Consider the following 72,089-nt stretch of genomic DNA (forward strand, 5'->3'; position numbering starts at 1 on the left):
AGGAAGGTAGAATAACTCTGCAAGGCCTGTCGAATACCCTGAGCAAACTTTCTTATCAAGTCACAGGGCAATCTTATATGAACCATGAAAGAATTAGTGGCATGATGAAGGGGATTTATTTATGCCAGAGAGCCTCCTGAGGCCCAGAGCACTAGGCTGCAGATCTGGAAAGTTTGGGCTCACGTTCCACATTTTCCCCTTTCTCCTGGGTGAGATGAGACAAGCCATGTAGCCACCCTGAGTCCCAATAGGCTCATGATTACAATAAAGCTCTAAAACTAGAGCATTGCTAAGGCCCTTCTACCTCTACTAGATTGTAGTAAACTATAAGCAGGTGGTGGCCCTGCCGCTGTCTTATTCACTGTTGTAGACTCACACAGCCAGTGTGGAACACACTGTGATTGAAGGAATATATGATCAAGTCAATCTGCTTTTCTCAGACCTGGTCTAGAGGGCATGTGGGTGCTTTGTCCTGAAGTTGGACCAGAACTGGGACAAATGCTAACAAACCCAGAAATGTACAAGTGGTCATTCCACTAGAAGCATCCCACTTTGACATTCGTGGGCATAGTCTCACTCCTAGTGACCTAAAGTCACTTTACCACTTCACGAGCTTTGGTTCCCCCAGTCAGAAACACTAGTACTAACAGAGATTTTGTAGTTTAAATATTGTGATCATTATCACATAATAGCTCACATGATCCTTCTAACAAGCCTGTGAGGTTGGTGTCCTTGTCTGACCATCATGGTTTTCATTATCACTGTGACCACCACCACCATCATATCCTTGTTATCTTGTTGCAGATGGGGACACCAAGGCTCAGAGAAATGAAGCCAGTTGAATCAGATCCCACTGTTCATAAGTGGAGGAGGCAGAATTCACAGCCGGGTCTTTTGCCTCTAAATCCAACATTTAGTAGAGAAGAACATCTGTATCTGCTTTAAAATTTTATAGAGACAGATGAAATACCATATGTTTAATACTTTGGAGGAAAAATGCGAAGCAAATAAAGTTTGCATTTTAGGAGATAAGAAGGGCAAGAATGTTACTGTCTTTTGAGTCTGGATTTTGAGGTATGTTCCTGAGAGTTTGGTGGTTAGATGGAACCTACAGGCTCTACATAGTCTAGCAACTATGGAAGGAGAAGCCCATTGGATTCTGGAGAAGCTTGGGGAGTAGGAGTCACATGTAAGGCGGATCACTGTTTTTCTCTATGGTATTTAATAATAGTTCTGGCACGTAGCGTATTCTATTGTTCTCACTGAATTCTTACAACAGCCCAATGTGATTAGTGCTATGATTCCTAGTTTCCATATGAAGAAGGTTTGACAGAGACAGGTTAAGTCACTTACCAGAGATCACAGGCAGAGAAGTCGGCCAAGCCAAAATTCACACCCCAGAACTGCATGACTGCAGAACTCCAGTTCTAAGCTATGATGTTATGATTTTCTTAGTGCTCTCTTGTTAATTATGAATCTTTAATAAACTTATGCCTCAATAATCCAGCTTTGATTTACTGGTATCACGTGAAGAGAAGCAGCCAGTGTCCATGCTGGGGACATCATAGGACTTGCAGGGGGTCATTTGATGGTGGCAGAAGCATCTGGATGAGATACTCAGCCCCCCCACCTCTTCTAAATACTTCCTCTTGGTTGTTAACATGAGGATGCCACGGCCTTTCTTAAACAGGGGGAGTGGAAAACTGCCCTCACAAGCTCCTTAGATTTTATCTGTGAGAATGCACCTATTCATCTTGGTACTACATGGCTAAGCTCAGAGCCAGACACCGAGTGGAATCTGTTTGAGGCATGAATCATTCTGACTCCTAATATTGTTAATAAGTAAGCGCACACAGCCCCTTCTTCTGCCTTTGTCTTATTTTAATCTCCTGTAAAGCACCACTTATGTACTCCCTGTGCAGAATGCAAGAAGACAAGTATGAGGTTAAAAAGTATTAATATTACATTTTCTTGTTAGCGGGTGCAGTCTCCTATTACAGGAACACTATTGCTTGAGGTATGTGGCTTAGGAAGAGCCATATATTTGGACCAACATAAGATCCCTTCCAGGGGATTCTTCTGCATCAGGACCTCATGGGGAATTCTGGGAGTTTTTAGAATAGGCCAAGCCAGAGGAGCCCATGTGAAATCCATACTGAGGATGAGTGTGGGCGACGTAGATGTTCAGGTCAGGGACACCTTGGAGGTGGATAGCCACCACCATGAGAGTGGGATCTCAGAGTTTCCAGGTTAAGATGCCTTTATTGATACTCCAGCACTGGGAACTGCTGACCTGGCTTTGTTCCTCCTTCACCCGCCCTGCTGTGTGATCTACAATAACGGATCATTGCACTGGAGAGTTTCCATCAAGGACTGAGTTCACAGGGCTCTTTTGTTTACAACTCAGGCACTCCAAAGAGGGGGAGACAGCCAAAGGTTGGGGGTGACCAGGGATGTGGACAGATTTAGACAACTGCATTACATGGGGTGAGATTTTACCTAGACTGCAAGTGCCTGGAGGACAAGGGGCCATGCCTCTGCGGTAATCTCGACCGCAGTGTCAACTGTTTGTTGACATGGACTGGACAGAACAACTAAACTTACTAGACAAGTAACTTATAGGAATCAGAATTGTCTGAAAATCATGAGGACTTCCTGGGTTGGTTATCAGCTCTGCTACTGGATATTTATAATCAGAGTCTGTGTAGTCACCTACCAGCTGATCTGTCCATGTGAGAAATGGCTAGATAGGTAATTTTTTGAGATGCTACAGTGCTATGTGCATTGGTAGCTAATGGACATCATAGTATAATAATAATAATCACTAATCATATCTCAATCCTTGGAGCTGGTTGTATTAATGAGGAGTTTGGGATCTAAATGGCACAGACCCTGCAGTGGGAGGGAAAGCATTGGCTGGGGAGCAGGATATAGTGGAAGAATCCAGGTCCCTGATGAAAAGTATCACTTGATACCAGTTAATTCTAATGTTGCTCAGAGACCTACTGCCTTTCCTGCAGTATGTGCTTAGCTTGTCTGCTAACGTCTTGGGGGGTTATCGCTGAGTCTGGTTGGGACTAGAGAGGAAATGTCACCTCTACCAGCTTGACGTATAGTCGTCACTTCCCTATTCATAAGGGTATTTTATTTATTCTCTCTAGAGATTTTATTTATTCTCTCCCCTGCTCCTTGAATTGAGAGTTTGACAGATGTCTCCTTATGATGCATGCATACAGGTATTCATCCATCCATCCATCCCTCCATCCCTTCCCTCCTCCCTCCCTCATTCCTGGGAAGTGCCTGGTAGCAGGTTCCAGGTAATCTGCCATGAACTCCATGTGACTGTGTCCAAGTCACTTACCCTCTGTAAAATGAAGAATCTGATGAGTTTCCTCCTAGAATCCTTTCCTCTCCTGATGTATAATTGCACAATATACACCACAGGCATAGTGCAGGGTAGAGAGGCATGACACCTATTTCCTAATCTATGGGAAATTTGGATTTAGACGTGGAGGATCATTCAAGTGACAACCCAAGGCAGCAACCAAAGCCACATGACTGGGCAGAATATGGTTGCGTTAAAGTAAAGGAGAAAACAGTGTTCTGCTAATGATGAGGGGAGGGAGAAATCCCAGGCAAAACTTTCTGGAAAAGTTCAGTAGAGAGCTGGATTTTTATTTATAAGTAGGAATTAAACTGATGGGAAGAAGCAAGGGAGACGGGCTTACCGGAAATGGGGGAGAAGGCATATTGTGTATAAAATCGTGAGAATCCAAGAAGGTAGAGCGACAACTAGGTGTTTTATTTTACGTGGGTGAGGCGTGAGGCCAGATAGTAGGCATGTTTAAATGTCAGACTAAAGGCGTGGGGCCTTCCAATTAAGGTAATGGGGAGTCTTTGAAGGTTGAGCAGGGTGATGTCTTATAAATAGCTTTTTGGGAAGAAAAGTCTGGCAGCCTGGTGGAACGCGAACTGATTAGATGGGACAGAGTTAGAAAGCAGAGAGACTAGACAGAAATGTTTTATTCCAAGTTGGCTATTTTTCTGCTGGGGAAAAAAAAAAAAAAAGCCTTACCTTCCAACGAACTGCCTTTTATTATGACACAAAAGCCATAAAAGTAGTGATGTATATAAAAGCAGTGCAGGATGTTTTTAGTGTCTTTATGAAATAAAAACAGCAGTAGATAGTTAAAATTGGAATGCCCCGCATCAGGTTATAACCATCTGAGTTTGGGAACTTGCAGCAGCAATGCAATCATATTTTTATAGCTCTGGCTTGGTCTTTTCACTCAGATAACTGAACTATGGGTGGATGAGAAGGGAAAACCCAGCAAATCAATGCCATTAAATAGCAAGGGATGAGAGTCTTTGAATTTCAATGGCCACAGCAGTTACCAGTTTGATAAAAGCGTCATTATTTCTCCAAATCAGAAATAACGTGTGCTATGAATAAAGATAAAATTGACACTTGGGGAATCAGGTTCCCTGACAAAATAATATGATTGGTAGGAAACTGCCATACCAGGCACTTTGACATCTGCGACTGCATTTAGCACCCATCACGGTTGGAAAGAGGATGACTTTCACAAACTACAGCTGCAGACGCCGAGGTTCAGAGGAGTTGAGAAACTTGCCCACGGTCAAACAGGACATCGTATCCCTGGATGTATCCTCAGCTGGATTCTACATCTCATGTCTTATCTACCAATGCCACGTGAGATTTTCCGTACACTTTTGATTTTCTCTTTGCTGATTTGTGAAGATTTAGTATATTTTTTGAAGCTGTGGGTCTCAGACTGGAGTGTTTCATTTCATTTGTTCACCTATACGTGAGACAAACCCTGCTCAAGGGTTTTAGAAAGGGCTTCTTCCTATTTATTGGCAAAGTTACCTGTCCAGGGTCTTCTGTGGGCCTGGGTGGAGGCAGACACCTCTAGTGATGTGTCTTCCCCCACCTTGCACAGCTTATAGGGGCAGAGTTAAAATTCAAACCCAAGCCCGACCCACACCAAAGACCGGTTCTTTTCTACGGCCCAAGGCAGTTTCTGCTTGTTTTCCCCAGTTTTTCTGAGCAATGACAAAGAAACAAAGCATCTAGTTCATGAACCAAGAACATGTTTCTCCTGTTCCCCAGCCGCCCTCCCCGCCACACAGTCTCTGAAAGGGGAGAAATAAACAATGTCTTGTGAAATTTCTGTGGTCCCCCAGGGATGGTAGCCAGGAATGTCTGGTGGAACACACAATGCATGAAGCGCTCGGCGGTTCACCTTCCACATTTTCTTAGCCACAAAAGCCATTCATTGCCACTGAGGCCCCAGTGTATCTGATTTCTTGTTCCAAGCCTGAGAACTCCCCACAGGTCTTGCTCTGTTGGCCAAGGAGGTACTGGTGATTGAGACCAGCCAGGTCTAAGACAGGCCTGTCTCATTTATTTCTATGTTGTGGTCTCGAGAGAAAGAGCTGGTCATTCTGATGATCGATGACCTACCTGTCCAGCCAACAGCTACCTGTGATGCCGTAATCTGGCCTGCACTCAGAGCAGAGGGCATCATAAGGTGGTCACAGCAAACTAAGAACAAGCACTTCTCTCTTGAGGTTCAGGGTCCACTAGTGGAATGCACCAGATTACAACATTGTCATTGTGTCATTGTTGTAGCTGGTGTTGTCATCAGCGGTTAATACTTATGCATTCTACACCAAGTTCCGGAAAAGTTCCAGGGAACTGTTGCAGGATAAGTAGGATACAGCCCTCTCCCTCATTAACCTCCAAAGTCTGGTGAGAGATGCAGACACACAGATGGTCTGAGAGGTGCTGAGATACACACAGGCATCTCAGCGAAGCCTGGCCTTGTGGGACAGACCTCACGGAAGCTGCTTACAGGAGGCAACATCTAAGTGAATCTTGAAAAATTAGGAACAGTTTTCCAGGTGGAGAGACCGGAGAACACATGGAACAGACAGAGAACATGTGCAAAGACCCAGGGTTGCAAGAAACATTTTTCAAAACCTCTTCTTCACCTTGAAGCCCCGTCTCATCTCATATGAAATATAAATGCGCACATACACACATCTCACACTACATCTTCAATTTTCGGTTGTGTCAAAACAATTTCTAGTATTTATCTAATTGAATCTTTATTATATTTACATAGAATCGTATGAGTTGAATTACAGTCGACTAGTTAAAGTGTATTATTTTGTGGCTGTTTCATGAAATGTTTATTCATTTTGATTTCACAGTTTTCTTTTCAAATAGATGATCTAATCTGTCTATGTTCTCCAAGCTTCAAATACTGGTGTTGGCTTCTGATGAAGTCCTTGGCTGTAGCACTCAATCTGCAGTGCTGAGAAGATGAATCAGCTTGGAAAAGGAGTAGGACATTTTCAAGGAATTGCATGGGGCTCAGTTTACCCAGGGTGCAGACAGTGAGTGGGGGTGAGATGGGGGACACTTCCTGAGACATGAAAGAAGGTAGGCAAGGACGTTCAGGTGCTTGTCTGTCAAGCTGAGGACTTTAGTCCAGAAGAAAAGGAGAGCCACTTGTTTTTAAGCAGAGAAGTGACAACCATAGTTGCATTTTAGAAAGGTGACACTGGTTGGTGGTTTGGAGGATGCACTGGAGACAAGGGGTGGGGAAGATGCTGCCGCAAAGCTCCGATCCTGAAAGCAGCAGGGAGGTGGAAGGAGGATACACAGGTGGGGGTGGAGTGGGGCCAGTGGAAAGAAGATGCAATGGCTGCAAGCTGGAGAGGTGGCAGGTCTGGATCATGGGTCATGCTGAGTAGGGGACTGTCAAGGGGAGCAACCGACCGTGTGATGTGTGGGAACCTTTGCAGCAACCAGGTCGCTGGGACACCTCATCCATCCCAGGCTGCAACCAGAGGCTTAACGTATCTGTTAACGCTGTGGGGCTTTTCCTTCTGGAGGAAGGAAAATGTGAGGGCCAGGAATCTGACCTATGGCCCTGGCTGGGCAAAGACCTGTTGAACATGGTTGTTTAAATGTCAGCAGCCTTTTATTCCGTGGGAAATGTCTTTCGTTCTCAGCCCCTGGCATGTGTGTGTACCCCAGGAGGGAGCCAAGGGTCGTGGGTGATGCTGAAGTCCTCGATTCCTGCTGCTGTTTGACCTGAAATATGGAGGCAGGGAACTCTAGCATTGACAGTGGACATAAACAACATGCAATGGGCCTAGCAGATGCACGAGGAAAACCTCTTAAGCTCAGGCACGAGGTCTGCCATAGTGTCGAACACCAGTGAGTGTGGACTGTGCGCTTGCTATGTACTTGGCACTGTGCTGAGCGCTTTACGGGTAGTCTCTCATTGAATCCTCGAAACTTTATCAGGTAGGTTAGGATGCTTAGGGAGGATGGGGAATACGCCCAAAGTCACAGAGTTAGTAATAAGCCAAGGTGGGATTCTTACCCAGCTGCTGAATCTTGAGCCAGCTCTCATTTAATGTTTCTGTAATTTTTGTTTTTTGGAACTATCTAGGTCAATGATTCTCAATCAGGAATGAATCCCCTCTCTGCCCACTGCCGCTGCCTTCAATACAGTGGACATTTGGCAAGATCTGAGATAGTTCTGATTGTCACAACTGGAGGTGGCTCATTGCTACTGGCATCTGGTGGTGGAGGGTAGAGATGCTACAAAACACCCTACAATGCATGGCCACTAGAACGAAGCATTACCTGGTCCAAAATGTTAACAGTTGAGAAAACCTGACCTAGTGCTTAGGACAAGGTGAACATCCAACCAATATTTGCAGTTTTGGAATGAACCCTTACTTTCCCCTACCCCGTTCCCTTTCTTTCTTCTACATTCAGTTGTTTATTCATTTGTTCCTTCATTCAAGAAATTTCAATCCCCCCCTGAAGGTTTTAGTGCCTTTCTTGGTACAAACAGGTGCTTGTCTTGGCTCAGTGTATCTTTTAATTGGAAAGGAAATCACACCCTGATGTTTTCACCTGGACGATAACTAGGCTTGGATAGAGAAAGTGTTCTTTCTTAGAACAATTGTGTGTATTTTGGTACTTCTTAAAAAAATCACAGTTTGGGGTATTAGCTGGAAGGTGTAAGGGCAGCGCTGATCTCGAGGCAAGGGTGTGTGTGTGTGTGTGTGTGTGTGTGTGTGTGTGTGTGTGTGGTGGATGCCCTGAGGACAGCAGGCTGATCCCAGAGAAAACAATTAGAACCATGTGTTTCTTTCATTTACCACTGTTTTCAGAAGCCCTGCCAAAACATTTGAGTTGAAGACAAAGGGGACATTCATGCCCAGCAACCCACACTGGGAGAAGCAGAGGCCCTGGATGGAGAAAAGCAGGCAGTCTGCTGGCTCCCACCGTTAGGGCTTTATTAGTGGGGCAAACACAATTTAGGGAGTCAATGAGGAGGTCAAACACTGCTGTTAGTCAGCGAGGAATCCTCCGACGTAGCCCTCCCTCTGTGCCTGGGGAGCTGGGCATCGAAGGGCTCCCCGCGTAATTAGTGTCCTTCCGAATGTGCAACGGCAGAAGCCCACAAGGAATTTCTGTGACTATTTAATTATGGTTGAGTCTCTTTTGTCTTCACCCAGACTAGGGTCTGCCAGTCCAATGCGCCATCATGGGGGGGCTTTACAAAGCTTCCTAATGAGTTGGCCTCCCATGTTTCTGGCATGCCCCAAGAATAAGAGAATTGTCTGTTTGCCCTGGAAAACTGAGCAGTGGAAGTCGCAACCTACTGAACCTCAGGAACCCCTACAAGTAATGAGATTCTCATCAATACAGCAATTCAAACCCTGGCAGAAGAGTCTCTTGGCATGGAAATGTAGAGAAAATTCCAGAATGAAATTGAGAAAGAGGAAGAGGGAACAGAGATTTAACTGGATTTAAGATGTCTCCCCTCAAGATCTGGGATATTAAACTTATAAATAAAAAAGGTCCTACCTATAAAAAAATGCCTGGTACAGTATAGGAGCTTAGTGTTTACTAAATGATTAATTGAATGGACAAAAAAAGAATAATTTTGTTGTCTCTAGGCCCAGGGGATACTTAAATATTTTAGCATAAATTACCCATAGTAACATAAATATTCTTTCAGAAATGTAAGTTATGGATCAAATTTTCATTTAAAATTATTATTATTATTTTTTATAATGGAAAGAGTCCTTGACTTCATGGGACCAATGGCTTTCTTTCCCTTTTATGTACTCCTGTTGTATACACTCTAAACTTCAGGGAAGATATTTGTGAAACAGTAATTTTGAGATCTTAGAAAAAGTATAAGCCGAAGAAATTATTGCTATTCTTTCCCTTGTAGAAGGTTATTGGGTAAGTGCTGAGCTGTAACAACTCGTGTAGAAAGCTGAATATAAAATCCCAAACAAAGGGCAGTCGAGCCCAAGGCAATATGTAAGTCCAAGGAAATTTCCTTGACTTTTTATTTAAAGCAAAGGAACTCAGTAGGGTGTGTGGGGAGTGAAGTTTAATGATGAGAAGTTGAGGGGTTTATATGGGCACCTATTCTGCCAACGACTTGCAAGGTGCCCTTCAGGAACTGCTTCCTCTCTCAACGTCCAATTCTTCTATAGAATGGTAACCGTAATATCTTCCGAGCATTGTGTTTGAATATCATATGAGATATTGCACCCAGATGGCGTTTGAAGACTGTATAACTCTTTTATTGTCATCTGTTTATGGTCATCTTATTTCAACATCCAACCTCAAACATTGGCTTTTGAGCCTGCGGTACCTCTACAACAACTCCTCGTTATAAAAATTCTATTACTTCCGTATTAAATATCCTTCTTGAATGTGAACAATATAAGAATATTATTCTCATTAACTATCAAAAAATCCACACAGTCACTTTTGTTTTATTTTATTTAGATATCAGCAAAAGTAACCGTGAAATAGGACAAAAGACCCTGGACCAAGAGATGGAGGACATGAGAGTTTGTGTTATTTTTTTCCTTCTTTTTTTTCCCAGCTTCCCTTTTTTCTTTCTTTGCATCTTTTCTTTCTTTGTTTCCTTCTTCCCTTTCTTCCTCCCCTCCCACTCCTTGCATTTACATGACAAGCGTATATTATATCCTGTGATATAAACTTTATAAGATCAAAACAAAGTATCAAATATGTCCTGGCCAGGCTGGGTGGGATGGGATGTCACGGGAGGCTTTTTGGAAAAGGAAATGCTTGGTTTAGGTTTTGAAAGTGGAACAGGAGTTTGGAGGGGGAAAAAAAAGAGAAGGCTGAGGAAACTTCATGCGGTTTCATAGAAATGAAGGCAAGGGTGTTTTATAAGTACATTCTAAGAAATAAGACAAAAAAGATAGAGAAATACCTGATCAGGAATGGCCTTCTCAGTCATGAAATATTTTATTTCATTTGAGGGTTGCAGGAAACCATGGAAGAGCTTAAAATCGGGGTAGTGATGTGATCCAATTGGTATTTTGAGAAATCATCTGTCTTCTATTGGAAACGCCAGAAGAGTGGGGAGACTGGAGCCAGGAAGGCCAGTCCGGAGGTGAGGCAATGTCCTAAGTGAAAGATGGTGGCCAGAATGCAGGCAAGGACATGGAGGAAGAGAAGAGGGCACCTGAGAACAGGTATGGTGGCACTTCAGACACGACTAGCCGGAGGGCTGTCTGCAGGGTCTGGGGAGGGTGGAGGGTTTCCTTGTTTTGCCCTACCTCAAGCTATTTGCGGGGAGAATTTTTCCTCTTTTAACACTATTTTTCTAATGTATACAACAGCAAGTTTATATAGTTTACTTTTAGAAAGCAATGTGTCTTTAGGGACCACATGTCTCCATCATCTGCTGAAGAATATTCTAGGTAAAGGGATAATTAGTTTGTTTATTGGTTTCTTGTTACAGATGAGACAACATTTTAAGAAGATGGATAAGTTGGGCATCTTTTCTTTCTGTTTTCTATGTTTGGAAGCGAGCACCTCCATCATCTTGTGTAGATCATAGCAGGTCAAGTAAGGAACAAGATTTAATGGGCCTGTTTGCCTGAAAATTTGTAACCTGTGATAAAAATTTTTGTTGTTCCTCATTGGACAGTCTAGATAATGTGCAGTAATAGTTTGGTTGTAACCTAAAATATTACGATGAGGCTCTTTGACACCAAATTCACCAGAATTAGCAACTCAAATTAGAAGGCTGTTTTAACTCAAATGCACATGTTTATGAAAATCATATTTTGGGGGTGTGTGTGGTGGGTCATGCATTGCGTACCTGTGTGCTGTGTACAGTGGGGGCTGGAGAGGTGAGGGTGGCATAAGAAATATACTGACAACAGATATTGACTTTGGGTTGTGTTAATGATATGCCAGTTTTCCATAAATTTCAGGAGGTTAATGAAATAAATAATTAATCTCAAAATTCACTTAAGGATGCATTTTGGATATGTATTAAAGCAAGCCCAACATAAGGTATCTCATACCCCAAAAGAACTCATTGGCTCCCAAGAGGAGCTGAAACTCTTACAGAGAAAGCAGGGGAGGAAATCCAGTAATTTCCCCATGCTCCTTTGGAGTTATCGTCAAGATGTACAGCAGTGCCTTGGATTTACATGGAGTTATATAGCTGAGCCATTAACTGTGTGGTGTCAGGCAAGTTGCATCACCTTTCTGGGAATCATTTTCCTCAAATGTAAAACAAGAACAGTGATATCTTATTTGGCTTCACAATCTTGTACTTAACCCCCAAATCCCCTTAAGTATCATTTAGGCTCTGAGTGACAGGGAGCTTATGCCATTGACAATGGGGCCCATTTCGTTCCTGGGCTGTGCTAACTGCTAGAAAGTTCTTTCTTATATTCAGTTGGAATCTGTTTTCCATTGCTCATTCGGGACACGGATATGCCTTCTGCACAGTGCCAATCCATCAAGAAGTCAGCGTATCCCTTAATTCTGCCCGTATACTATCTAAACTTTTCCATTTCTTTTATCCTGCTGTGGTCTACATGTAAAACCATTTAAGAACATTTTGTTCTTTAAATATAACAAGTGAACTGGCTATCACATGTGTTCTGAACCACAGCTAATGAGCCTTATATAAAATAACAAGGGGAAAGGATGAAGGAAAATGCAAAAAAACAGCTCTGTGTACCGTGTGTGTGTGTGTGTGTGTGTGTGTGTGTGTGTGTGTATTATGGTCTTTATTTCTGTGGCTGCTCCTTAGGTCATGGTTGCTATTTATAACTTCTTTCCTCTGCTATTGACTCCACACTAACGTTCCCCTTATCCATTATCTCCACCAATCAATGTTCTTTCCCAAGTGGGTAACCCCAATCTTTATTCCTCTATGGTCTAAATACTTAGTTGTTATGCCTTCTGTCTTAGTCACTGAAATTTCCTTTTTTTTTTGGACAGGATCTCACTCTGTCACCCAGGCTGGAGTGTAAGGGTGTGATCATAGCTCACTGCAGCCTCAAATTCCTGGGCTCAAGTGATCCTCTGGCCTCAGCCTCTTGAGCAGCTGGAACTCCAGGTACGTGGTTAATGTTTAAATTTGTTTTAGAGATGGAGTCTTGCTATGTTACCCAGGCTGATCTCGAACTCTTAGAAATCCTCTTGCCTTGGTCTCTTGAAGTGCTGGGAGTACAGGCATGAGGCACTGCACCTGGCTACATCCCACAATGAGGGGTAGGGGATTCAATTTTGTGCATAAATTCAGGGAATTATTACACAGCATTTAATAACAGCAAAGCATAACAAAAAAGCAGGATGAAAACTCGTGTATAGAAGATAACCTTATTAAGATAAAGAAAAACCTATACATAAGAAAGAAACAAAAGCCTGAAAGAACCCCACGTCTAATCAGTCATCCAACCTTTTCATTTGCTCTTCCTAAATATCTCCTGAATCTGTGAGCTTCTCTCCTTCTCCATCACTCCCATCTTTACCCGGCCATTGTTACTTCTCCATTGGGGGGACAGAAACACCTCCTAATAGCCTCTCCCCAGGAACCCTTGCCTTGCTCAGATGCATTCTCTACCCTACAGTCAGAGGGATTTTTTAAAATATGAATTTGATTATTGAATTTTTCCTGCTGAAAACTCCTCAATGGCTTTTGGTTTCTTAAAGAGTAAGTTCCAAAATCTTTTTTTTTTTTTTTTTTTTAAGACAGAGTCTCGCTCTGGTGCCCAGGCTAGAGTGTCAGCCTAGCTCCCAGCAACCTCAAACTCCTGGGTTCAAGCAATCCTCCTGCCTCAGCCTCCCGAGTAGCTGGGACTACAGGCATGCGCCACCATGCCTGGCTAATTTTTTCTATATATATTTTTAATTGGCCAGATAATTTCTTTCTATTTTTTTTTTTTAGTAGAGACGGGATCTCACTCTTGCTCAGGCTGGTCTCGAACTCCTGGGCTCGAGCGATCCACCCGCCTCTGCCTCCCAGAGTGCTAGGATTACAGGCATGAGCCACCACGCCCGGCCCAAGTTCCAAAATCTTTAACGTGCCTAAAAAAAGGCTATCCATGAGTTGGCCACAGCAAACCTCTCCAGCCTCATCATTTCTTGTCCAACCTTCCCCCAGCTACTCTGGGTTCAGAGTCAGTCCTGCTTCCTGGCAGTTGCTTCTGCTCCTGGGCACTAAGCCCTTAACCCTGAGTGTTACCCGTGGTGAGCTTTAGCAACAGGCTGTGCATATTTTTATGTCTTTCCCCCTCTTGTCCTGTTTCTGTTTTGCTTTCCTAAATATTCTTCCTAGAATGAGAACCTGTGTTAAGTAAAATATAATTAATACTAAAATAATAAGTGCCTTCTAAGTGATATTTTTCATTTTACTCCGTAGACTAGGAGGATTTACAAAAGGCAAATCATTTTAAGGGTTGACTAATCAGACTGAGAATTTCAGGCAGAATGCCTACCGCTGCACAGAAAGAAAAAGAGAGACTAAGGATCTGTGTCACCCATTTATAATTATTTCATAATTATAAAACAAGTTGAGAAAACATTACCATAAGGCTGACAGGACTCAGAATAAATCTTCATGAAAGAACATTACGTGGTTTTGGTTTCTACGACAAGAGTGAAGGAGGGGTGCCCTCTCCTTTTTCATGGTTTCGAGTGGAAGAGCTCCCCCCACCCCAGGACTCATCCTGTAGCCGCCTGCCTTCCAGCCCCAGGTGATCTCAACAGGAATTCCTGGTGGTGAATTCCCCAGGCTCCAGGGGAGGGAGCAAAATCCTAGCTCTGTCACAGCTCTGCTGCTGCCAACAGAATTTTTAATACATAAAGAAGGTCTTTAGATTTTTTTTTTTTTTACTTTTTCAAATTTTTTTATAATTCTGTAGAAAAGGTGATTCTTAGATCCTGTTTCTTCCATGTCATTTAAGTCCATTCACAATGATTTGAAAATGTTGGAAGTGGCCAGGCACTCTCACACCTATTCCTCCTCTGGGGTGGTGTGTCAGTGGTGTCTCCTTTCTCTCTTCTGACTCCTATTACAGCTCTCCTAGTCTGTGGGCTCTATGAGAAAGGGTGCTGTCCCAGAAAGCAGAGGAATCCAGGATGAATGCTTGCATCGTAGTATGCAATGTGTCACCGGACTCCCAGGACAGACATAAGTAAGCCATGGTTCACCGATGAACTGATTTTAAGGTGGTGGGCATGGACTCAGAAAAGGGTTTTCAGCGTCTGTAACCACATGAATACTTCCTAGGTGCCAGCGGCAACTTCAGATGCTAGCTCCATTATTACTTCCCCAGGGATGTCTTCCTGGATCTCCTTGATCGGCTCAAATTGCCCTATTATAGGCTCTCATAACCACATCCTCTCATTATACATTTACTTGTGTGATGTCTTTGTGTGTCTCTCTCATTATACTGAAAGCTCCACAAAGATGGGAATTATAGCCTTTCTTTTTTTATTCGTTCACTCCCTCCCTTTGTGTTTTTATTCACCATTATATCGCCAATGTCTAACCCAGCACAAGGCACATGGCGGGGGTTCAGTAGACTCTTGTTGAATGAATGAATAGATAAAGCTTACTCAAGGAGTTCCAATTTAGGTAATGGTGCAGCTTGCGTTGGACTAATCATCCCAGAGGAAACAATAAAAAATTATGGACACAATATAAGAGAAAACAACTGGAGGAACAAAAGAGTAACCAAAAGAAGGCATAAACCAGTAAAGATTTGATCCTTGAAAACAGGGAGCCACATTGGGTATGATGCACATTTATTCTTCCCTTGAGACACGCTAATAGTTACAGAGTGTGGCAGCTAGAACTCAGGCCACAGTCTTTTGAATCAGAGGACAGAGTTTTTAAATTTCCAGAGATCCTGGAACTTTGAGGAGGAAAATTCTCAGGAAGAATACAGCTACAGAGAGGAAGCTCCAAAAATCAATATACAGTTGTCCCTCTGTATCTGCAGGGTTCTAGGACCCCACTTCCCAGATACCAAAGTCTGCAGATACTCAAGTCGCTTATATAAAAAGGCATAGTATTTGCACATGACCTACGTACATCTCCATACTTTAAATCATCTCTAAATGTGCTTATAATGCCTAATACAATGTAAATGCTATATAAGTAATTGTTGTGCTATATTTATTTTTTGATTTGTATTATTTTATTGCTGTATTGTTATTTTTTTTCAAGTATTTTTGATCTGTAGTTGGTTGAATCTGTGAACACAGAATCATGGATACAGAGGGAAAACTGAATGAATTCCTTTCCCATCTTAGTCTGACTCCTTAACTATGCATATTTGGATGAGATTCCATGGATCCCAGAGGCAAAATTAACAGCTTGAAGGATGAAAGAATTAAGTAGAGATTTAATCTGCTGCTCGCCAAAGAGGAATAAGAGTTTGTAGCTAGAATTCCTTTATGTGAGAGGGGTTTGGTAAATATCTTTGGCTTTGCATTGAAACACTTGAAAGGCCATGCCTTAGACAGTAAAGACTACTTCTGAGAACTAAGACATTTGCCCTGGGACTAAGGGCAAAACCAACGTAGTACCGCCAAAACAAAGCCTAAAACTAAGCTGCTGCAGAATCAGGATGATCTATGAATAATATAGTACACTTCTAGAACAAATAAGCAACATGGTTCCAAATAAGTTAGCAAAATTAAGAGTCTACACAACATATTAAAAATAATGCCTAACACACAACTTAAAAAATCACTATATGTACGAAGAAACAGGACAACATGACCCTTGGTCATGAGGAAACAAGTCAATAAAAACAGACCCACAAATGACCGAAGATTGGAATTTGCAGTCAATCCCTTTAAAATAGCCAATATGAAAATATTAAATAAATAAATACAATAAATAAAGAAATGGAGAATTTTAGAAAAGATATGGAAACTTTAAAAAAAGGCAATCAAATAGAGATCTTATTTATTTATTTGTTTTACAGATGGGGTCTTGTTCTTGGTCAGGCTGGTCTTGAACTCCTGACCTCAAGGTATCCTCCACAAGTGCTAGGATTACAGGCATGAGCCACCGTGCCTAGCCCTAAAGATCTCAAATAGATAAATAAAACAGCAGAAATAAAAAATTAATTGGATAAGATTAACAGCAGATATGGTCCAACAGAAGAAAGTACTCTCAAACTTAAAGACACATTATTAAAATTCATTCAGACTAAGTGGAGAGAGAGAAAGACTGAAAAACAAAACAAAAAAAACAAAAACACCAAAATACCAAAACCCCAAAATCTGCAATTGAATCCCTGAAGGAGAGGAGAGTGGAAATTGGACAGAAAAAAATTTGAAGACGTATTGGCCAGACTATTTCAAAGTTTGATAAACAATATCAACCCACAGATCCAAGAAGTCCAGAAAACTCTGGTTAGCATTAATACAAAGAAACGGCTGGGCATGGTGGCTCACACCTGAAATCCTAGCACTCTGGGAGGCCAAGGCGGGAGGAGAAATAAATTAGTAATAACAGTATGATAGAGAAATGACTTCCATTAGTGATTTCCAGACCCTTCTCAGGGTTGATAATTTGCTAAGAGGACTCACAGGACTCAGTACACAGTGGTACTCACAACTATGATTTTTTTGACCATGTGCCATGGTTTACATGTGTCCCTTCCAAAATCCCAGTGTTGAAACTTAATGGCCAATGTGATGGTATTAAGAGGTGGGGCTTTTAAGAGGTGATTAGGTCATGAGGGCTCCTCCCCTTGTGAATGGTATTAGCTGTGGTTATAAAAGGGCTCAGAAGAGGGAGTTGTCTCTCTCACCCTTCCGCCTTATGTCTGTGACAACATTCCTCCAGAGGATGCAGCAACAAGGTGCCTTCTTGGAAGCAGACAACAGCCCTCACCAAACAACTAAACTTGCTGGTACCTTGATCTTAAACTTTTCCACCTCAAGAATTGTGAAAATTAAACTTCTGTTCTCTATAAATTACCCAGTCTGTGGTTTTCTGTTGTGGCAGCACAAACAGACTAAGACACAGCAAAAGGACACAAAACAAAATCAGTGAAGGGAAAATGTACATAGGGTGAAGCCCAGAGGAAGCTAGAAGCAAGGTTCAAGAGTCCTTTCTCAGTGGAGTCACATAGGACATGCTTAGTTCCCCCACAATGATTAGTGACAACACATATGAAGTATCTAATGATCTCATTAGAGAGGTCAGCATCCAGGGTTTGTAATGGGGACTATTCATATAGGCAGCCTCTGTCTAGCACATATCAAAATTTCAGACTCCCAGAAGGAAAGTAAGTATTCAGCATAAACCATATTGTTTGTACAGTTTATATACAGCAAGTCACTCTTATCAGATTGGATGGCAATGACCCTCCCGAAATCAAAGTTTCCAGATGCCAGCCAAGGGCAATGTTTGATAGCAGTTATTTCAAATAACGGTAGTCTGACCTTCTATGTAACTCTATTCTGCACAACTAGATACCCTAAAAATGTAGCAAAACTAATAGCTTTATACCAATATCAGAATGCTAGAGGATAAATAATTACAGATCCTATAAATATTACAGAACTACAACTTGGTATCAATATATTTGTCAACTGATACAAAATGGAAAATCTCTTGAAAGTGACAACATATTAAAACTAAAACAAGAAAAATATGAATAGATATATATCTTTCAAAGAAATTGAGTTAGGAAAACACCTATTGAAGAAGAAAAATCCAGACTCATATGGTCCCTTTGGAAAGTTCTATAAAACATTTAAGGAAGAAATAACAATAATCTCACAAATTCTTTCAGAAAATAGAGGATTGGGGAACACTTCTGATCTATTTTATGAGGTTAATATTACTCTGATACCAAAACCTGCCAAGAATATTATAAGACAATAAAATTATAGTCCAATATCCCTCATGATTATAAATGCAAAAGTCTTTAAAAGTATGTTAGGAAATTAACCCAGAAATATATAAAAATATATCATTGGGGTTAATCCCAGGTTTGCAAGGTTGGTTTAGTATGCCCGAAACAATCAATGTTACTTACCACATTATTAAATACATAGAAAAAACAAACTGTTTTCCTCTATTCTCATACCACTCTCAATACTTGCCTTCTGACACCAGAAATACGGTTTTCCCCACAACAAGCAATTGCCCACTTTTCTGGGGACACCAAAAAGGTGTCCTATAATTCAGTTCTGACACTATCTACCTGGAGTTGGCATAAACCCCACAGGTGAAGGGCTCAGTATCATGAGACTTCCCCTTACTTCCGAAACCAATCCCAAGTGGTAGGCTTTAGGTTGTCCACAACTCCTGTCTGACTTGGATACTAACCAGAGGTTCATAGGACTCCCTCCTAATGTTCAATCATTTTCTAGAACAGCCACAGGACTCAGGGAAACACTTACTTATGTTTACTGGTTGATTATGTAATAAAGGATATGATAAAGGTTACAGAAGACCCATCAGATTAGGAGATACAGAGAGCGAAGTCCATAAGGGTCCTGAGCACAGGTGCTTCTGTCTCGTGGAGTTGGCGTGTGCCACCCTCTTGGCCACGGATGTATTCACCAATCTGGTGTATCTCTTATTTTAGGGACTTCTTTGAAGGCTTCATCATGTATGCAGTATTGGTTATTAACTCAATCTTTAGCTTCCCTCCCCTCCTTGGAGGATGGAGGTTGGGGCTGAAAGTTCCACACTTCTAATCATGGCTTGGTTTTCTGGTGACCAGCCTCTCTCCAGGATCCCACTAACTGTCACCTATTAGAATGTTCCTATAACCAGGAAATCCAAGGGAATAAGGAGTTCTATGTCAGGAACTAGGGTCAAAGACCAAATATTAAAACAGAAGATTTCCTTAGCACTCCTATCAGTCACAGAATGGAGAATCTGAAAATAAACTCACATTTATATGTTCAATTGATTTTGATAAAGGCACCAACGCTAATAATTCAATGGGAAAAGGAGAAAGTCTTCAAGAAATAGGGTTGGACCAACTAAATATCTGTACTGAAATAAACAGGGTATCTCAATCCTCACCCCATTCCATTCATAAAAATTAATTTGAGCTGGATCATAGACCGAAGTATAAAAATGAAAACTATAAAACTTCTACAAGAAAATAAGAGAATATCTTTGTGCTCTATGGTAGGTGGGGATTTCTTATTTAGGACTCATAAAAGAAAAAAATCTTTAATTGGGCTTTAGGAAAATTAATATCTTCTGTTCATGATAGAAAACACCATCAAGAAAGTACATACGCAAGTCACAGACAAGGAAAAATATCTGCAAAAGATTTATATCCAAAGTATACACAGAACCCCTACAGTTCAATAATAAAGCATCAAATAACCAAATAAAAAAATGGGCAAATTACTTGCCAAAGAATGTATACAATTAGCCAATAAGTATATAAGAAGATGTATCATCTTCAGGGAAGTGCAAATCCAAACCCTGTGAGATATTACTTTACACACATCAGAATGGCTAAAATTAACAAGACTGACAATACCAAGGGTTGGTGAGGATGTAGCATACCCTGGAACTCTCTTACATTGCTGATGGGATTGTAAAATGGCTTAAGTATGTTGAGAAACAATTTGGTAGCTTCTTTAAAAAGCCAAAAATATACCTACCCTATGATTCAGAAATACTACTCTTCGATATTCACCAAAGTAAAATGAATATATATTAATAATTCCACAAAAATATTTTTTAAAGAATGTTCATAATAGCTTTATTCATAGTAGCCAGAAAACTCTTATTAGCAACATGGATAAGCAAACTGTGATGATATATTCTTATAATGGAAAATGGACCTAACTTCTACTATACACAATAACAAAGACAAATCTTAAAGGCATTCTGTTGGGTGAAAGAAGCCAGACATAAAATAACCCAAACTGTAGGATCCTATTTATATAAAGTTCTAGAACAAGCCAAACTGAACCTGTGGTCATGGAAATCAGAACAGTGATTGCCCCTAGAAGGCGGGTGGGGTGAGGTGGGTATTGACTTATAAGGGTGGGGGAAACTTCCTGGGGTGATGAAAATATTCTGTATTTTGATTGAGATGGTGGTTATATCGAAAATACATTTGTCAAAATCCCACGAGCTCCATATTTCACATTGGAGAATTTTGTTTTATGTAAATAATAATCCAGTTAGACTGAAAAACAAAAATAATGTTTGTCTTTCTGGGGTCAGGTTAGTGACGAACAAGCTGGGTCAGGTTCTCCAAGCCAGGAATCTTGGTTCTAAACCCCAGGCTCTTTCTTTGTCTTCTATCACTGCCTGAGAAGTCCTCACCTTGGGGAAGGAGGACCTTGGTTTGGCATCCATGTCTTCTCGGTCCTTCCTCTGACCCAGGGCTCCAACAGCCCAAGCCACGGACGTCTACTGAGAGCCTTTCTCCACTTCTGACTCCACATCAGGTTCTTTGATAAAAGCCTCCCTGCTGGAACAATTTCCTTCCTCGTTCCCATGTGCTCTGGCAAATTTGTGGCTGATTTCTCCCAGGGGAACAATCTCCACTTAAAGTCAAAGCCACCGAGGGGCTCCGCTAATCTCAGAAGCATTTATAGAGCTGAATGCTGTGTTTTTATTCCCAAGGTGATGTTCCTAGAATCACCAAGCCTGCCTCGTGCATGCAAACAGGCGCCACTTGGCTCAGGTATGTCTGTACCCATTAGGTGACGCTGACCCCAGCTAACAAGATAACGCGTTGTCCCGAGTTCCTCACTCTCTATGGGATAGAAACGGCATGTTTCTATCACCAGCCACTTAGGTACCGGAATGAGGAGTTTATATCCTGATCCCGGTCCCCTTAGGCAGACAGTCACCTCCCTTCCCAACCACCACAATGTGAGCGTTTCCTCCTTCACAAACAATCATTAATGATATTTTCTCTCTGGACCCACACCTGCCTTATTAGGAACCTACTCCACTCGGCAGCCACACCTGAGCAGGGGCCTGGGGCCTCCAGCCTGCCCAAGGCAAGTGGAGCCCGATAGGGGAATGACTCAGAGAGGCAGTTCAGAAAATCAGAATTGAGATTCAGAGCCTGCTGAACGGTTATGTCCCCGAGGGATACGTGATGATCCACGGGTATTTTCAGTCACTCAATTTGATTTTACTTTGGGATTTTGCTGGTCGTTGTGTAATGGAACGCAACAAGCTTTCTTGCCTTAGGTGTATGTGGTTTTCTTTGGGAGAGCTCCTTCCTCCAGGCAGATACGTTCATAGGCTGAGGGAGTTTGGAAGTTGGAACACAAAGTCCAGAGGAGGGCCACCTTTTGTCAGTTCTTCGCAGATAAGGGTAGAAGGGCAGGGATCCTATGGCTGCCTGGATCCCAGGCAAGAGCTGCAAGGACAGGAAATGCCACGTGGAGTTTGCATGGGCAGAGCACTGGGCAGGGGGACTTGAAAGGCGCTTTGTAATAATTAGAGAAACAGTTGTGCAAACAGAAGTTTCTTTCTTCCCCCTGAGACATTCTGCTACTGGGAAAATTCAAGACATTCTGGGAACCTGATGTCTTTTAACTTTTCCAAGGCTGGCAGCTCCAGGGGGTCCAGTTTGTGGACATGGGGGGACATCAAGTGCATGACTCAAGCAGAAAGAACACAAACTTCTTGTTCTGACCCCAAAGTGGAGTTCCAAATGCAGTGCTGATCTGCAGTCCTTGTGCCCAATGCTGGAGACCAGCATGTGCCACAGATCTCTCTGCTGCCTGTCCTCAGCATGTGGCTTCTGTTATCCTTGTCTTCTGGCCACCAGCCTGGCTACTGTGGGCCAGCTGTGACCAGAGAGGGGAACAGAATGGTAGCTGACATCAGAAGAGCAGATTTCCACCTTTAGAAAATGTGGCAGGAAGCACAGTGACCGGCCACTGGGCAATGTACAGCAGCACTGGAAATAAAGCCAGGTGCAGGTGTCAGGCAGCTGTGTATCTGAATCCCAACTTTGCCTCTTGCTAGCTGTGTGGCTTTGGGAAAAATTACTGGCCTTTCTGAGTCTATTGTTTCTTCCTTGGTGAACCAGAGGAAACATATTTTATGCGGTTGTTGTGAGAATCCAAGCAGACAATGGATGTAATAAAGTACTCAACTCTGAGCTTGGCACATATAACAGCTATGAAATAAGTGGTAATCTTTCGTTCAGTAAGTTTAATTTTGAGTCATTAAACCCGAGTTTGAGACAAGCTTTTGTCTGAATAATCTTTCAAATGTCATTTTCTTTAGTTACAAGACAAAGAAAGTAATGCCCAACTCATGGACATGTTGCACCTCCGAGAAGTCATCCCGGATCCCCCAACCACATGGAGTCTGGCTTCCCAGATTTCAGTGTGGTCTTAAGTGCAGCCTTTTGATGGAATTTTACAGAACAAATCCTTTTATTAAAAGGGGTGCAGCAGAGAAAGATGAAGCCTTTCTTGCCTCCTTTGGTGCTTAAAAAAGAACAATCTTAAAATCAGAAGGTCACATGTTGCCCACACCAAGGTCTGTGGACCACACTTTGAGTAGTGAGGATATAAAATTTATTATTCTTTCCTTTGTGTGTGCCCATATCATCATAGGAATCATAAGCATGTCTGGGGATGTGTGTGTGTGTTTTCCTGTGTCTCCCATGTATCTGGGCACACTTATGGGACAGGGACCATCTCTCATCATTTGTCTCTCATCTCTCCATTCTGCATAGATGTGTCCACCATTGCCTGCAGCTGGAGACGACTTTCACGGGCAGAAAGGTTCCAGTTGCTTCTTTCCCCTGTCCACTTTGCCATGCTTTGACTCAAGTCACCCACGGTGATGTGGGATGGAAAAGCCCAGCTACATCCCCTGGGTAACTCCATGGTTCCATCTTGGGTCCCCTCCGTTGCCATTCTTTCTCAGAAGCCAGTGTCCCTAGGACTGCCTTGCACACAGACAGAACTTTCTCTCCACCCCCATCCCTGCCATGCTAGCTTCTAGAATTCAGTCCTGGGCTTTGTGCCCAGGATCCAGTATCCCTTCAGCCTGGACCCTGCTACTGTCTGCTCATGGAGCTATGGGCCAAGCCCCTGGATGGGGAATCACTACCGCCCTCCGCCCCCCGCCCCCCACCCCCGCAGACCCTTTAGAGTTGACCCCTTTTGACCCCCGTCCTGTACCTGTGACTTCAGTGCTTGAAATCCGATTCAGCTCTCACTGTCCTGTGCAGCTTGGTCTGACCACTGAGCTGGCCCGACGGAACACACCCACTGCGGTCCCACTCCTCAGACCACCTTTCCCTCCACTCGGCTCCTATCACATTCGGGCCGGTAGGAGCCCCCCACTCCTAGATCCCAGGCTATGTCTCAGTGTGCCGAGTTACAGACCAGAGAATCACCAGATTGTTGGCAGAACGGCTGGAATAGGGGAAGAAGTGATGCTTTGTAAGGAAGAGAGAAAGAATAAAGAGGGGAAATCTCTTCTTTGGGGCTGACCGAGGTGCTCAGGGTGTCTGGGGATAGGCGTGAAAGTGAATGGTAAGAGTCATAGGAAGCTTTCAAACCCTGTCCCTTGTCCAAGGCTCTGTCCTGCTCAGACACGCCCCCCACGCACACTCACGCACACGTCTGCACGCACGCACGTGCACACGCACATGCACACACATGCACATGCGCACACACTCTCACGCTCACCTCTCCCTGGCGCAGCCGCAACATGAGCTCCGTGTCTCCTGGACAGGCCCCACTCATGTCAGTTTCAATTTTGCTTCCGTCTCACTCGGGGTTTCTCTGTCTCTTTCATCCCTCACTGCTCGTTTCTCTGTCCCTGCATCACCCTCTCCCGCGGCGCCTTCCTCCCTGTTTCTCTGCCTCCTGCCCTTCTGTGCCTCTGTGCTGCTCCCGCAGCCTGCCCTGCGCTCGCTCTCCCAGCACTCCATCCATTTCTCTTCTTTGTGCTTTTCCCCGAGTGCCACCTGCTTTCTCTGGTTCTCTTTCTTGCTTGGGCTCTTTTCTTTCTCCCTTGTTCCATCTTGCAGGGTCTCTGGGGCTCCCTGTCTCAGGTGGTGAGCGTATTTTCCATCCTCACACACCCACACACAGCTGGAGAAGAAGAACAGGGAATGGGCCGGCTCTTCTTCTCCAGAGCCTGAAAATATGGCCTCAAGCCTTGGAGCTGGCCACGTGTTTGCCGACCAGTAGGTCTTGCTTTGTGGCAGGAGAGTCGCTGGGAGGTCCCGCCCAGCACATGGGGATCAGACAACTCGCATGGGTGGTGCCCACAGCTAAGACGGATGTACACCCTTCTTGGGTGTCAGTTTGCAAACCTCACTGAAAACACAAACACAGCCTTCCACCCCTCATCCTGTCCCTTTCTGAGAAAGAGTAATTCTCCTTTTCTGTGGCTTCACCTTCATTGTCTGCACTGAGGGTCTCTCTGGAGGATGGGGCTTGTTTCTGTTTTCTTCAGCCTTCCCAGATAATTCACAATGACCATGAGTTCTCTTTGTAATAAGAGAAAAAAATGTTAAGAAACATATTAAATGAGTGTGTTGGGCTAAGTCATCTTTAGGACCCACCTTTACGGCACCCACATTCTCTGATAGCTCCTGACTTGGCCAACTCAAAAGCAAACAAAAACAGCGTGTGCAGGGGCAGATTTAGTTTCTCTCCACTGAGGAGAGCCATCCTCTATGGAAAAGCCTCTGCTTCTCCCTGGGGTTTGTGCTTAGAGGGAAGAATCTAAGGTTTGTGATCAGTATTTTAGAAACATTTCAAAGCAAGAACAACTGATTAGTGGGGTTATTGTCACCTGCCCAAGCAGTCATTTGACTGCTCTCAGCTTCTCTCCCAAGGAGCCACGAAGCTTCTCCACATGGGATGGGAGGGTAGAGCATTTAAGTGGTCTAGCTGTGTCCAGTGAATTATCAGAATCCTGTGGATTTTGCAGGTAACATCAAGAATACCAAAGATGTTCTGTACATGAGAAGACTTACCATTTTTTTTTCTTGGGTCTTTTTACAAGAGGGGGGCGATGTCTATAGTATTTGCATATAGGACACCTTCTCTTATATTCTTTTTCATAGCATCACCAAAACAAAATGCCCCATCTAATTTCCATATGCGTGCCTTAGCTGTATATTACATTATCCCGCAATTAGCAAGAGGACGGGTGACCAGGGCGGGCACAATGATATTGCTGTGAGTGACCTATTATTATCTGCAGATTACATTTTACATGGAAATTAAACAAATTCTGTCAGAGCTCTGGGGCCAGGGAGAGAAGAAAATACGGCATTGTTCAGTTCCCTGAGCTAGAGGGACTGCACGTGGTGATAAAGAGACCTGTGTTTGTGCAAATGAGGCGTGGGCTTCCAGTTTGAAAGATGCATTTGTTACACCAAAGCTCGAAATAGGAAATATGTGTGGGCAGGGACGACAGAGATGAAAGGGGAGAAAACTAATTATTACTACCACTGCATTCGCGTATGGGGGTATTTTTATAATGTGTTAAACTACTCTTGTTGGGAAAATGTTTGTCATATCAGTGGGAATGAAACTTTACCCTTAGAGGGGGTATTGTAAGGCATCAACACTTTTGGCTCAGTGAGATTTTTTTTGTTCTTGAAATTATCCCCTGCACTCTGCTCTCTGCTTGCCTTTCGATAAGCATCATGTTTAGAACATCATGTCTCTCCCCACACCCCCATCATGCATGTGTCATTTATTCTCTCAATAACCGTGCCTTTAGTTTTCTTTCTCAAGCATGTTGCAGGTGTCAATACTAAATAAAAATAAAGAATGAGAAGCAAAATACCACTGCCTGGAACCAGAGTGGTTTTGGGAAAGGACATTATAGGAAACTATAAAGAGTTCTTATCTTGCATGGGACAACATAGCATCAACCAAGTGCTCTGGAATATGATGAAATCATTGAAGTAATCTTGTCCTATTGGAGACTTGAGTTCTGCCCAATGATTCCAGTGATCAAATGTTTGACCAAATTATTACGCTTCCACATCAATAAATAATCTGAAGAACTAAATAGAATTAGTTAGAAGCATATCTTTGACTTGATAAGGTATCCATCAGGTACTGTTGAACCAGAAAAACACAATGCAGAAAAATGTGTACTATATGATTGCTTTTCTTGAGATGATTATATAACTTTAATACGTTTATGCCTTTATATAAGTCTCTGTGTGTATACATCTATTTGCTTTTAATCCAAATATAGTAACATTCATTCTGATTCCAAATATATTAACATAAAATAATGTTTTAAAATATTACACACTTGCCATCCTTCCTTGGAGGCTCTATTTTTGTATTGTTTAATTGCATTGTCATTGATACACAATAATTACACATATTTATGAGGTATGTATGATATTTTGATACATGAATACAGTGTGTAATAAGCAAGCCAGAGTAATTGGAATATCCAACACCTTAAACGTTAATCATTTCTATGGGACAGATTCCCAGGATTGGTATTACCGTGTTGAAGAGTATGTATATTTCTAGGTTGAATAAATGTTGCCAGGTTGCTCACAATAGGCATTAACAACTCTGATTTCCATGAGTAATATATGAGAGTGCACATTTTCTTATATCACTGCCAAAATGGCTGTTTTTAAATTTTAAGAAATTACCAGTCATAAGCATAAATTATTATTTCACTGTTAGTTTAATTTGCATGCCTCTGGCTCTGTATTTGGACATGCTTAAATGTTTGTGAGCCATTTTCATTTGTTCTCCTGTGTGTTGTTTATTCATAACTTTGCCCAGTGTTCCCCAATAGAAACCCTTTGGGGTTTAAGTTTACTTTAAATATTGTAATAAGCCCAGTGTCACCGGCAATGGAAAGACATTTGGAAAATATTATTTTCATATTAACTTTCTGTGTACTATATTGTGCTATAAAATATCTTTTATAATTTTACCTAAACTAATGTGTTCATATTTATTTATTTATTATTATTAATTTTTATTTATTCAGAATATTTTTGGGGTACAAACATTTTGGTTACATGTGTGTGTATATAGTACACATATACATATATACATACATATGTTTTTTGTAAAATCATAATTTCAAAAAAATTGGAATCAACCTAATCAACCTACAAGTAAGTATTCTAAACTTATAATGGGATTGAGTAAATAAACTGGGTAACTCACACAATGGATTGCTATACAGTAATTAACATGAATTAATATGTATGTCAACATAGATAAATCTTTAAAATAGAATGTGAAGTGCAAACAGTAAGGTGTAAAGTGATATGCACAGTTTGGAAACATTTATTTAAATTTTAAAGGCTCACAACAACATTACACATTATTTGTGGAGGCATCCATATGTACTCAAATAGAAAAACATGCACAAAAAAATTCCGTATCAACTTCCAGATATTTGTCACCTCCGGGAAGGACAGTGAGGCAGGGGAATGTTGTGGTAGTCTTTTAGCCATACTGTGTAGTTTATTCCTTAAGAGAAAATTGAAGCAAATGTGGCAAAACAATAGCGTCTGTTTAAACTGGGAGGAATGTACCCAGGTATCTGCTTTTTGCCGGCTCCCTCTCTTGCTTTATTAGACAGAAAAGTTATCTAGCTTGTTTTCCACTGTTTTCTCTGTGTGTAGCCCAGGGAGGTGGAAAATGCTCAGTTTCAAGTGATAAGTTTGGAAGTAAAGGTCCAGTCAAGTCATGCAAGATCCAACCAAAAGATACGATTGTTTTTTTAGACTAGACTTGACAAGACTAGGATTACCCTCTTTAAGTAATTTCAGGGATTTTTTTCCTTATGGAAGTAATTAGACTTACTCTGTGTGGCTAGAGAGCAAATGTAGAAACAGTGGTTTGGAACTGGGAAGATGGTGATTTTAGCTCAAGTTATGGCAGAGCAACCCGACAGCCAGAGTGGTCCGGAACTGGAAGAGAGGACTCCAGGAAAGAGATGTTGAAGTAGGAACAAAACAACTATTTTTATGGGGTGTTTAGCAGGGATCTTAATAATATCACTAATGGATATCATTTATTAAGAGATTCCTATGTTTTAAGCATTTTATATGTATTAATTTATTTAATTCCTGTGATGACGCCATGTGGTTGCGACAGTTTGAAAATGTTAGAATGCCTGCAAAGCACATACCACAGTATCTAATATTTCATTTTCTCTCAGGGAATTTGGTATCTATTAGTTTTATTAACAGATTGATTAGGTCCCTATTTATTCCAAAAATCTTGCTAGTCAGCTGAAGAGTTACCGGCCAAAGAAAAGACAAAGTCACAACACATTTGTACTCTGAGTCTTTTATTTAATCCGGATCATTCCTGCATGAGGCAGTTAGAGGCAGCACAAAGAACTGAGGACGGAATGTAAGTGATTGGACCAAGATCACACACCCAGCGAGAGGTAAAGGAAAACTTGGATGTCAGAGAAAGGGCAGTGAACTTAGAAGCGGGTAAGCTCTTAGTAGAAGTGTCTCTGTCTTTTAGCAGTGGCTTTGTGTCCCCGAGACAGTATCTTGGTGTCACTGAATCTGTGTCTGTCTATCCTAGGTTCTCTTTGTCTCCAAATTGTAGGATGTTTAGTTCCCATGTGGAGCTGATAGAAGAGAGTTCTCAGAATGATCCAAATATGCACAAGGGAGAGAGTCGTTTATTCCTTAAACTTAACCCTGTGCGAAAGGGCATTCCATTGTATTAACTCCCAGGGCTGTTTGCAGATTGCATCCTGTGTGGCTGTGTCTTCCCAATGACAGACGTGGTTCTGAGCTTTTCAAATGCTGAGAATGATCTGGGTGGGTAATGTCAGCTGATTATGGATTTCTGGTGTGTGGCCCACAGCTATTGGTAATGAATCAGGCTGCTACACGAGGGGACTTTTGATCAAGAGCACATTTCTGCATAATGAGAAGTAAAGTAGTGCAGATTAATGGTGTCAGCCTTTTAATGGGACCTGGGACAACGGCTGGGCGACAGATCCTTTTTGCAGCGGGCAGCCCAGTCTCTGCCTCCCAGACTTACATCAAGGGGAGCCCAAGGGGAGCCATGGAAAGGTCACTGTGACTCTCCTTGACAGGTGTTGGCACAGGAGTCTCCTCTTTGGGACCACCTCCTCTTTGTTTCAGACCTTTTCCTCATTGAATGTGACACTCAGAGCAAGAGACATGGAAAACTGTCCAGGGTTGGGAAATCAAAGCACCACCACTAAGCATCTTACGAGGGAAATGCGTTGTCACTGGGTAGTGTTGGGCTCACTAACGTGGTCCTTGCTAAGCAAAGACTGAAAACCAGTGAAGGGTGACCCATATTCATGTTTGGGTGACAGTAGCACACCTGACCTGTCCTCTACCTGAACTTTGTTGCTTTTTAGCCAGATTTGGAAGAGAAAAACCTGTCAGTATTTACACATATAAATAGCTTGTAAATAGCAGGTCAGGGCCAAGGCCAATGTCAAGGCATTCTGTGAGGTTTGGACTATTGCTATCAATACCCGATAGTATTTATTGAGCATCTAGGATGCTTTTCAGGTGCATGTACTCTGCATTTATTGTTTCAGTTAATAATCTCCCTACAATGTAGGTATTAATATCCCCATTTTATGGATGAGGAACTGGAGGCTCTGGGTGTTTAGTTGCCTTTGAAATTACATGGCTAGCAATAGCAGCAGTAGCGATAATCATGTTCATAATTACTGACATTTATGCAGTTCTTGTTATGAGCCATGCACTCCTCTAAGGGCTTTTTATGTATGATTTTGTTTGATGATCACAATAATGCTACAAGATTGGTCATTGTATTTTTACATTTTATAAATTAGAACATTGAGGCACATTAAGGTTATATAACTTCTGCAGAGTCATGTAGCGAGTAAGGTGCAGAGGTATGATTTGAACCTCAGCATCTGATATTAACCCCTGTGCTTTAGGTGCCAAACTCAAAATGCCAACTTGTTATGATAAATGGACCCTCTCTTACCTCTGTCCACACTGCTTCCTCGCCCAGCCCCACCTCTGCCTTGGAGTCAGGAAAGACTGCACATTTATGAAGATCTCTTTAAATGTCACTGACCCCCTAAAGTGTGTTGGGACTCTGCTGTTCCCCTCTTCTTCCCCTATCACACCTTACTGAGATTACCTGCATGACATTTTGTCTTCCCTTTCAGGCTTTCAGCTATAGGAAGGCAGGTGCTGGGTCTTCCTTGCTTGGCATTATATGCTCAAGGCCTAATATGGTATCCAGATAAATAGAATTAAATTTCTGATTGTTACTGCATTTCCTAAAAGCTCTTGGATGGAATTCTGGCAATTTGGAAGCCATGGTCTAAGATAAAATATAAACTATTTGTCAAATCCAAAATTCCTACAGGGTGGCTCCAGTGGGGACCATAAAAAAATAGACAACTGCATTCCTGAGTTGTACACACTGAAGTTCAACAAGATGCCCCAGGACAGCCAAATGGAAGAAAAAAAAAATCTCTTCATACTATGTGGTATGAAAACAGCAAACAAACTGTGATTTCAAATACAAGCTCTAAATCAAGAGACTGTGTACCTTGACTCGCAGTCAAAGTTTCTCATCTTGGCAACTCTTTAAAGCGTGCTTAGTGGTAAGCAGAAAGTAGGATGTATTATTCATGATAGTTAGTGGGTTTTCTAAGAAAAGTCATGGAACGAACATTTGCTGATTAAGGAATGAACACAAGATTGAATAAATGAATGAACAGAATAAAGTCAGGTTTGTTTCACGTTCACCGGAGTCAAAACCAGTGCTTTTCTGGCATGACATGATGCGTCTGTTTCCAGTGATCCTTGATGCATACTTCCTACTTTGCACGTTAAGTCCCTTTCTCATGACAACCCTGAGATCTAAGCAGGATGAACATTATGATCTGCATTTGACAAAGGACGAAGGACAGTTCACAGAGGTAAAGAAATTTTTTAAATAATGCATGATTTTTGGTGCTGCTGCAGCTGTTGTTTTCACTGCTGTTATCCTTATTATCATCTCACACATGCTTTTGGGTACCTGTTATAAGGGCCCGGAGACCAGGACCGGCTGAAGAGGTGAAAGCAGGAACGGAGAAGCAAGCAGGGAACTCAGTTACTGAGCTTAGGAGCCCACATTTAGAACAACCCTCTAGAATGTTCTCAGATCTTCAGGGCTGACCTACATTTTGTGGTTGCATCCTTCTGTGATAGGTTTTCCTGCTCACAATATCCGTGAAACTTTATGATGTTTATAAACCCAATGTCAGTCCCACTGCCCATAACTTGCCTTTGATATCAACAAAATGTTTCATTAGACATGGCTTTGTTTATTCAAACTCCATTCCTCTCTTACATCTTCTTAATGACTTTTAAGCTCAGACTATTAATCTTCTTACCCGAGTTAAACTTTTCTCCCAATATGTTCTCTTATAGATATTTCCAAGCTCAGAAGCTTACATTCTTCGCCCTCTGTGGGCTTTTATGAGGACAATAATAAGCTCGAAAGTCCTGTTGTCAGAAATGCGGAAGAAAGTGTTCCAGTATGAGGTGGGATTTTGAACTAGAAATCTCCTGGGATGTTGTCCGCATTGAAGGTTACTGAATCAAACAGTTGAATTCAATTCACTTTGGAAAAACCACTGAGTTTCTCTCTGCACTGGCCACTATGTAAGTCCCAGGAATAAGGTATACTGAGGTTACTACAATGTAGAAGACGCAGTAATGTAGCAGAACTACAAATAGATGAGCACCATGGTACGTTTGTATAAAGGGTTATGGGGAAAGAAGAAATTCCAACAGGGGAGATGTTAGGCAAACTCCCAGAATATAAATACATATTGAACCAAGTATATACTATTAATAGATTGAGAAAAAAGGAAACAGCATTTAAGACCTAGGTAACAGCAAGAGTGAAAAAGAATAAAAAGAATTGTATGTATTATGTGTTGGGATAACTCTTTCCCTTCTGCCAGTGCTCTGGCTTCTTTCATTTTCTTTAATGTGACATGTTCTTTCTGAATACTGGGTCTTTTGAGCCACTCTTCCCTCTGCCTGTCACAGTGTCCCCAGCCCAACTGTGTTCACTTGGCTGACTCCCCCTGATTCCTTTCATTGTCAGCTTAAATGTCATGATCATAAGTCGGCCTGTCCTGACCAATGAGACTCAAATTCTTTTATTTATGCTCCTAAAAACTTCTTAAAGTCCTCTTTGTTAACTTTCATCACACTCAAGGTACCTACTTAATTCCTGCCTTCCTCGATCAAATGCAAACTCACGAGGGCTGAGACTATGTCTGTGCTGTTTCCACGTGTCCTCAGCACCTTCCCCGAGACTTGATGCCTGGTTACTGCTTCTCTATTTATATCTTTGTGCAGCGGTGGACGGGGGCATTTGGTGCATGATGGTGGGAAGGGGGGAGAAATGAGGATGGAAAATTGACAGAAGGAGATAAAATTATAGAGGGCTTTGTCCAATGTCTTTGAAAGACCAAAGTAAATGTAAAAGAAACACAGACACAATGGTTTTTCTTTAAGTTTTGAAGGAACATTTCATAGGAAAGGAAAATAAAAGATGTGTGGTCGACCATCATACATACATTGGTGGCCATTTTCTTGGAGTTAATCTCATAAGAAGTAGTGATGGTGGAAAGTGGTCTCATATATGTGGCAGCCTTTAAATAGTCCGGAAAGAATGAAGCAATTTCTCAGTGTGGATACCCCAACAGAAGAAAGGAAAAGGATGAAGACACTAAAGCTTTATTCATGTCTATGCTTCCTGGAAGAGGACACAGTCGTATGGATGAAAATACAGTCACATCTGAGGGATGTAGGGCCCTGTCTGTGGGTTGGTTGGTTGGTTGATACGTTTATTCACTTAATGAATGTTCATGGAGCACTTGCGAACACAGTGTCATGTCAACCATCACGTCAGATGCAGATCTTGACCTTACAGAAGCCGCCATCCAACAGAGGAGAAAGACATCAAGTACATGATTAAAACAGCAATTTATTCACCACAAGGGCAAGGGGCGGTAGAAAGAGAAGCCCAGATGTGAGTGGAGCCTTGACCGACAGTCACACCCATCAGAAGGTATCTGAGGAGTCTTGTGCATTGGCATCAGCAGAGGTAAGTTAGGTTTTGCCCAGACTTGTGAGGCCTGGAGGGACCACCATATGCCACAATGCTGAGGCCCACCCGTGAGTATTCTCTGTGACACCAGCATAATCGCGTGACCCTCTCAACCTGCCGTGTCCCTCACCTGCCTTCCAGCACCCACAGTGCAAGTGGTTTTGCTTTTTCTTCTCAGCCTGTGATGAGTGATTCTTATTAAAGATCTAGTGGGGTCACTCACTCCAATTTTTTAGCCATGTTCTACTGAACTCTGTGGTATGGATGACATTCTACCTGGACATTCATGAATATGAAGATGAATTTTTCAAAGGTTTTAGGACATACCCTTTACAGGGGTCAAGAGCCTACTGCCTGAGCCTATGTCTTTACAAATATGGCTGTGTCTTAGGCGAATAGAGAAAATGGGCTCTGAATATGTTAACTAGAGGCTCAGAAAACCCCAGTATGAACCTTTATCCCCAAGCCAAGGGGCAGGCGTCCCTTCCCCTTCCGTGAGCTGACTTTCAGGCCAAACCCATGCGAAAGAATATGAGACAGTGACAATTATTTTTTAGAACAAGATAAAATAACATATTTTAGTTGTAACTTTTTGATTTTTGCTTTGAATTTGCGTCCTTTCCCCCCCACTTTTGTTATCTGTCGGTTTGAAATAAGAAAGAACATAAAAAGCAACAAACACAACCACAAAATGAAGAGTTTCTAGACTCCCCAGTGATCCCCTGCCGAGGGCTCATGCCAGTTATCAGATCCGCGGTCTAGAAGCAGAGTTCTGGCTTCTGCTTGTCTTCTCAGGATTTACTGATTTGCTTTTAATCTTAATTTTGGAATGGAGGAGAAGTCTGGGTTAGGTACAGGGTTTCATCCCTCCAGAAAGCTGACGTCAGGAATGTAAATATTTGTCTGGGGATGCAGGTAGACTAAAAGGGCCTGAGTTAAACTCTAGTCAGGAAAGAAAGAACAAAAATTTCAGGATAGGGACTTTAGCCCCATGACACGGAGTCCCCCGGGCTGGAGCTCATTCCCACTGGGTGTACGTCATTGGTCACCCATTGGCTGGCTGTCTCAGGTCCAAGAGAGAAAAACAGGGAAGCCCCAGGTTGCTAGGGGAAACAGGCCTTAGTGGGTTTGCTGGTGGGAACTTCAAGGGGTGGGGAGACCGAGTCTTTGAACTGGGACTTGATGGGAGATTCTTCTATCTAGTGTGTCGGATGTTTGTTTATCTGAAATACATGGTCCTGTATTGGTCTCAATCTTTTGCCAGTTATATATCCTACAATGTAGACTGCAGGCTTGCCTTAGACACTGTTGCCATACCTTCTGTGATGGTTAATTTTATGCGTTGGCTTGGCTAGCTTATGGTGCCAGGTTCTTTGGTCAAATACCAGTCTAGATATTGCTGCCAAGGTATTTTTAAAGACATAATTGGCATTTAAATCAGCAGACTTTAGGCAAAAGAGATTATCCCCCATAATGGGGGTGGTCCTCATTCAATCAGTTGAAGCCCCTAACAGCAAAGACAGAGGTTTCCCAGTGAGGAAGGAATTCTTTTCAAGACTGCAATATTAAAAACCCTGCCCGAGTGTCCATCTTGCTGCCCTGTGGAATTTGGACTCAAGACTGCCACATCAACTCTGACTGTAATTTTTTGGCCTTCCCTATAAATTTCAGACTTGTCAGTCCCTGCAATCTCATGGGCCCATTCCTTAAAATCTCTCTATAGATAGATAGATAGAAAGACTATGTATATCCTTTTCTGTTTCTTTAGAAAACCGTGACTCATGCACCTTCTTTGCAAGAAAGTTTTTGTTTTGTTTTGTTTTGTTTTGATGTAAAACCATGGGAGCCCAGGAAGCAGTGCTGGAAGTGGCCTTAGCTCATTTGGCCAGTGGAAGCACATGTGTGGCTCAGTCGCAGTCATGCTCCAGGGCAGACCCTTTTGCTGAGTGGCAGCCAGGATCTCCTGGGCTTTTCTTGCAGCATGATGGGCACAAGTGGGGGACATGCCCCCACCTCGACACACGGACAGCAGATGCTACTGCCTCCCACGGAGGCCTGGCCCTTCTGCCTGCGTTGTCTGACCCTCCACTCCCGTCACTGAAAAAGTCAGGAATTCAGAGTAGAAGGAGCAGTGGGATTCTTTCCAGCTCTGCCGTTGTTGCAAGACTTTAACTTTGTTGAACGTTGGAATTAAAATGGCAAAACCTCTACCCCAGACCTCTGCGGGCCGCCCCACGGATTGGCTGCAGAAGGGAGCCCGGCGAGAGGTAATTAACCGCGGATCACTAACAGCTCAATGGAAAGGCTTGTGTCCAGGAATTCCTTTTGCCAGAGGTCCTGGGAGCGCTTGCTGCAGAGAAACGAGTTTGCAAATAAGCACTTTTCTTTGTGGAGTCTCCTTTCCCAAGCTCTGTTAGCTCCCGGCTCTGTTTTCAGCTGCAAGGGCTGTCTTTTCATCTTGAACTTTACATATTCTTCTAGTTTAGCCCAGTCACACAGAGCCCTTTGGCAAGCCACTCTCTCCCACTGCGAATTGTTGGGTACCACGGGGGGGAGAATAAAGTTCGGAGTTGGCCAACTTTCCCCCACAACCCTCTGACTCCGCCTCTCTTTGTGCTCAACAATGGGTTTCAAAATCTTTGGTTTTCTTTGTCATCAGGAAAGATGTTGGAATCGAACAAAGGGGGAGGGAAAGTTCCAGACGTGCTGAGAAAATGAAAGTGTGTGTGTGTGTGTGTGTGTGTGTGTGTGTGTTGGTGCCGTCCCAGCACCACCCCCTCACCACTGGTTAGCGTTGTAACCCTCAGGAATGTCTGTCATCTGGGGCTGGGTTAATGGTTTGAGCAAAGCTTTTTCCAACTTCCTGCTGGAAAATTTAACCTCTCTTTTGTTTTGAGAGAGACAAGGAAACTGAACACGCTTTGTACTTCTGCCTGCAACACTTCTCTTGAACCCAGTCCCTCCTGCTCACGTTCCTAGCCCTGGCCATTCTTTTATCTGGATTATTGTAGAAGATGCTTTTTCTCACCCTCTTTTGTCCCCTCCACAACATTGTTCCCACTGCAGGCACACAGTGACCTTTCTAAAATGCAGATCTGACCTTGTTGCCCATCACCTGTGGATGCAAGTCTAGGCTGGTGCAGGGGCAGCCAAGGTGTTCTTGGGGCTTTGCCCCTGCTCACCCCTCACAGTCCCCTCTGGATCAATTCTGAGCCGGCCTTTCTCTGGAATGCACGTGTGTGTGTGTGTGTGTGTGTGTGTGTGTGTGTGTGTGTGTATGTGTATGCATGTGTGTATGTATTTCAGCAGCTGTGTTCTCTTCTTGGAACGAGCTTCCCTTAGGTAAATTCTGTCCCCTCCTTAAATTCCTCTGTGTTTGGGTCTACTCTCTCCACCCTAGACAGAGTGAGAATTGTCTGTAGTTCTCACTGCCTTTCTCCATCCTCAGTGTAACCTTCTGGCCAGCCCGAGAGTCCTGTGAGGGTGGAGACCCTCTATCCATGACAGATACGCCAGCACAGAGCAGGGTGCGTAGAATATCCTCAGCTAATGCTTCTCTGTGAAGAGGAGGCATAATTCAGCATAATCTAGAGGTTACAAGCCCTTGGTTCTGCAGCTCGATTGTTCTGGAATTGAATCCTAGCATTCATTGCCTGAGCCTCTTTTCCCTTCCCTGTGAAATGGGCAAAATCAGATCAAAATCAGAGCACTGATGCTGGAAATTAACTGAACTAATGCATAGAAAACGCTCAACACATCCCTAACATAGTAAAACCTCAATATGCGCCCTAGTTAGGAACAACTGTTTGCCCTACTTGCACGGTTCAGCCCTCCTGTCACTCTCCCTCCGTGTGTGTGCAGACCCCCCTGCACCCCACATCCCCGCCGAAGTCGTTAACTACAGGGGAAGGAAGAGTTAAGCCCTACTCCGACCGTTTGCCGCAAATCCACAGGCACTAAATAAGGCTCCAGTGTTTGGGCTTTAAGTATGGGCTGCAGTTAACTATAAACAGCTGTTGCAAGATAATAGCCTTCTCCTGGTAAAATAAGGCCAGCTTCCCCCTCCCTCACAATGAAACCTTTCTTGCACAGAGAGTTCAGAACCGATAGATTAATCTCAGTCTGGCAGTAATCAGAAGTAAGAGATGGGGGTAGGGGAAGAATTGTCAAGCTTCCCGGATCAAGCTGACATGTATATAGCAATTCTATTTCCATTTCCAAAAGCCAAACACCCGGGTGCCTCTTATCTGCACTATATCCCCCTTGTTGCTCTAAGGGGGGAACCAGCTCTGGTCCCCACTGCTCCCTTCCTGTGCCCCCATTAACCCTAATAACTGGGAAAACAGCAGACGTTAGCCAAGAAGGCATATGTGTTGCTCTTCATACCAAAGCCCTTCATTCAACTAATCCTCCCTTCCCGTTTTAGGAAATGAAGTACAAAATCAAAGCTCAGCACTGTGACTCCATAAGGAATTTGGCTGCCTTTAGGTCTGTTTCAGAATTTGACAAAGGTGGATTCGTGTTAGTTACTTCCACTCTGCTGGAGACAGATGCACGTGCTTGCTTGGTTTGGGGAACTGAGTTTGGAAAATAGCCTTTGTTTCAGAAAATATCCAGAATTTATTAAGTGTAGTCCTGGTATCAGGGACATAGTAGGTGCTAGATATTTGTGTGTTCTTTTTAGTATGCTGAACACCTTCCATGTGGGAGAGTGATGAAAGGATTCTGGGAGCAAATGCGTTTGCTTTCAAAGAAGGGTGGGTGGAGTTAGAATCTTTGAAATGAAAACTTTTAATGGGTTGTCTGGTGTGAGTCAATCTCTCCTTCCTTCCTTCCTTCCTTCCTTCCTTCCTTCCTTCCTTCCTTCCTTCCTTCCTTCCTTCTTCCCTTCCTTTCTTCCTTCTTCCCTTCCTTTCTTCTTTCCCTCCTTCCCTCCTTCTCCCTCTCTCTCTCTTCTCCTCTGAGAAGTTTGCTGAGACCCAGAGAAATTTACTGGTTCATGGAGTCGATCAGCAAGTTGGCAGTGGAGCTGGGGATTGTAGCAACCCCTCGGACTCCCAGACCAGTGATTTCAATCAGCCCACATCCAAAAATCACAAAACTAAAGTAATGGTCTCTGAAGCTTGGGCAAACAAAATTCAGGAAGAATGTTTGGAGGGAGCAGTACTCAGGAGTTTCATTTTGTTTCCCACTGTGGTCTCAGTATAAGTACAGAGGCCTGTTCATGTCTGTCTCCAGCTAAATTATAAATCCTAGACCCTGACAAGGCACCGTAAGTGCTGTTGAATTAATGAATAGCGTATGGACCTGCCCACTGCTGTGAGGCAGCCTTTGCACCCATGACAGTGCACTAATAATTAATACCCACAGTCATCCTCGCTGGATATCGTGAAACAGCAAATAGCCTGTGAAGTGGCTGCTGTACTTATTCCTATTTTATAGAGAAGGAAACTGAGGTTTGGAAAGACTATGACATTTGCTCATTGTCACCTAGCTAGGAAGTTCCGGAGCCAAGTTTCAAAACTTCTGACTGAGGATCTTAATCCCTTGAGCACTAGGATGCCTTATTAAAACATAATAAATAAACCAAAAAAATCATTACCCTCTTGTGAATTATGCAACACATTCAGGATGTGGCAGGCCCGTCTGAAGGGATTCTTGGTGTCTCGTTGGATCAAAGAGCGCCTAAGACACTAGCCTGCTCTATACTGTATACCCCGCTTCAGGGCCAAGACTGTGTTCAACTAACACTCCTCGAGGACTCATATCAGATGCTGTGTTCGGTGGTACCAAACCTCTGGGCTCTTAAGTGTACTGATTTTTCTCTCTGGGATGCCTTTAAAGCCCTCCTATCCATCCTGTGATTTCCACCCACTTTGCAAAACACATCCACCCCTTCCTTCCACCTCCTCCCAACCCTTTCCACTCTCCTCACTCCCTTTCTGTGCAGTCCGATCTGCACGCGTTAGTCCATCGCTATGTTTCTCGCACCGCACGGCAGTGTGTAGTTCATATTTCGTATTTCACCCTCCTGGAGTACGGCGAGCTGCCTTCATTGACTCTGGAGTCTCAGCTTCTGGCCCCAAGCTCTGCACAGGCGGTTCAGAGTCAACTGAGTCACATGACTCGGTATGTACGCCAGCACTGCTTGCTTTCTCAACCTCGTTTTGAAGATGAAGGCGACAAAGTCTAAAGAGCAAACATCATTTGCCCTTAGGTCCCATCAGGACTTTTGGCAGACCTGGGTTAGAAGCAAATGTAGTCTTCCCCAGAGTGTATATTTCTATTTTAATTTTCCAACTCTGAATATGCTCACAAAATAGGTATTAGAGATGTGTCAGGGTACCCCTTGCTGCACTGCTTAGAGTAGCCTGAAACAACTGGTGTGGTCACTTGTAGAAGGCAAGTGTGTGCTCCGGAAGGTAAATCTAAACTACGATTTTATGTTAAACACAGGACTAAATATTTCTGTGTGTAAAAATTATTATTGCAATTAAGCATAGTACTGAAGTGTATATAAAATTATGGCTTTTGTTAACATTAAAAAGCATGAATAATAGTTGGATACATATTTACAGGCTAGTATATGCATAATAGTAGCAAACTTACATGGTTCTTAATATGCAGAGCCTTTTTGTATTTTAATTCATTTAAGCCTCACAACTCTATTATTAGCCCCATTTCACAGATGAGGAAAATGAGGCAAAGCGGGGGTTAACTTGTTCACAACTGCACAGCCAGCGGGAGAGCAGTAGAGCTGGGATGAGGCATCACCTGAGAAATTGCTAAATATGCAAATTGTGGAGCCCCTCTCAGGGATGGTGAATTAGAATCTCTGAGGATGGGGTCAGGCAACCTGCCATGTAGCCAACCTTCTAGGTCATTTCTGTGTCCACTCAGGGCTGAGAACCGCAATTCTCAGCCACTAAGTCCCACCCTTACACTGCTTCTTTTTCTTTGTTTCTTTCTTTTTCCTTCCTTCCTTCCTTCCTTCCTTCCTTCCTTCCTTCCTTCCTTCCTTCCTTCCTTCCTTCCTTCCTTCCTTCCTCCCTCCCTCCCTCCCTCCCTCCCTCCCTCTCTCTCTCTCTCTCTCTCTCTCTCTTCTTTCTTTCTTTCTCTCTTTCGATTTAGAGGGTACAAGTGTTTTTGGTTACACAGATGAATTGTGTAGCGCTACAGCCAGGGCTATTAGTGTACCAGTCACCAGAATAGTGTACATTGTACCTGATAGGTAGATTTTTACCCCTCCCCTCTCCCCCTTCTTAGATTTTAATATCCATTACACCACTTTATGACCATCATTTAGTACACTGTTTCTAAAGGAACCACAAAACTCTATTAGCTGTTGAGATGCTGAGCTTGGAAAGGGAGGTGGAAGATATTCACTTTAACTTTGTTACTTATTGAATCCTTTCAATTGTCTAGACCTACTTATATTATATAACTTGGATTTTGACCTGTTTTAAAATGTCAACTGAAATTCCTGTATAGGGGGATTATGGACCATTTCTATATGTTTAGGTTTTTTTTTTTTCTATATATACTTCTCAGTATTATGACAATAAGAAAACGAGATTAACCAATACATGCCACTTAAAAAAAAAAAAATCTGCTCAGAACAGGCCACTTACAAAAAGATGCCAGGAGAGCACCCCTGCCAGAGAGCCACACTTCGTGTCTGCCACGAGAAAGCTTCTCTGGGCAAAACAAATGATTCCTTCCCCACCGAGGAGCCGCCCCTCCTCTCCTTAAATTGGTAGCATCCATCACTGCCGGTCAGGGCGTGGTAGCTTTTCAATCCTGAGCCCCGGTGTGATAATTGGCATAATGTCCCTGAGATAATGTGGAGGTTAATGAGGTTCAGGGAGCTTTAGGCCATCCACTTTCATTTTCAGCTCGGGAGGGGAGCAGGGAACGCGGGATCTGGTGAGAGTGGGGAAATCAACCGAAAACAAGAATGAAGGTGTCGCAGGAGCGTGGTGGGTGCAGAGCTGAGACCAGAGAGAGGAGCGGGGGGGAGAGGGAGAGAGGAATGAACCAGCTGCCCAGGGATGGCATCTCCCACTCTGGCGGAAGGCCCTGCTCCTCCTAACCTCCGGGAGCCTCTTTATTTAGGAGGGGCCGCGGGGTACCCCAGCATAACCCAACTCTGTTTGTAGTATAGACAGTATTCCTTGAGAGTTTTTAGGGGGAAAAAAATTTAGTGATTAAAAAAAGAATCTAGCATACCTGGAACACTACCCACTTTCTTACATGCTCCAAAAGCACATTAGAATATTTAAGGCTCTGTAAAGCCCCCGTAGTAAGGAAACACATTTAGTTGTTTAATGTTGGTTCACCCAGAGTTATCCAGGCTAATTTGACTATGGAATCTTTTTCCTTTTAAACACAATTGATTCACTTTCTGGTCTCTTCTAACAGCCATAGTGCTGTATCGTATGCATTGCAATGCAACCTGGAAAATTCTAGTACAAACAAAGGGGGTGTCTCTAGACTGGATTGTTGAAGCTATGAATGCATTCATTTATTCAGCCAACACTGACTGTTTGTGTGCACCAGGCCCCAGGGCAGGTATTGGGGTTGGAGATACAGAGATGAAATAAACCTTGTATCCACCCTGAAAGACCTCATAGTCTAGAAGGAAGAGAGGAATGTAAACAAACAGTAAGGATGCCCAGAGAAGAGCTGTGGGGAAGGCAAGTCCCTCCCATTCTGAGCAGGCAGGGTGGGGTTCCTGCCAGGGAAGCAGATGAGAGAAATGGAACCTCAACAAGAGCATGAGGGAGTCCACCGCAGAATACAGGCTGTTTGTGGGCTGTGGAATCAGAGGACCCGGCTCTGTCACAGGGTCTGCAATCTTGGGCACTTTATTTATCCCTCCGATTTCTTTACCTGCAAATGGAGGCGATGGTAACACCTAGCTTATAGGATTGGCGTGAGGATTAAATGCGCATAACCCACTTAACTGGATGCTCCTAACGTAGAGAAAGAAGGCAGATTTCTCTAGCGTTTAAAGAGCGAAGAGCTGACAAGGTGCTGGTGACCGACAGATTTCAGGGGGTGGCAGACGGAAGCTGAAGAGCCCACCAGGCTCTGGCCGAGTGACGGGACAAGGGGTGTGTGTGTGTTGGGGGGAGAGAAAGAACAGGCTTCATTGTCCTTTTTTCTTTTTTGGAGGGAAGGGTATGAATATGATCAACTTTCTACTAAACCTGGATGCAGTGGGTTGGACCGTGTCTCCTAAAAAGATATGTTCGCATTCTAACCCCAGTACCTGTGAATGTGAACTTGTTTGGAAATAGCGTCTCTGCAGTATAATTAGTTACGATGAGTTCATTAGGGTGGGCCCTAAATCCAAGGACTATCATCTTAGGAGAAGAGGAGAGAGCACACAGATACACAGGGGAGGAAGACAGAGGCAGTGGCTGCAATGGTGCAGCTGTGAGCCCAGGAGGGCCAAGGGTGGCTGGTGTCAGCGACCAGCAGGAGCTGGGAGAGGGGCATGGGGTAGGTTCTTCTGCAGAGGCTTTAGAAGGAAACGACCCTGAAAACACCTTGATTTTGAACTTCCGGCTTCTAGAACTGTAAGAGAACGCATTTCTGTAGTTTAGAGACACCCAGTTTATAGTGCTTTGTTGGGAAAACCCCTGGAGATGAATGCACAGGGTTTCACAACCTTAGCACCATTCGGGCAGGAGAAATCTTTGCCTCGGGGGGACGTGTGGGTACGATCGGTCTGTGCATTGTAGGATGTTTAGCAGCGTCCGTGGCCTCTGTACACTGAGTGTCAGGAGTACTACCACCATCCACCCACTAGTTTTGACAAGTGCAAACATTTTAAAACATTGCCAAATGTCCCCTGGGGGCTAAATATCCCCCCTGGTTCAGAACCAATGTATTAAGCTATTGCTTGTTGTCTACTCCTTTACTTATTCATCTATTCATTTATTTATTCATTCACGCATTTACTTAATTACTTGGTAACTATTTACTTAGAGCTGAGGATGGACCAGATGTCTCTGCAGGCTCATGCAACGGAAGCACTGTCTTTATGTTCACGAAGCTTACAGGGGAGGAGGGGGGACACAAATCCTAATCAAATAACCAAATGAAACTTGACAAGCTGAGATAAATGCCCAGACGTAAATGAACACAGGTCTAGGAAAACATATAACCAAACAGTCTGACCTCGATGGTGGGAGGGAAGTCTGACTGGAAGTCTGAGAACTTCAGGGGTTACCTGGGCACAGATGGGTGGCAGGATAACAGCACATGCCAAGGCCCTGTGGCAGATAGGAGCCCAGAGAGGCAGGGGAAGACAAGAAGGAAGATGGATGCTGAGAGGGGCTGAGAGTGGGACTCAGGGAGGCCTTCTTTAGGATTTGGTCTGCATCTCAGGATTTGACCTGGTAACAGGGCACAAGGATAGAGACAGCAAAGAAGGACAGACAGAGATGGCCCCCTCGGGACGACTTCGTTCATCTCCATGGTTGCACTTAGGAGACCTGGCCATTGATGGCTTCTTGTTTTCGTTTTTCAAAAAAGGCAGGCCTTTCTGCCATGTGGCTGCAGGCTCCCAGCTCTATCTGGGGCACAGGTGGACGTGTAGTTTCTGGAAAGGGATGTCTGACTTTTTATAGTTTAGTGAAGAGGTGTCCAGAGGCCATCATGTCAGTTCATAAAAAATGTTCAGAAATCTAAATTTATGCCTGGCAGCTTTCTGGTGAAAATAGCTTATTGTCCCATGAGACGGATGCAGCTGACCCCTTCTAGGGAGTGTGAGTTTCCCTGGAAGGCCCTTTAGGAGATGGATGTGTTGCCTCGCTGCCTGCTGATTTGGGCCCTGGGCAACAGCCCTGCTCAGCGGACGTCGGATCTAAAGCGGACTGCACCCCAGTTCCTACCACCCCCTCTTCCCACTGTCCCCATGTTTCATCTCTGTAGTGGCAAAGACCGTTTTCCCAAATATGGTCATGCTCACAGGCTCTGGGGGGTAGGGCACAGACATATCTTCTGTGGGGAGGTCACCCTTCAACATATTTTAGCAAGCGAAGGAAAGGACAGTCCCCAAAGTTAGTATTAATATGTGCTCTCCTAAAAGATTCCAGCTTCTATGCATGGATTTGTGTATCAGCATTTTACTTGGAATTCATTTATTTCTGGTTTTATTTTAAAGCATTTAAAACTTCAGTGCCCTGCTGCATCGGCTTCCTCATGAGGCACTGTCTGTCTCTCTCCTCTCTGAAGACTTGTTCGGACCATCCTCACTGCTCCCCAAACATGCCCAGCCCGTGTTCATGCATAAAAACAACAAAACCCGTTACAAGGATGGGGGTGGCTGTACCTCCCCTGGACCAGGCCTGTCAGCCTCAGGCTGGAAACGAGTTTTGCTCAGGATTTAGGGCAAGAAAACGAAATTATTCCCAGCTGGAAAAACAAGTATGTCTGCTGGGCTGGCCCAGAACACAATGGAAAAAGCTCGAGGCTCAGGGTCTGGCCAGCCCTTGGTTTGTGTGTGTGTGTATGTGTGTATAAACTGAAATGCCTTTCATTTCTATCGTTGAAACACACACACATACATGCAGACACACATTGCAAACACGCAGAGTGGCAATGAGCATGAAATAAAGCGGTAAGCATCAAATAAGATGGAAAATGCCCTTTTCCCTTTCCCTTTTGCCAAATCCTACTCTTCTAGATACTTAACGGATTTTCTCCAGAAAACATACACTTGTGCAAAAAAGGACATGGACATGAGTATGCATAGCTGGAATCTGTTTTTGTTTTATTTACATCTTATACATGCACATGTTTACATATAAATGCTTTTCCATACGGAGAGGGTTCATACCTTCCCACGGCCCTGCGCATTGCTTTTCCTCCGAATGATCTGTGGGGGGAAGGTTTTCCTTATATGGATGCATAGATGTATCTCATTTTTAACAGCTACAAAGAACTCCATTCAGTGACCGTACCATCCTTTCCGTAACCGCGCCAACTGGCGTCTGATGGGGTGAGCTACTCGTGAGGTTTAGCCTTCTGACCCTCATCCCCTTGTTCTTTCCACTGTAGCTGTTCATATAGCAAATATAATTATAAATATACTAGACATATAATGCTGTTATTATTTATACATGTAATAATGCATATTATACATAAATTATATAACAGCATGTGTAATAAATAATAATTTATATGTATGGCATCATTTAATTATTACAACTCTGGGGAATTGCAATCCTTGCTCTAAAGATAAAAAAAATCTGAATTTTAAATCTTTTCTATGAAGTTAAGGAAACTAAGGTTCTTGGAGCTTCAAGTCTTATTAAAAGTCAGGGGGAATGAGGTTCATGCCCTTTATGATTTACATGGTGCCACCCTCCCTGTTTTATCTTTTCTTTGATGATACGGCACAAACTACACCCTCTTGGGTTCCAGCCCTAGCATCCTTTCTGGCCACGCTTTCCTTTTCCCACGCAGTTCTCCGTTCTCCAAGGCCGGTGGGAATGCAAACCTCCTCGTGTCTGAGTAAGTGCGGGGGGTCGGGGGGATGACACGTCAAGCCTGGCTGGCTTCTCAATGGACCGTGAACCCCACACCCTCAGGGCCACATTTGTCTGCAGTACTTCCTGTGCAGTCTTCTCCTCCCGCGATCACACTGGAAGGGAAGAGAAAAATAAACTCAGCCCAGATTTCTCCTGTTTGGACTCCTGGGTGGGCCTGGTAGCTGTGTGATGCGGGTCGCTCAGCTCTCGGTGCCGGCTGCAGCTTCCTGCTCTTTACAATGGGCACATGAGGGGGATAGTTGATGAGCTTTGTGGCTGCAGCAGCTGCCACCTCACGAGAGCCTCATACTGGCCGGTGATGGCCTCATTGTCCAGTCAGGTAGGATTTCACAACATTCAGAGAGTCGGTGTGATACGAAACCCAACTGGCGGTTGGAGTTGACAGTCTCACCCCATCGTGGGGACGCTGCGGGAAAGGACGGGAACGAGCACGGAAAGCTTCCAGCGCGGGTTCTCCAGCTTTGCTGCACACTCCACCCACCTGGGGGCTCTACACAACCCCGATGCCCAGGCCACACCGCAGAGCAATTAAATCACAACATCTGGGGCCGGGACGTAGAAATCAGTATTTACAGAACATGTCGAATGTGCAGCTGGCTCTGAGAACCAGAGATCTGAAGCAGCCCCCGACTCACAGTCGTCACTCAGCAAATGTCTCCACTTTTTGAAAAACTCAGAGCATGTTGAGGAAGTGAACAGTCAAGAAGGGGCCAGGGATGCCATCTGGGTGACGCTTTCTCACTCTCCCTCCCACTCTTCCTGAGAATGAGTATAGTGTGAGTTCAGGGTTTGATTTTGGGGGAAGCTTCTGGAAAGACAGGCTATGGCATTCCTGAAATTCTTGTCTTTCCTTCTTATCACAATCCCTTTATCTGCTCAGCTCTGAGTCAATCTCTCTGCCTCGGGAGAGGGTGTGGATTCCCAGAGGCCCCTGGTGGGTGGTAGCAGGGTGCTTCTGTTCCCCGACCTCATGCCAGACTTAGGGCCCTGGAAGACCCCAGGGCCCACTAAACTTACATCTGGTCTCATCTCCCAAAGTCAACTTTCGTTGATTGCTTGAAGTTAAAAATGAGCCTAAGCATTAAGATACCAAGAATGATCATGAATACAGAGAAGCCTGTGTGGGCTCATGATCAAAGTCCCCACTTAGAAAATTACCTAGACCCCCAAATCACCGAGGACCGTCCTGATCCTACCATTGCCCACCGAGTGTACACCATCCCTTGGCACCAGCTATGGTCCTTCACAGCTTCCACACTGCACACACAAGCGTTTCTCAAACCAGGATCCTTCCGGGCACAATCGATTCAGGTCCAGCCCAGGAACTTGGGCTCAAACAAGTCTCCAAGGCAACACCTAAACTCACACCCTCAAAAATCCATTTTCTAAGCCTTTTTCAGGTGCCTCAGATAACTGCAGCTTCCTGTGCTCTTTGAGAACTTCCTCCAAGCCCAGCTCGAGGATGAGGTCTCCGGAACACAGTACCTGCCTCTGGTCCTCTCCACGGCCAACAAAACCTGGCTGTGGAGCCATATATGTCTTATAAAAATAAAACAACATCAACAATCTGCATGTGTGTGCTTGTGTGCTTTTGTGCGTGTATGTACGCCTGTCTTTTTATGTGGGCATTCAACAAAAATTTGCAGATATTGAACCAGTGTGTGCCAGGGACTGGGGATGCAGAGGGAACAACTCAGGCACTCCTCTTGCTCCGAAGAAGCAGCATCTTGGTACAGCGGTAGAACCACTGCATTAAGAACCAGGCATGCTGTGCATTGTCAGTCCTGGTTCTTTATCTTGGCTGGGCTATTTTGGTCGTTTTCTCCCTGTGCCTTACTTTTCTTGAAAACCGGGGATAAATATCAGGGTTGTTGTAAAGACTGGCGATAATGCGAGCAAGTTCCCAGAATGTAGCCGGCACTCATTCAACAGCGTTTATTTATCATTATTCTATCAATCGTTATTCAGTGTTAGCAAGAACGGAAACTTGCGAAGGACCTCCTATGTAGCAAGCTGAAAGTTCCTTTCAAAATTGTTGAAGAATGAGATACGAGAAAAGGCGATGTTTAAACACTGTCATCCAAGATGGCCCGTGTGCGTGTGTTTGTGAGTGCACGTGCCTGTGTTATGTTTCATGGCCCGTGTGCGTGTGTTTGTGAGTGCATGTGCCTGTGTTATGTTTCAGTAAAGGAATTAAAAAAAACAAGCGTTGTTGCAAGTAGCACCCACAAATGACTGTGGCTCAAAATAGGCAAAACGATGTGTGGAATTATTTAATAAATAGGAAACTGCTCCAAATTTGTTGTCTGTCACATTCTTTCAGGTTACATTATCCTGCACTGCCTTAAGGGACAGATTCCATTGGGAGACATGGAGAAAATAAAAGAATCTTCTAAGAAAAGTATTAAAAGTAATTTTTAATTTTCTCCAAATATCATGAGCAGGTCACAAAATGGGGTGACCATTGGGTAAAAATGTCAATGTGGCTTTTCCAAGTGTTCACAAGCACTCACACCCTCACACGCACTCACTTAGCACAAAAACAGGTCTCATGCGGTTCCTAAAGTTCTTCATGTGCATCACCTCATTTAACCCTCACAAGTTAAGAATCCACTCTTGACATGCCCATTTTACAGATCAGGAAAACTGAGGTTTATGGAGATTAAATAACTTGTTCAGTTGGGGTTCTAACCCACCCAAGCAGTTTGGCAATCAAGCTTAGACTCGTAACTCCTGGTTCCTCTGCCTCAGGGGACACTGGCAAACTTCATAATCCACAAAGAAGGCAGAGATGAACACCAGAGAGAAGGTGACCCTAGGTCGGAAAGCCTGGACTCAATTCTGGCCGTGCCCCACTAACTGTGCGACTCCCAGGGAGTCCAGCGTCTTGCTTGATTTTAGGGGGTCCGTTCTTCTAGCCCCAGAGTGAATATAAGTATGGAAAGTGGCGCTATGTGTGAAAATGCCGGGTGCCCAGCCAGACCCGGCCCGGGAGACGGTTTCCTTCTTGTCCTCTCTTTCTCTTGGCCCAGAGCGCCCCATCCTTGAACACGAGGACTGAGTTTTACTTTCTTTGGCTTAAGAACAGCGTTTGAGACAAGTCAACAATCTGGAGACAGGGGAGACAGCCAGGCAGAGGAAGACAAACAAAACTGACACCAAGCAAAAATGCAAAGGTATTCAAAATGCGAGCTCTGATTTCCACTCCCCTGCCTGAAGCCTGCCAGACGCAGGGCTTTGAGAAAGAAAGAAAGGAAAAAAAATCTGATTGGTACCGAAAGGGGCCAAAAATAATCTTGCTTTCTCCTGCAGAAGAAAACAGAAAACTCTGTGGTTTCCTCCTATTCGGATTTCCTTTTTCCTTGGCCGTGGCGGGTAGGCTGAGCCTGGGCTCTGGGCTGGGGCCTGGGAGGAGACAATAGACCCAGACAGTCATGTGTGACAAGGGAGATGGTGGGGCCAATGCTGACTGAGTGCCCTGAGTCTGGCGAGGGGCAGGCAGGACGGAGGAGCAGGCAGCCGCTGGGGAAGGAGGACTCCATCACTCCCGTATGCTGATGGCAAATCAGCGCTAATCAGCAACGGGCCTGTTTTCCAGCCCTCTAAAATATCTCCTGTGTTCCTACTTTCCATCCCCGCTGCCCCTGCGCTGTTTCTGCCTGTTTTGCCAACTCCTCCTCCCTGGACTCTCCGCTTCCGGGCAATTTCTGTCTTCCCCACATTTTCTAAAATACTACTCTGATGTCCTTCCCTGTTCAAAACCTTCCGGCGATGTTCCATCAACCGCAGAAAACTGTCTATGCCAGATCCCAAACTGCATTTTTATCTGTCCCCCTCTGACCTCGGCCATCTTTCTGAGTTTACCATCCTTTCTCCAGCCTCCAGCTTGGGTCAATAATCTTCGCTCGCCTCCTCCTCTCAGCATCTCAGCCCCTTGTCCCTCCCTGTGGTCTTATCTCTGCTGCTCCACAATGTCCCCCTGGGCACCCAGGGGTGGCCTCTTTTCTCTGAAGGAAGGACTCTTTTCACAAAAGCTCTTTCACCTGCATTGTCACGTTGGCCCTTAAAACTGAGTATGATCTCCCCCACGGGATGAGGAACCTGGGGTTCAGAGAGGAGAGGGAATATGCCCGCAGAGCTCAGAGCTCCTGGGCGATGCAGCCGAATCCCCTTGTCTTTGGCAGCTGCCAAAACCACACACGGGGTTCCCTCCCGTTCCCAAACCCCTGAATTGCAAGCCACGCTGCTGCTTCTGAAGTAATTAAGCCACATTCCAGGTGCTGCTGCTGCTAGAGAGAGAGTCGTCCTGGACTTTTTTTGGCCTCTTAAGTTTTTCCACAATGGGGAGACTCTATTTTTAGCTCAGCAATCAAGCGGGGTGTGATAGTTCCTGCCAAAAATTCTCTTTTCGAACACACACCCCATCGCCACGCACAGAGGAAAATCCTGCTCAGGCTACAGAGAACTCAAATGTCCACACGGCCAACCCAGGAGAGAGAAGGAGGCTCCGCGATGATTGTGCCCCGATTTACCGGGGGGGAGCTGGACCCTGCAGTGAAAATGCTTTGACTGCTTTGACCGTGTGGAGCGTCTGTGAGCGTTTCCAGTGCTGAATATCCCCTGGGACCCATTGGGGAAATTGCCACCCTGGGCCCACAGAGGAGGAGGCACTGTTTCTGGACTCTTCCCCCAGCCCCGTGGGTCATGGTTCTCACCAGCTCCATTCATGAGGAAGGGCTGGCTCTGAGGCTGCCTGCCTCTAGTCTTGCCATCTACCCAGGGACCCTGCAAATATTGTCTGCCTCCTTTCCGAGAAATGGACTGTCTTTGTGGTCCCCAGCAATCTCTAAGGAGCCTTTCTGAATTCCCGAGATGAAGAACTCCTCCAGGGGATGCTACACAGCAGTGGTTCTCGCAGCGTCCAACCAGCTGCATCAGCGTCACCCGAGAACTTGTTGGAAATGCAAATTCTCCGGTCCTGCTGGGAACCACTGCTGTGAAGAGATATGAACAGGGGAAGATGCACTCTGGTGCATTATATACCATCCCCATCCCCAAAGGGGATACCAAGTAGACAGTGACCCCTGCCCCCTTCCACAACCCTATTTTCAAGAGGTTCATCTAATCACTTCCGTGCTATAGTTTCAGCTTCTAGAGCAGCTTCGCCTTCCTCTCCCATCAAGGGTGCGATGTAGAAGATCCGACAGGTCACAGTTAATGGGATACTGAATGCCTTGTGTGGGCCATGCATTGTGTTAACCTCTAGAGAAGCTGAGTAAAACAAGAGAGGCAATAGTGTCTGCTTCACGGAACTGAGAGCTTGGCAAGAATAATAGATAGTAAACAAAGTACGATATGTGGAGTCGGTGCCCCGGAAGGAGATGGAGCAAGGTGAGTCTGTAGCAGAAGGACCCAGCTGGACTCAGTTTACCTTTACAGAGAGGAGTGGGGAAGGGAAGGAGAGAGGTTGGGAGAGAAAGAGAGAGGGAGGAAGAAGGGAAGAAAGGAAGAAATAAAGAAGGGGTAGAAGAAAGGGATGCAGGGAGGGAGGAAGATGGAAAGGGAGGAGGGAAGGAAAAGAAGAAAGGAGGGAGAAAGGAAGAATAGGAGAGAAAGTACCAGCTAAATTTTGGTCCCTAACCACCCCCCCGCCCCCCCCCCGCCCCCCGCATACATGGATGGCTTTTACACTTGCCTTGGATAAATGTCCTAGAATGGCTTTTGTAGCAGAGTCGCTTGGTGCTTCAGCCTTCTTTCTGCCCAGGGGACTCCTCTAATGCAAAATCCATCCTCCTCCTGCCACGTGGCAACATTTCCTGCAATACAAAAGAAATTCCTAGGATTTGAGAATACTTTATTAATCACTCCCTTGCTGGTGCAAAACCCAGAATCTTGGAGGTGTGTGAATAGAAACGGGACCTCCCCAGAGTGCAGAGCATCCAAACCGAAGCCCTCGGCTCTGACGTGTGAGCTACCACGGGTTAACAGAGTCCACTGCTCCCCCCGTGCCTCGCTGTGGGAGACTGGGGGGTCCAGCCCTTTTCCCTTGCCAGCAAGTGTTGGTCAGTGTCTGACACCCTGTGCCGCAGGGGCAGCTGTGCGCCTCTTAGACCCAGCAGGGGAATCTGCCCTGGCCCTGACTGGTGGCTGTCTACCCAGACTGCACGTGCGAATCACCCAGACAGCTTTTAAAATACCTCCCTGCTGGGATAATTTGCTCAGTATCCACTTCTGCTCAATGAGATATGAAGGCAGATGTACTAAAAGGCTTTCTCACTCCTAATAAGAGACCCATGGAGGAAGGAAAAAGATCCTTTTCTGCCTCAAGACATTGCCGTCTGCTTGATATGCCTGGGATTGCAGCAGCCATAAGTTATGGGACAAGCTGACCTGCTGTGGACAGCGGAGCAACAAATAGAAGGAGTGTAGGCCATGGAGGATGTCAGGGAGCCCCTAAGTTAACCAACTGTGGACCCCGACTTGTGTATTTAGCAGTCACGTGACTGGATGTACCAACGAAGCCCCTTTTTCTTTATTTGTAAAATGAGGATAAAACATTCATCTCATATTCTTGCAGTGTTGTAGAGAAGGCCTGTTTAGCAGCCAGCGTGCCTGACACTAAAAACCATGGCAGAGGATGAGGATGATAATCATATTGTTAATATTAATAATAATGCCGCTACGGATGGTCGTTTATCCTCGGAAGGGCAGAGTGCACTCATTACCTCCCACATCCAAGAATAGCCATTCTACTTTTACTACCGTAACTTGGAGATTATGTTAGGGTTTGGCTTATTTATGGATTTGTCCTTTAAAGTTTTTAAAAACATCCTAACAATGTCAATACACCTATTTTTTTCTAATGGATCGTGTCATTGATTTGTTTGTGGGGTGGTGTGTAAGGACAGCCTCCCATCAGAGGGGCTTTGAACTCCCGGCCGCTTCTCTGCAGTGAACTCAGCCCGGGATGCCGGGGCTCTAGCAGTTCCCCCTTTCTGTGTGCCCTGGAACATCTCAGGATAAATTGCAGACCCTTCAGTACGGTCCAAAAAGCGAGAGATAACCTCGCGCTGTGGTTGCCAAAGGAAACCCTGGAGTCAAATTCTCTGGGTTGAATTTGTCCGTTTCTGTTTGTGTGATCTTAAGTGAGTTATATCCCATTCCGGGGATCATCAGTTTCTCCACTTGTAAAATGAGGCAGTTGGACTTTTCAGCTGCCAGACTCTCAGATTAAAAACTGGCAGGGAAACCTGTTCTCAAGAAGGCATATATTCATGTATTCGTTTTCAAGTGAAGGGGTTTCTCTTAGGGCGAAGCTTCTTAGTGCTTGAATGAAATAAGTTCTCCTCCAATGTGCTGTGTGTTTCTATAATATTCAATTGTCTCCTCGACTGGATGAAAAGACCCCAAATTTTACACAGTAAAGTTCGCATCAATCTTTTATTTCCACCAGATAGCTCAAGGTTATGATGTTCTCTCGTCTTTGAAAGAAAACAAGGCCAGACAGAGCAGAACAGAGAAGGGAGCTCAGCTTCCCCCTTGCAGGAACGGGGGGGGGGGGGTGGTGAGGGGGGACATAGCTGCCCTTTTTTCATTGTTCATAATTCATTGTTATAGCGATTTATAAAGGGCCTTTTCATAAGCACTTCACAAAGCAGATTGGAACAGAAACACAGTCTAGTTACACCTACTAAATTGCTGATATAGGGGAAAAGTTGGGTTGGGTTTAACCTCAGAGACAGTCACTAAAACTCTGTTCCCCTGGAGGCCTTCTTGCCTCCCCGCCGAGCACCGGAGCAGGCTCTGTGCAGCGGCATGAGGCTCTCTGAACCCACCGTCCTGTTCAATTGCTGCCTCTTTCAGGATTCTTTAAGTTGAAGCTTCTGGATTCTCACCTCCATTCCCCTTGCTAACTTTTCAGAGCCTTCTATCCAACTCTCATTTTAGACCCTCCAATGCCATTCTCTCCATGTTATACTTCCAGTATTCAGTCACTGTGTCATGGCATTTGAATGTCTTTGCCCCACGAAGGCAGAAGTTCTTCCAAGCCAGGTATCATGGCATTTTATCTGTGTGTTCCAATACTTCACACCATGTTTGGATCAAAGTCAGTGACCAATAGATGTTTGTGGAATGAATCAATGAAAATGATAGACACCCCTCCTGCCCCCAAAGGCTGGTACCCATTGCCCCTGGAGAGAGCTCGGATCAGCATGTACCTTCCGCTATTCTAAGATGCTGCCTTTTGGTCTAGTACCAGTGCACACAACTGGCTTCTTCCTTAGGGTCTTCTTTAGGTCCCCAATGATGTACCGAATCCAAGTCCACAAACCTGATCCCTATCTGTGCCCTGACATTGACTGCATCCTCTTTCCACCCACAATTTGGCAAATATTTCTAAAAATCTAGTGTTCTGGGCTCTGTGCTGAGCTCTATGGATGTAATCATGAGTGCAAAAGGTGTGCCCTGTCCTTGAGCTCACACTCTACCATTGCCTATGTCCTGCCCCCTGTGTGTTCTCACTCCTGCCCCTGCCTGGGACAGGCTTCAAGCCACTCTGGCACTAGCTGCATCTCAAGGGTAGCTGCTCCCTGAATTCTACTGTCGTGCCAATAGCCCTTGGATATTAATGTTGGGCTAAGCCTGAATTTAAGTCTACGATGCCCTCTTAGCATGGACACCCTGCCAAAGCTAGTCCCCTAAATTTGACCCAATTCAACCCCATCTCCCTTCACCCCCTATTTTTGCCCCTGACAGCATTCATCATGCTCTGGACTCTGAGTCTCCTGCCACCTCTCAGAAAAGAAATCAAAGTAGCAAGTTAGCCATCCAAAATCCTCCACTTACATGGATCTTGGATGCATACTAGACCAAAAGGACTTTCTAGATTTAAATATCCTCCACTCTCCGTACTACCCTGAAATAGTTTCTTCTTAAGTTCAAACAGTGCAATGTGATGACTATAGCCATTGCCCCAACAAGAAAAGATTAATATGGTCCAACTGGTTATAAATTTTGCACTCATTTCCTCCATATTTACGAACATTCATAAAAAATTGAGAAATCTCATGAGCTATATGGATGGGTCACTGTATAATTGCCTACAAAGAGAGGAAAAAGGATTGAGGATATAGAAGTGAAAGAATAATATATAATTCATAATACAGAGATGAAAGGTGGGTGAAGATGAAGCAGCTCTTCCCTTGAAAATGTTTAATCATTTTTTAATATCAACACACCTTATTATAGAGACAACATGGCTTATCCAAATACAATCAGTAAAGTACTACCGTCTTTAATTCTTTAATCAAAAGATTATGGAATTCTCAAACAGTCCCTAGGATAGAGGGCTTTATGAATATGGTTTGAATATCAGTTAAATACAGATTTCTTAATAGTTGAGCCGTTATGTAATTAAATAATATTTGTATAATGACAATTGCATACTCCATAAGTGAAAGTTAGATTTAATGATACATTTATTGGCACAAATGATTAATAATAAAACTCTCCGTGCTGAAAGTAATTTATACACACACAATTTGGCCAAGAAGAAAAGCTCATTTGAATGCTTACCTTGCCTCCCTTGTTACCCACCTTCCATCTGATTCAAATCAATGCCTGGTTAAAAAAACATCATCTCGAGACTTAAGGGCAATAATTGTTAGGAGTAAAACAATGAACAAAGGTACCTTTTTGAGCATGTTGAGGTTATAGAAATTCTGTGCAAAGATATACGTTTTATTTTGCTAGTAAATTGGTCCTTTCTCCCAATAATTTATGGAAAGATTTCAGGGACCAAAATAAGAATTATTTCTTCTCTCTTTCTTTTTTTTTTTTTTGGTATACATTTGAAAAGTAGGTAATTTGGCAATCATGTGATCATCATCTCAACAAATGTAAGAATATATGATATATACTGAGCACTTGTCAAGTGACAAGCACAGTGCCAGGTGCTTAAATGACAATTTCAGAGGCAGAGGAAACACAGGCTTTTTGTGTGTTTGTTTGTTTTTAACTTATAAATGGGGGAATATCCTGGCAGGTGAGTGTTCTTATGATCCTCCATGCAAATGGTAAAACCCTTATGATAGGAGAGTAATATTTGGTAGGATGGTCTATGGTCTTGGAGTGTTCTAGGGTGTATCCAAATGACCATCTGTGACCCTCTACAGTGCCATTGTTTACATTATAAATCACAGATATGGGGCGGAGTCCTGGATTGACTGCTGTCAGTCTATTTTGTGCTGCTATAACAACATACCTCAGACTGGGTAATTTATAAGGAATAGAAATTTATTTCTCGCTGTTCTGGAGGCTGAAAGTCCTAGGTCAAGGTGCCGGCAGGTTCAGTTGTCTGATTAGGGCTGCTTTCTCCTTCCAGGACGCTGCCTTGTTGCTGCATCCTCCAGACGGAAGAAGCAGGACTGCAAGAGAGCCAAATGCTGCAGGAAGCCTCTTTGATAAGGGCCTTAATTCCACCCAGGAGGGAGGAGCCCTCATAGCCTAATCTCTTTAAAGCCCCCCTCTAATACTATCACATTGGCCGTTACGTTTTAGCACCTGAATTTTGGAGGAGACACGTTGAAACTATAGCAACCACTTTCTACCTGTGCTTTACCCTCAGATGATCACTAAATGCTTTTCAGCCTCAGTTTCTTTCTCAGCAGAATGGTGATATTGATGTGTCCCTGCTTAAATGGAACAGATACAACATCGGTGTATGAGGACTGAGCTCCCATTGCTCATTTACCAGATCTCAAATGGGAAATATACCATAAGACACAATTTTGTCTGCGTCTTATCCTTCCTGCCTGCCATGATACTTTGTGAGGAGAACACACCAACTGATAATGGATATATTTATTGAACTCTACCTAAAGTTTTCCTATATTATTTCTATGATTCCATGGCAAGACAGAAAGGAGAGGCATCGCGACACTTGATGACAATGCTCCAGTATTAGAAATGCTGTGCTAGGAGCCTTCAGTTTGCTGTGACTTCAGTTCCTCCCAGAGAACTGCCACATCACTAGGGCATTGTTACTGGCCACACCACCTATTCTGAAGTGGGTCTATTAGAAGCATTGGGCCAGCAGCCCTGAGTTGGTAGTTGCCAAAATTGCTATTTTGCATTGGAAAACAGACTTCTCAATAAAAGCAAAATCTAGACTTACCCTGATGTCAGTTTAGCTTTTCTAAATCCAAGGTTAGAGAAGGTATTGAGGGTGATTCAGGAAGCATAGAAAAGAACTGGTCAGATTAGTAACTTAATAAGGAAGATTTCTAAAGGTGGGGTATGGGGAGTGGAGTGGTTAAAAAATAATAAGTATTATTTGTTCCCATTTTTGCAAAAATTTTACCCACGGTTATAGTTGGGTAGAGGAGCTACAGACTTTTGTTTATTCTGCTCCATTCTGCATTTGGGGGCAGTAGTATCCAACGTTTACAAATACAGTTGCATGTATGTTAGAAAGCAGTATGCAATGCAGATACCTCCAAGAGGCTTGGGAAAACTTTGTTGAGCGTGGCTTTCATGTTGTATTTTTGGGGGTTTGATTCTATCTCCACCGTTTAGTAGCCGTGTAACCGAGGTGAAAAATCTTAGCCTTTGTTTACCCACCTTTAAGATGGAGGTGATTATAACAACATCCTAACATGGCTTCCCAGCTTAGGCTTTCAACTCTATGCTTAATAAGGAGAAAATAAATCCAGCTCTTATAAATCTAATCTAGAGCTTCTCTGTGACACAGACAATGGGGACAAGTTCTTACTTGGTATGTCTTGACATCACCTCTTCCAAAATCTTTTGGGTATACACACACACACATACACAGAGTATACCTGAAATTAAGGAGTTTTCCTAAGAACTCAAGTCACTTATTTGCCCAGGAGGAAGTCCATTTCTTGAACATCACTGATTTTGGGACCTTATATTTCCTGATGTGAAAAGGTGATTTGGGGACGTGTTATTTAGTAAGTCCTAATATCAAAACACTTGCCAGTCAAATCCGAGGCCACTAGATCCACGGACCCAGCTCCTTATTGTCAGTTGAAAAACGGAAACGATGATCTCATTAAGAAAGATAAGGACAGATTGCATTCCAGGAGCCAGATAGGGAATGCCATCTGCGGTCACCTTCTCATGGATTCTTTTCCATACACGCCTTGGAAAGTGTAGGAGAGACCTCTAGGTCTTCACAAAACCCTGTTTCCTTTTCTGCCTGGGAACGCGGCCGGCCCACGTTTCTCAGGCTCTCTTGTGTGGAAATGGAGACTGGAGCTGAGTTATGACTAAAGGAATGTGAGCAGAAATAGCACAGACCTGGCCAGCACAACCTCCCCTGCCACTTAGGAGGAAGGACTCTGAGACCCGCAAGAATGGCAGAGCCACCAGATGAAGAGGTCTGGGTCTCTGAATCGGAGCTTTGGGACATGACACATTAAACACCCAACTCCAATTTACACGAGTCAGAGATACTTTTAGTATCTTAAGCCACTGAGGTTATTGGTTCCAGCATTCAGTTCCACCATAATACAAAAGACAAACTTGGATCCCACTCAACGATGGCAGGTGACAGACAATTTGGCAAATTCCTCCTGGAGTTAAGAACATTTACGAATGAAAACAGAGTTCACTGACAATTGCAGGAATGGGTCTTGAAATACAGAAGTGGAGTTCAGAGCTCAGAGGCTCTGCCTGTGGAGGCATCTGCAAGGTGAAGAAGACTTCCTGGTCCCCCTGGGGGCTGACAAAGCCTTGGCAGACAGGAGGCTTCCCGGGCCAAGCCCCCTGCGGTCCTAATCACCGATTCCAGAAAATGAAAGCATCTCCACAAGAGTATTTTTAGATCAGTCTAATTTTTGCAGCAAGCCACCTCTGAGTGCTCATACTTGCTGTGTACACTGTTACTAATACCTCTGCTATTTAATTTCCACGGCTAATATTTACTACACTGTGACTAGTCTGGTTCTGCACCTGTGAGCTAGAGGTTATTGTAACTTTCCCAAGTATCAAGACCATAAAGAAAATAATTTTATTCTGCCTTTTCTCAGCAAGTCCATGGAATCTTGGTGTGGAAGCCTTCTTCCCTTCAGGTACATGCCTTTACGATGAGGCTTTGAGATCTCTTCCCATGGAGGGCTTTACTAATCATCCTTTAGGTGAGTTAAGTACCTTTTCCTAAGATCTCACAACATCCAATGCTAATGAATAACATTACTTTCAATGAGAATATACTACAAATATTTCAATTTGCTTCTCCCAGACTATGAGTCTCTTAAGGGCAGTGACTGAGTCATAACAGTTTTATTTCCAGTGCCGGGGACACAGCTTGATGTATCCTTTTATTTATATTTAAAAAAAGATTCACTGAGCACCTGCTATGTGCCGGGTATTGCACTAGGCACTAAGGAGTCAAGATCTTTATTCTCATGGAGCTAACAGTCTAAAGAGGAAGATAGTTATCAAAGGTTTGCTTTAAGGAATACATAATGACAGATGGGTTCAGTGATCCAGAAGATACAGGCATGTTTCTGTGAAAATGTCTTCCCCAAAATAGACCCTAAGATAAGGGTTTGGGTGCAAGTGTTTGGGAAGTGATTTTGGGGAGCATGGTAAGAGAGTAGAGAAGTGAGAAGGCGAATGAGGAGGCAGTGGATTCATGCTGTGGGCAATTGAAGCTCAGCCCTCCTGGGGCTGTTAAGACTCTATGGAACAGACCTGGGAACTGCCCCATATGGGGCAAGACCCAAATACCCTGTCTCGTGGGTCCAGAAGTGCTTCTGTCCATTGACTTTTGAGTCTTCTGTACCCAGGTGACGGCAGGTGTGATGAGGAGGCCTGCTCAGGCCATGTGGAATCCCAACACACAGTAAATAAGAAGAGAAGGAGGAACCTCTTCCATTCCTCTCGGATGTCTGTTTTATTTCTAATTCTAAATTGACCCTCAGTGCTAGGCCATGAGCTCTCAGACCACCCACCTCTGTAGATCCCATGGCAACTAGGTCAGGTCTTAGGCAAAGATCGGATGCTTAGAAATGCAAATGGATGGACGGATGATGGATGGGTGACGGGCAGATATACGGATGGATGGACAGATCCTGAATGCTAGGGTCTAACCGAAGGGCTAAGAAAGGCAATGGACAAGAAATAAGGATTGAAGGGAGAATGAATGATTGATGGATGCATGACAGAATCTAGTGGCCTCAGCAAAGGAAGTGTGATTGTTGCCCAGATTTTGTTACTACACTGAAAGCTGCATCAGAATATAAATGCGCTAATTGCCCATGGAGGGAAACGCAGACCTTGACTGAGCTTTCTCATATATGCTGGTGGACCTTTGAAGAAATTTCAAGTTTATTCAGAATCAATTGCCTTCAGTTTAATGATGTTCTGTCCTATATACTCCTCACGGTCTGGGAATGGAATTTGTGTTTCTAATTCAACCTTCCTAGAAGTCCTTTATCCATCCCAGAGGTGCTGATGTGGCACAGCCAGGTCTATAGAGAGAGGGATCTTGGCAACTGAAGAAAGGACAACAGGGAACTTCTTGGGGCTGTCTGGAGAGGGCAGAAGGGTGAGCTGTTGACACAGATGTGAACATTTAAATACTTGTACACGCTGGAATTGCTCGCATGCATATATTAAATAGCCATCCATTCATTTTTATTCACTCATTTATCTATTCATTTCATACATATTTATTGAACACCTACTACGTACCAGGTGCCAGGAATCCCATGGTGAACAAGAGACACCATCCCTCCCTCTCAAAGATTTCCGCAGCTGAGGCTACAGTGTTCAGTATACACATAGAATTGTGATACTGCAAAGAAGGAAATAGTGCAGAATCCCCAGAGATGGCCCACGTGTGTACTTAGTCTACACTGGAAAGAAAGAGAGAGCCTCCTGGAAGAAGGAGTGGAAGAGCAGGAAGTAGCAAATGAAGTGTCCAGGATGCGCTGGGCTGTGGGTGAGAAGAGGAGGGCGGCCGGATGAACGCAGAGTCCAGAGGCAGAGCACAGCAGGTCCCGTGTCACAGCCTGAGTGGGTTCGGGGTACCTTGCAGGTCAGAGAGGCTGTCCGTCGTCTCCCCACAACCCTCAGGTCTGCATGTGAGCAAGTGTGGGGCTCTGAGCAAGTGTGGGGCTCTGAGTCGGACGTGGCTGGACTCTTACCACTCATCAATGTGACTTGTCTTCATCCACAGAGCCTCGCTGGTCTCTGCCTGGCAAAACCTGTGCGTGTGAGCGTGGGAGGGGGTGTCACTGGCCCCACAGCAGGTGCTTGATAAAACTTAATTGTTGTGAATACAGAAAAGGAATTTTTTTTTTTCCGTGAGACTGCAGAGGACACAAATGACCCAGGGCCACCCGCTACAGAAAGGTCTCTCGGTGTGACAGAAGGAAGACCATTCCCAAGAGTCACACTTGCTCGAGAGTGGTACTTGCTGCTCCTGGGGCCAGAGAGACTTCCAGCCCTGCAAGCATTCGAACTGAAATTGTAAAAACACTCACTGGGCTTGCCAGGGGTGGGGGGCTGGGCCACAGCAGCATTCTGGGGACATGTTCTTTGGAAGGAGTCAATGGTAGGAGGCATCAGAAGGTGAAGGTTGACACCATATGTATTTTCTTAGGTAAGTCTAAATGGGAGTCTTGAAAATTTTAACATATGTGGGGTTCACTTCTCTTGCATTTGGATTAAAACTTCAGCTCAGATATTTACTACCTGTGTTAGTCAATTACTTTGTTCTTCCGTTTCTTCAACTGTAAAGTAGGAACGATATTTTAGCCCCCAGCTTGAAGGGCGATTAGGAGAAATAAACAAAAACAACCTGTTCAAAACATCTAACACATGGTAGGTGCTCCATAGATGGAGATTTGCTTTTAATTCTTTGACTGTATGCTTGCATTGAGAATGTGTGCAGATCTGTTTCAACGGTTCATTCATTCACTTATTCATTCATCAAACATCAACTGGTTCCTTCCATGTCCTGAGCCCAAAGCTGAGAACAAGAGGTGGAAATCAAGCTTCCTGGCCCTGCCTGGGGCCTCGAATCTGCCATTTCCTCGAGCTTTTGGTTATGGAGATAAGTCTTGGTATCAGGCAAAGTTCAGGCATTTTATTTCTTCTTGCAGCTTTATGACTTTCAGACGATTCCCTCAAAATCGTGCTTAATTTTAATTTCATTAACTTCGTGTTCTGTCACAACAGTCGAACAAGGATTTCTCCATGAGCAGTATTCAAATCAGCTTTTAATGAGCTATTTAATTAAAGGCTAATTGAGGTGAATTCATTAAAGATTTCTAAATTATGCTTATCAGGGTAGCTATGTTTTAAGATAAGTTTTAAATATTTGTTTTATATTGCATTGTTTGATCATAAAAGTATGTATAAAATCACTTTTAAACATTACTAATTAGAATGTGGGTACATTTTTCTTCCTTAATACTTGGATGGGACAGTTAACAAATCAACTACATTTAGTGTTGGGTTGAGACAATAAAAGGGTACTAGGGGCTATGGTTGAGCCTGTGTTTGGTCCATAAATAATTCCTGGGTCTCTTGAGATGAGGTATTGTTGGGCTGTCTTTGATCTGGTGTTCCAACTGCAGTCTAAATCATAACTGCTTAGATGTGGGTTTTTTTTTTTACCAAGCTCTGATAACTTTGGGGTTTCAGATTGACTCTGTGGGAAAAAGGACGGCATCTTCCCTATGCCCAATGCCACTTGGGGCACAAATACGTAGAACTTGATGTGGCCTCCCCACCTATACCTGGGCAGCCCTAATCTTCAGGGACTCAGCAGTGGGGATGAAAGTTGAGCTCAACAAACATGTAGTGAAAGTCTCCTGCATCCTGGGTATCGTCCTAGACACCGAGGATTAATTGGGATTTATGGTTTATTGGGAGAGATGCCTGCATCACCGGGCACATACCCTCCACTGTGATTCGTCTGTCCTTCAAGGCCAGGACAAAGCCTCCTGAGAGCCTGGTCAGAGAAGGCTACTGTGCTAGCTTGACTGGGGCAGCCCCAAGCCCCACGATGGATGCAGCTCTATACCTTGACAGACAAGTGGGTGTTATCCCAGCAAAGATGTATCCAAGGTCACAGTTGACTGAGGGATCAGCATGAGCAAGTCAGATTAAAGAGAAGAATGAGATGAGTTTGAGGATTAGTATGGGATTCAAAAAGAGCAGTGCAGGGGTAAGGATGATTTCATTTATTTGTGTTAGCCCTAATCCAATACAACCGATGTCAGATAAGAAGGGGAAATTTTGACATAGGCAGGTACTAAGGAAAGGTCACATGACAACACAGGGAACGAGATGGCCATGTGCAAGCTGAGGAGAGAGACCTCGAAATAAAATAATCCGGCAGACGTCTTGATCTGGGCCTCCCAACTTCCGTAGTTGCAAGAAAATAAGTTTCTGTTGTTGGAACTACCTAGTCTGTGGCACTTTGTTACAGCCGCCCTAACCTGACACACCAAGCTTCCCAAATATGCCAAGTTTTGACATGGCGGAGTGCATGCCACGCCTAGGTCCTTCTTACTCCTCTGGTCTCACTGGAAATGTCACCTTTTCGGAAATGGCTTTCCTGATTGATGCAGCCCTGTCCTCTGATCAGTTTCACAGAGCCTGTTCCTTTCCTTTCTTACACTCTTCACCATTAACTGCTAATTCAACTCTCCCGCATACGCTGTAAACTCTGCAAGGCCAAGAGCCATGCCTGTTCTGTTTATTGCTGTTGTCCAAGCTGTTTAGCACAGTGCCTGGCTCACAGTAGGCCCTCGGTTGATTTTTTGAATGAATGAATGAATGAATGAATGAAATACGGATTAAGTGGTTCTCATAAGCCAGTCATTAACCTGCTATGGGGAACAGGGAGGTGAACAAGTCCGACTTGCTCTCTGCCCGTGTGGTGCCTATACTCCTGCAGGTAAGACTGATGTCAAATAAGTAAATACGACAAAATATAATGAATGTTGACTTGGAAGAAGTAGCCTGGACTTCGCGTTGTCCTCATACTCCAGAGAGTTTCTGCAGTTGATTGGAGGAGAGGACATCCTTATTGAATTATTCCTGGTGAGCTGAAATGGAATGAAATATCATGCCTTTTAATAAGCTTTTTTTTCGCTGAGAAACAAGTCAATTAAAGATTGGTGAGGTTGCATTTGGGCACCTCACACTTTCCTGGTGGTGAATCTTTGAGACTGTAATTCCCAGAGGTGTCACAAATGGAGGCTGCAAACTGCAGAGAATCTGTCTTGTTCTAGCTGGAGCCGAGTTAAGGAAAGAGGAGGCTGGGGAGAATTTACTACCTCTGGAGGCAGATTGATTAGCAAGTACTGCCAAGCAATTTCCATTTGCATTTTGCCTGGGTAGGTCTGGGGAAAGGGAGATGGTTCTAAATGAGAACAGCCCAATCATTTTCTCCTAAAACTTGCTCCAATTTGTCTGTCTGCTCCCAGAAGTTACTACCTTGCATAATCCAAGATGGGATATAATCAGCACTTTGAGTTACATTGGTTTTGCCTGTTCCCTTGATAAAATGGCAAAATTCGCCTATGAAATCCTGGAGTTCATTATGGTATCATTTTCTCTCCCCTTAAATCAAAGCCATTTTATCTTCCTTCAGTCTAACCAGACTCCAAGAAACGGCATCTTTGCTTCCTCTTGCTTTCAATTATTTATATTCCTTTGCTGGAAAAAAAAAAAAAAAGAAAGAAAAAGAAAAAGAAAACCCAGGCAATGCAATTCTTGGGTGAGTTTTCGCTCAGACTCTGCCAACTGTTCACCAGAGCTGGGCTTGAATTACCATCATTCACCACCAAATGGAAAACAGCCACCCAGGGGAGAACCATGACACCATGAAAATGCAATTTTGTTGGGGACGCACATGGACGCAAACTCTCGAGCACACAGGCCTTAATTGAAAACTAAAACAATTAGCTTTTAATGCTTTGGAAATAACAGAGGGAACCACGTTTATAGGATGGCTGGGAAGAGACAGTCATTCGCTGTTTCTTTTTTAATAACGTTGAGTTTTTTTCCCAGTTAAGCTTATTACAACACGGAACCAGAATATAGCAGGACATTGGAATGCCACTCCATTATTTGTGAACTGTCCTTGCTGCTTATTGTACACTCAAAAACAGAACAAAATAAACCACAAACTGGAGAAAAAAACTTCCTGGAAGTGGGTGCTTGTGTGTGTTCAAATCTGTCCCAGGTGCTGGTCACCCAAGGCTGTGCATTGAGAGGGGGTTTTGAGGTCCACAAGAAAAGCAGAGGGCACTTGGACATAGTCGTGAGTTGGTCAATCTGTCTCTGAAGTGGTTTGTTGACATGGTGCCCCCAAAGTGCTCCAGACCAGGCACTGCAGCCTCCAGCCAGCCAGCCTGCTCCCACAGTGGCTTTTTATGTTCCAAGTTTTCCTTCATCTCCGTAAGTGGTAGCACGAGGGATTCTGGAAACTCTTGTAACTCCATGAGCAGGGAGGTCTGTAATACCGTCCTGACACTGATTCACTCAAAATGCATCCAGAGATCCTCCAGTTCCCTGCAAGAAATGGCCCTTTCTAACCACCTATCTTTGCTTTTAGCCCCCCTCACCTGCGGGTGACACCCAGCCACACCCACCTGCTGCTGTTGGTTTTGTGACTCCAAGCTTTCGCATAGACAGTTCCCTCTATGCTCAGTTCTTTTCTTCCTCTCTGGCAAACTCCTATTCATCCTTATAGGTTCTACTCAGATAAAACCTACCTTTGTGAAGCCCTCAGCTAAAAGAATGTATCCCTTCTCCAATTTCTGTCATCCTCTGATGGTTTCTCTTTATATCTATTATGGTCTCTGTGTGGGGCCTTGTCACTTTATTAGAATGTCTTGAGAGCAAGTCTCAACTCGGATATCTGACGTGTTACAGGTGCCCAGCAATCTCTGCTGAATGAAATATAAACCAGCGAGAGAGACAGGTGCACCCTGCTGTAGGGAGGGGCCAATCACTGCATAGGCAAAGGAGATGCTGGCACAGGACCAACATGTGAGTAGTTTCATCATTATTCTCATCTAACCTGCAGAGTTCAGCAGATGAAATGAGCAAAGAACAGCATGGGGAATTCCATTTTATTACCATTTGATTTTTTTAAAAAATTATATTGATAAAAATAGTGATCAAGTGAAGAAAACTTTAAATGAGAGAGTAAACAGCTCCAAGTCTCAGGAAACCATTGATTTTATTTTTCCAGTGTTTTTCCATATAGACACATGTTTTGTATGTTTGTGGTCACAGGTCACATACAATCAGGTATTTTGCTTTTCTCACTTTTAAAATCATTTATTGTTTATTTTTTTTACTTCATCTCATTCTTTAAATTGTTTAAAGCAGATATTTACATTCTCTTTTCCACTGTACAATTAAGTGTCCCTGTTGCTACCTATCTTCACACTTGTCTTCCTAGAGAATGGAGCTGTATGTGTAAACGCAGGCTTTTAGGATCCAACTACCTGTGTTACAATCCCAGCTCCATCACTTTCCAGATTGGTGGCATCAAGAAGTTGTTTAACCTCCTGAAACCTCAGTTTCTTCTCCTTGTAAAATAAGCATAAAACTATTATTTACTAAATAATATTGTTAAAATTTTTAAAAAGTTTAAAACAATCTGAACTTGATGCCCAGAACATACTAATAGATCAAGAAGTGTTAACTGTCTTATCATTGCTGGTATTATTAGCAGAAGAAAATGGCAATTCAAAATAAAACTTCATAGATATCATCTGTAAAATAGGGTTAACGCTTCTTTCATGTGTTTTGCAATTGTTTTTGTTTGCTGGGGGATTAAAAGAGATGACATAGTTGAGGTGCTTATGTTTCTGAACATAACTGAACAAATGTCTGGTCGTTCAGTTAGAGGTCAGCATGTGTGTGGAATCAGAGAGAAATGTGCACTAATTTCTAACCATGCGTGATACTGCCTAAATAGATGTCTGACGGCGAAGGCTGTGGGGCAGCAGAGACTATTGTTGGTCCAGCAGAAGAGAGACAGGTCTACACACAGTCTGCTCTCCGACGGTGGGCGTGTCACAGCCCACCTGGGCTTTGGTTTTCCCATCCAAACATTAGAATGGTGAACCAGAGGATCCGTAGAGTCAATTACAACTCTAAGACTCTTTTACCTTTCCCCCATGGTGCAAGAATGGATTTTCAACAAAGATTTGCCTTTCACTTTAGTTGTCCCTCCAACCTTCTATACCCCAGTGAATGTAAATTATTAGAGGGGAAATTATCAGATGTTCTACTGGGTTGCCATGTTGAATGTGTAGATATATAGGAAAGAGCTTGACCACTTTGGAAAATAATATGTTTACATGCCCCCAAATCTTCCACTGGGCATTATGGTGCCTTTGAGCTATTCTAAAGATGCCTAGCATGTCTCGGTAGGGATTGGACCTGAGAGCCCCAGAGGACACTTTCACAACCCCAGAGTTCACAAAAATGCTCCTTTCTTACCCTGGAAAGATGTGCCATATAAGGAATTGCAACAACTATTTTTTTTTTAATTTTTTATTTTTTGAGACAGAGTCTTGCTCTGTCACCTGGGCTAGAGTGCCGTGGCATCAGCCTAGCTCACAGCAACCTCAAACTCCTGGGTTCAAGCGATCCTCCTGCCTCAGCCTCCCAAGTAGCTGGGACTACAGGTGCACACCACCACACCCGGCTAATTTTTCTATTTTTAGTAGAGACGGGGGTCTTGCTCTTGTTCAGGCTGGTCTTGAACTCCTGACCTCAAACGATCCTCCTGCCTCGGCCCCCCAGAGTGCTAGGATTACAGGCGTGAGACACCAGGCCCAGCCAACAATTAACTTTTAATTGCACTTAGTCATCTCCATTTTCAAGCCAATGAGGAGGTAGGTCCTCACTGCTCTTCCTGTGAAGCTGAGGCAGAGACATGGGTACACAGACACCGCTGGCTCATTTCTCTGCAAAGATGCAGGGTACACATTGTTCATAGATGGAATCCATCCATTGGTCCCTCACTCTGTCACTTGCTGGGATTTATGGGCCAGCCACCTGCCCTGTAGACAACACTGGGCCATTACAGTGCTAAAGGACAGCCCCTCTCCGAGCCAAAGTAAAGAAAAGGAACTGTGTTTATTTTAAATACATAATCAATCACAACCCTGTGAATAGCCACTTTTCTATTAATACCTTCATATATCATCTAAAGCCCTTTTGCTTCAACATAATTCTCTTTGGTCTGGTTCCTTGTCTTTTACTTTACAGTTTCACTCAGGGGATAACATAGAACTGCTGCTCCTAACAGATCTTCCCTCTATATTCTTTCTTTAGGTCTAGTGCCAGTAAGAGAAACATTTTCTATAAATTATGCAAATGAGGAACAGACTCCTAAACACTCCAGCCACAAGGGATTTGTGGAGCAGAGGAATGATCCAATGACTTGGGGAGTGAGCCCAGAGTTGGGGCACCGACTTTGCCATTTAGCACCTGTGTGACCATCGGACAATCGCTACCTTTCTGAGTCTCAGTTTCCTTCACTGCAAAACAGGAACCATGTAGGGTTCCTTGTGCAGACCCTAGAGTAGCTGAATACCCAGTGATGCCTGAGCACTGCGCCCATAGGGAATTGTGCTGATACTACCTCTCACCCTCTTTAAGTCAGATCATATGTAAATATTTCTTTTTAAGACAATCATTGACTGAATGATATCCAGAGGCAAGTGAACAACAGGGTGAAGGGGCTAACGCCTACATTGGCATCTTATAAAGAACAGTTAAAGCAAAGTGGGTGATTAGCTTGGGGAGGAGAAGGTTTAGGAGTGGAGTAAAAACAACTGTCTTTAAATACAGAAAATTGAAATGATTTGCTTTTTCTACTTCTGGGACAAGCCCAAGGATGGGCGAACCATTATTTCAAACCATATTTTAAGATCCAACTATGCAGGCTACTCGCAGAATGGGCTGCCTTGTAGGTTCTGAGCTTACTTTTGCTGAATGTATATACACGTGAGCAGTGCAGTGGGGGGTCCCAGAAGGGGTTAGGGAGAGGACTGATGGTATCAAAGGGTGCTTCTATCTCTCAAAATCGAAGTGTTTCTCATGATGAGAAATGACAATTGCTTGGCCACAACATTGACCATAATAAAAACCTCTCATTATTATACATACTATCAGGACTCTTGCAGAAAAGGAGAGGCTCTACTACTTATTGAATACACTATGTACCAGGCGTTGAATATTTGTATTATTTCACCTTCCTATCCCTAGTCTAGGACCAGATACACAGAAGATGATCAGCAAATATCTGCCAAAAGAATAAAGGAATGAATGAATGACCCTCTAAAATACACTATTATGAGCATTTTACAAATGAGAAAGACAGTTTATAAGAGACAGCCATTTATATTGATCTTCAAAAACCTACCTATAATTTTAGAACATCTTTGAGGAGGAGTCCTTTCCCAGCAAGAATCAGAAGTCAAATTTCATTTCTTCTCAGTGGAGAGTTCTGAGCTGCAAAAGCAGCAGTTTAGAGAATCCTGGTGTTTATCAAAAGTTAGAATGTGAGCCATCAGCAGACGGGACAAGTGTGCTAATGAAAATGTATGGCTTTTCATTATTAGGCCCATTTACACAATGCAATTGAAATTGAGTAAGTTGTAACAGCTACAAGATCTGTATAAAACACTAGGATTGATCTTTAATGTTAGAATTACCATAAATCTTCAACATTTTGTGTTTATGAATAGGCCTCGGCAAAAAGGAAGCTTTCAGCAGGTATATTTTTAATATCCTTGTATAAGTAATTAAGAAGAACAAAAGGCATCTAGACCAGATGCTGCGCTGAATGAAATGCAGGAGTTGATTTTCTCTTCGCCATAACCAGAAGACAGTTTACTGAACTCCTGCTGGACTCTTCCACTGTGCAGAAGAGCAGGGCCTCCCAGATATCCTTTAAGCTGCTGCTTTCAAAAAGGCCTCTCTTCCTAGGAGTCTACACAGGTGACGATTCCCAGAATTACCCTGGAACAAACTTCAGATTAGAACTCTCTAGACATGTAGCTATATTAGAAACAGACGCAGGGTCTGTGGAATAAACCATCCTTCCCCTGCCCCCAGCTCAGCACTGCTCAGGAGTGGGCGTGGTCCCTGCTGACTTAGCCCCAAACCATTTTCTTTCTTCAGGCTTAATAATTTTGCATATTAAAAGGAATGGGTTAGTCTTGCAATGTTGCATATACAGAGGGGATGGTTGTTAGAAACAGAAAAAGAAAACAACATCGAAAATAGAAGGCAACTGATACTGAAAAATGGACTTTCATTGTTTTTCTAGTGAAAGTGTGTGCAGTGATTTGGGCATTAGATTGGAAAGTAAACAGTGCATTGGAGAAAAGGGCTTTTTTTTGTGGTCATCTATTAATTTTCTGGGTTGTGCAAACGTGCAGTTTCTAATTGGCATATTGAGTGCCTTTCAAAGGTCAACTGTAAAGTCCAGAGGCAAACCCCAGGGACTCTGTCCTGTTGAATTCCACCAGTCTGAATAATCCACCACGAAAGTTTGCATTTTTCTTGGACATCCCCAAAAGGCATTTTGGACATTCAACTGCTGTCCTCGTTCACCTAGGAATTCCTAGCAGGAAATTAAAGAGGATTAAGGAATTAAGGAAGGGCTGTGTGTATGTGTGTGTGTGGGGGGGTGGTAATGGTGGTGGGAGGGAGCTTCATTTGCTTGTATTGTTTAATCCTTAGCAGGAAATTAAAGAGGATTAAGGGTTTTGTGCATGTCTGTGTGGAGGTGGGGGAGGGGAAGGCAGGGCTCCATTCGTATTGTTTTTCTCATTTGTTTTTTCAACAAATATTCATGAGTGCACTTACTATAATATACCCCGTGCTTAAACACTGGCAATATAAAAATCAACAACAAACAAATATGTTCCTTTTTCTTGAAAGAGCTTAGAGTCTACTTGAGGATGTGAACCGTACAAACAAGTCACCACGAATATACATCAAATAATTTTACATCCTAATTATGACTTGTCCGATACAATATATGGAATAACTAGTCAACTGATTGTCATTTCGATAATAAAGAGGTACTTTGTATTGGTGGGAGAAGACCTTGTGTGACAAAATTGAGAGCTTGAGATCTAGTCCTCCGAACAAAAGTCTGGAGAAGAAAGCTGCTAGGGTAGGGAGGAAAGGGGCTAATCCCTGCTGAGGGGCTTAAAGGCACTTCTTGGAGGAGGTGACATTGCGCTGAAGCCTGAAAGAAGGGGCAGGCGTGTGCCAACAGAAAGTGATTTTGTAGTAGAGGCAATTCTGGGCACAGGGGGTCGCTTGGGCAGAAGCATAGTGTTAGGAAAGGAGAGGGAAGTGTTAGGAAACCAGGGGAATTCGGTACGATAGCATCAGTTATCAAGGGCTATGGGAGCATGACCATGGGGTGAGACGGGTCTGAACTGGTGAGTTCCAGCCATCTAACAAAAACCTTAGTAGAACGAACTCCACACTCCAGGTGATGGGGATCCCAAAAGGCTCCTAAGTAGCCAAGTCCCCCGGTTACCAGAAACAAAGGGGCTGGGGTGACTCTTCAGCTTCCAGATTCACAACAGGAGTGAACCACGAAGGTGACCAGTCACTGATTCAATAATCGTCATGATTTGGCCCAGGTTACTTAGGTAGCTTCATTCCTCACCGTTGTCTGCCTTGATTCCCAAGCAAAGATGATACCAGATTTTCTCCATTGCACCATCGTTGGTCTCTGGACCTTTGCGTATCCTGGAGGATGTGACGAGGACACTCTCTTTTACCTCTGCATGTGGCTCTTCATTCATCCTTTGAGTTTCAGCTTAGATGCCACTTCTTTTACAAAGTGTTATTTTATTCCGCAAGTCTGAGTTAGGGCCCCTTTCCTGGGCTTCTCCAGCCCTTAGCACTTCGTCAATGAGGACATGTCACCCTGCATGCCACTGTTTGGTTATTTATCTACAGTCATCCTCCCCCTTCCCCTCATC

The sequence above is a fragment of the Lemur catta genome, chromosome 20 (genome assembly GCF_020740605.2).
Source record: "Lemur catta isolate mLemCat1 chromosome 20, mLemCat1.pri, whole genome shotgun sequence".
NCBI classification, from domain to species: Eukaryota; Metazoa; Chordata; class Mammalia; order Primates; family Lemuridae; genus Lemur; species Lemur catta.